The sequence below is a fragment of the Xyrauchen texanus genome, chromosome 31 (genome assembly GCF_025860055.1).
Source record: "Xyrauchen texanus isolate HMW12.3.18 chromosome 31, RBS_HiC_50CHRs, whole genome shotgun sequence".
NCBI classification, from domain to species: Eukaryota; Metazoa; Chordata; class Actinopteri; order Cypriniformes; family Catostomidae; genus Xyrauchen; species Xyrauchen texanus.
The window spans coordinates 41,896,125-41,958,500 of NC_068306.1; the positions used below are offsets into that span (position 1 = coordinate 41,896,125).

Below are 62,376 nucleotides of genomic sequence, written 5' to 3' on the forward strand. Positions count from 1 at the left end.
TTTTGGCTCTGTCCAAAACTTGAACATTTTTGGAAGTCTGTATTTAAATTTATTTCCGACACATTGGGGACAGTCATAGAGCCTGATGCTATGATCTCTGTATTCGGCATTGTACCGCAGCATCTTCACTTAAATCAAAACAACAAAAGCCTCATAGCATTTACTACTCTTTTAGCTCGACGGCGGATACTGCTTAAATGGAAAGACAAATCCCCTCCAACTTTTAAAATGTGGCTCATTGATCTTTTATACAATCTGACCATGGAAAAAATAAGGTACACTACAGCAGGCTGTGCCTATAATTTTTTTGATATCTGGCAACCGGTCCTGGACCAAATTAGGAAGATGGATCCCTCTCTAATCTCAATCTCAGAGGAGTAATATACTTGTGCTCTCTTCTCTACAACATATTAATGATTTGTTTTTTTAATTAATGTATATTGGTGCAACAGGTGGGGATTGTTCTTGGGTGGGTTGGTTAACATAAAAAGAAAATGTATTGTAAAGTGTATCTTGTGTTTGATAAGATGTTAATAAAAACACTTTGGAGAAACGAATACAAACTTTTTTGGATACTGGACAATAGGTGGCACTATAACTGTTAAAAGCTTTAAAAAACCACATATTTCCATAGTAAATTACCTGTATTTGCTGTAAATGGTCTTTTCCATCTATGATCTAGGTGGTTACATGCTTGTTAATAAAACTAATACCTTTTTACGCATGTGTGTAAAGGCCTTAACCCTCTGGGGTCTGAGGGTGTTTTGGGCCCTAGAGAAGTTTTGGCATGTCTTGACATTTGTGCTTTTTTCAGTTGCTTAAAAACATATTAATGGCTAAAGTTTGACAATATTGTATTCAGCACAAACTGGGCTATAATAATATGTGAGCAGTTATGCATAGTTTTTGAAAAAACTAAATTTTTAAGTAATTGAAATAAGACCATATAACACATACTAAACAATTGTCCACAAGCCTTTTGAGAACTGGATCTTGTAGCCTAGAGTTTTTGCTGCTTTTGTAAGACACTTTTAGTGTTAGAAAGGTCATATGCGAGGAGGCGTGAACTATCATAAATATTGATTGTAATTCACACCTGAGGAGACAAAAGACCCTCCCCTGGGCCTATCAATGAGGAATGTGACAGAACGAGAATGAAAGTGAGGAGACTTAATGATCAAAATCAAGTTGTAAGTTAAACGATGTAATCTGACTATACAGTCAGGTCCATAAATATTGGGACATCGACACAATTCTAATCTTTTTGGCTCTATACACCACCACAATGGATTTGAAATGAAACGAACAAGATGTGCTTTAACTGCAGACTTTCAGCTTTAATTTGAGGGTATTTACATCCAAATCAGGTGAACGGTGTAGGAATAACAACAGTTTGTATATGTGCCTCCCACTTTTTAAGGGACCAAAAGTAATGGGACAGATTAACAATCATAAATCAAACTTTCACTTTTTAATACTTGGTTGCAAATCCTTTGCAGTCAATTACAGCCTGAAGTCTGGAATGCATAGAAATCACCAGACGCTGGGTTTCGTCCCTGGTGATGCTCTGCCAGGCCTCTACTGCAACTGTCTTTAGTTCCTGCTTGTTCTTGGGGCATTTTCCCTTTAGTTTTGTCTTCAGCAAGTGAAATGCATGCTCAATCGGATTCAGGTCAGGTGATTGACTTGGCCATTGCATAACATTCCACTTCTTTCCCTTAAAAATTCTTTGGTTGCTTTTGCAGTATGCTTCGGGTCATTGTCCATCTGTACTGTGAAGCGCAGATAATATTGCCCGAAACACTTCAGAATTCATCCTGCTGCTTTTGTCAGCAGTCACATCATCAATAAATACAAGAGAACCAGTTCCATTGGCAGCCATACATGCCCACGCCATGACACTACCACCACCATGCTTCACTGATGAGGTGGTATGCTTTGGATCATGAGCAGTTCCTTTCCTTCTCAATACTCTTCTCTTCCCATCACTCTGGTACAAGTTGATCTTTGTCTCATATGTCCATAGGATGTTGTTCCAGAACTGTGAAGGCTTTTTTAGATGTTGTTTGGCAAACTCTAATCTGGCCTTCCTGTTTTTGAGGCTCACCAATGGTTTACATCTTGTGGTGAACCCTCTGTATTCACTCTGGTGAAGTCTTCTCTTGATTGTTGACTTTGACACACATACAACTACCTCCTGGAGAGTGTTCTTGATCTGGAAAACTGTTGTGAAGGGTGTTTTATTCACCAGGGAAAGAATTCTTTGGTCGTCCACCACAGTTGTTTTCCGTGGTTTTCCGGGTCTTTTGGTGTTGCTGAGCTCACCAGTGCGTTCTTTCTTTTTAAGAATGTTCCAAACAGTTGATTTGGCCACACCTATGTTTTTGCTATCTCTCTGATGGGTTTGTTTTGATTTTTCAGCCTAATGATGGCTTGCTTCACTGATAGTGACATCTCTTTGGATCTTATATTGAGAGTTGACAGCAACAGATTCCAAATGCAAATAGCACACTTGAAATGAACTCTGGACCTTTTATCTGCTCCTTGTAAATGGGATAATGAGGGAATAACACACATCTGGCCATGGAACAGCTGAGCAGCCAATTGTCCCATTACATTTGGTCCCTTAAAACAGTGGTTCTCAACCGGGGGGACACTCTCCCGGGGGGGGCTCGAGTAGGCTACGATGGAAGGGGAAAAAAACTGGGAAAAATAATTTTTGGGGCACATTTTTTTTATCACTAAACTACTGTCATAAAAAGTTATAGTTTTGTATATACATAACTCCTGAATAAAAATTAAAATGTGTTTGGACTGATTAAAAAAAAAAAGTTTTGAACAAATTTGATTGGTTTGTCGATTGTGAGCGCAAATGCAGGTGATAAGCGGTTTCATTAAGCGAGTCATTGAGTCGTTCATTCAAACGATTCGTTCAAACGGCCGATTCATCAAGAATGAGACAGAGGTTTGTGAATGGGTCATTGAATCTTTGACTCAACCGATTTGTTCACAACACTGAATCATTCAAAACACGATTGAGTATTGCTGTGAGATGTGCTATGGCTATGCTGTGATCTTTGTTTGGATTCATCGGATCTATTTTCGCTGCTAAAATAGACCAAAACAGTCATTATTACGTCTAAAATGTAAGTGACTTAATATTATTAACTTGTTTGTTGAACTGTCATATGAAATCAGTGTCACATTTTCAATCGTGAGGTGATGGTAAATTAAGTGATGGTCAATTGCCAGCTCTCTTGGTCGTCAGGTCGTGTGATGTATGTTGCTGAACTGTATTCAAATGTTATAAATATAAAAACACCACATTTTGAAATTTAACTGCAGTATGTCAATTTAGTTTATTTGTGTGTGCTGCGCTCATAGACTTTAGAAAACGGCGCTCATTTGTTTGATTTCAACCTGTCTTTGCAAGGCCGCGAAACTCATATTTTGCTCCTTGCAGACAAAGTGCACGCCTTCACACAAAAACTAGACCTCTGGCATGGCCGTATCAGTCGAGGGAACTGCAACATGTTCCCCAGCCTTGCAGACTTTATCACTGATGCAGGCATGTCACACGATTTCTCCTCCCAATTTCAATCAGCGTCTGAGCACCTGTCAGCAATGAGAAAACAATTTGCGACGTACTTTAAAGAGGATTATCGCTCTTTTGCATGGGTTCGAGATCCGTTTGTGTGCACAGCAAACGAGCTATCAATTGATATGCAGGAACAGCTTATTGAGCTGAAGAGTGACAGTAGACTGAAGGAACTCTTTAGCTCCTGCCCTCTTTTGTTATTCTGGGCAGCATTGATGCAGGAATACCCTGAACTCTGTGACGTCGCCTTGAAGATTCTCCTTCCTTTCGCGTTGACATATTTGTGTGAGGCAGGATTCTCAAAAATGACTGCACTCAAAACGAAACACCGCAATCGTGCACAAATCGAGGATGATTTGAGGCTATGTTTATCAAACATTGAGCCAAGAATTGAGGATCTTTGCAAGGCAAAGCAGGCTCAGGTCTCAGATTAACATCACCTACCAGCAAGCTTCTGTAAAAAATGCAGATGATGCCTACTATTAGGCCTAGTAATAATAACAATAATAAAGCATAAATTAATATCAGAGGTCTGGTGCCAATTCCCAATTATAGCAATAGCCTAGTAATGATAATAGGCCTACTGATGTTGATAATAATAATAATAATAATAATAATAACAACAATAAAGCATGTAACCTCATATAATTATATAGCAATAGCCTAGTAATGATGATAGGCCTACTACTACTCATAATAATAATGCCTGCAAGCTCACATTAGAAGTCTGGTGCTACTGCCAATTATAATAATAATAATAATAATAATAACAACAATAAAGCATGTAACCTCATATAATTATATAGCAATAGCCTAGTAATGATGATAGGCCTACTACTACTCATAATAATAATAATGCCTGCAAGCTCACATTAGAAGTCTGGTGCTACTGCCAATTATAATAATAATAATAATAATAATAATAATAATAATAACAACAATAAAGCATGGGGCGGGGCGGGGGGCACTGGGGCCCCAACTGCAATGAACAAGCTTTGGGGGGCCCAGCTTGCAAAAGGTTGAGAACCCCTGCCTTAAAAAGTGGGAGGCACATATACAAACTGTTGTAATTCCTACACCGTTCACCTGATTTGGATGTAAATACCCTCAAATTAAAGCTGAAAGTCTGCAGTTAAAGCACATCTTGTTCGTTTCATTTCAAATCCATTGTGATGGTGTATAGAGCCAAAAAGATTAGAATTGTGTTGATGTCCCAATATTTATGGACCTGACTGTATATTTTCATAAAGACATAAATTATATAAAGAATTTTAGACCTACACTACCATTAAAAGAAGTCTCTTCTGCTCACCAAGACAGCATTTATTTGAAACAAAATACAGTAAACAGTGATATTATGAACTATTTTTACAATTTAAAAGAACAGTTTTCTATTTGAATATATTGTAAAATGCAATTTGTGATCAAAGATGATACAGATTACAATGTTTGACATTGTTCAATGTCCTCAAAAGCGACAGATGGTTGTACATCACGTTCAAGCTCACAGCAGTTCAGGGAGACTTCACTATGTACACAGCTTTCAGTTATCATGTTAATGAATGATACAGGTAGCAGATCAAATTGTTCCTGGTCTCTCAAATGGAAACACCCTTGAAACAATAGTAGCAGCCTCTCTATCATGTCTTCTAAATAGAAAAAGGTCAACATTGCAGCCGTACCTTTGCTTTTATCAGCAGACATGCCCTCTGGTGTTCTGCAGTGAGAATCAAAATAACCAAACCTCCCTGAGCAATACAAGAGCCACCACACAGCAGCAAAGCATCACTCACATCATCTCTGAGACATTGCAAAGTATTCTCGAGATTTTCATAGTCGCCTAGTGCAGGTGTATCTCTTAGAAATCCAAACCTCTGAGGATGTTTCAGGATGTTGTAACAGTCTGAGTTTGTCTTAATTGTGCTCGGTAGCTCATCAAAGTTTAAAAAATTATCCACAAATTGTCCTGTGCTCCACGGGGTTTGTTTAACACAAGTGTAAACTGCATCACCTTTCTGTGAAATGCAATCTAATTCTAAACTGGTTAGCTCACTACGTTCATTATGGACAGCTAGAAACATCAAGGAATTGCAAGTACACTGGCGGCCTCTGGAGTAAATATTGTACCTAGGATTGCTTTGACAATGGGATGCTGCAACAGACAGAACATACGGGTTTGCATCATTCATACCTGATACAGAGTAGGTACTGCTACTGGGGCCAAATGAAGCGTCTAGCTTTCTGTGCTGTTTCTGAGATTCACTCCTCTTTCCTTTTCTTGGCATGGTGATGTTTCAACACTGGCAATCAAGCAAATATGTTTGAGTAATGGATAAAAATATTGATATTTACTAATACTTGAAATAGAACACAAAGAAAATGCCTTTATGAATCAGAAATACAGAAAAGTAAAATATTTGATATATAACAACACTAAATTAATTAATGTGTAGTTAGGTTAATCAAAAAATGATTGTGTATTTTAAAAGTGTTGATATTCCAACGTAGTGAAATCTGGAAATTTCTCTTTCACTCTTTCTGAATCTATAGTTCACTGTTCTCACCTGGGTTTGATGTTCACTTTGTGCAATATTTGGGTTTTCAAAGAGTTTTTGGGGTTCAAAGAATATTGGTTCTGGCGCATTATTTTAAAGCTTGCACATGCGTTTGGGATTGTGCATTTGCATTTTGCATTTGAATAAGATTGCATTTGGGTAAGATTGCATTTGGGTAAGATTGCATTTGGGTAAGATTGCATTTGTGGTGCGAGCAAGCAAAGCATCAAGCAGAGCAGCAGCACTGAGGGATGGCAGGCCAGTTTGTTTTTGGTTAAGGAAGAGAAAGAATGGAATGGGCAAGAGGTAGAGATTCAAGCGAGATAAACGTTTGAGTGAAAAATGGATATACAGGACAGGATAGTAAAGGACATAAACACACACACACACACACACACACACACACACACACACACACACACACACACACAGAGAAGAACAAGTTAATTACATTATTTAAAGAAAAGTGGAATACAACATTGCACATGATATACAAAATGATAAATAAAAACTTCCTTGAATACTGATTACAAGTGAGTTCTGATTTAAATAGTATGCTCAGGGTTTGGCTACTTTAAAAGGGAAAGTAGGAAAAACTCCTACTATTATTCTAATACAGTTCAGGTAATTCATCGATTAAAAAAAATTTTAAAAATGTGTTTGTTTTTTGCTGTATTCAGTTTAAAGCGTAACATTCTGTTAATGACAAATTACATTAATTATTCAAGAAATTATTAATTTCGAGGAGCTAACAGCTCCTACCAAGTGGGAATTCCTAAAATATAAAATACGCCAAGTTAGCATTTAATTTAGTAAAATATTGAAAATAAATATTGAAAAGCAAGAATTGGATATTATTAAACAATTAAATATATACTGCATTAAATCTAACCCTACCGAAGATAATAGTCAGAAAATATTACATCTTCAACCTAAATTAGATGAAATTTACAGTCGAAAAGCTCAAGGAGCTTTTATTAGATCTAGAGCTAAGTGGATGGGGGGAATTCAGCATATTTTTTGGGCCTTGAAAATAAACGACAAGGAAAAAATAGCGTCAGATCCTTAAAATAACAAATTGATCTCTTCAGAAATCCTGAAATTTTATATCCAGCTTTAAAGCTCTAGATATTTCAAAGAGGACTGTTATGCATTCTTAAAGGATATAGTGAAACATATTCCCAAAGTAGAAAAGGTTTCAGACAAACATGTGATAATTAAATAACGATGGCAGAACTTGATGCAGTAATTGGTCGCCTCTCTCTTAACAAAGCTCCTGGCTCAGATGGTCTCACAGGTGACTTTTATAAGCATTTTTGGATAGATATAAGAGAACTACTGCACCAAGTTTTTACTGAAATATTTGAAACCTGTGTCCTTCCACCCACAATGAGACATGGGATTATCATCTCAATTCCAAAACCTGGGAAAGATACCAGGCTCATAGATAACCCCAAGCTTTAAGGTTGATGTGGGTATCCCCCAAGGATATCTGTTCATTTTAGCTACAGAAATGCTAGCAATCTACCTAAAAAACTGTAATGATATTAAAAAATGTAATGTACTTGGCACAGACATCATCATCAGCCAATAATAATAATAATTCCAATAACTATAGCAAAATAACTATAGAAATGTGAACTGTTCACTGTACATGACACATCATTGACAGAAATTTGTAATATCCCTAAAAATTTGTAAAATCAAATACTTGGGAATTTACCTTTCAATGGACCAAAAACAAAGACAATCTCTAAATGTAGAAAATAAAATTAAAGAATGTAAGTCAAAACTAAATGTATGGCTTCAAAGAGACCTATCAATACTTGGTCAAATTTATCTAACTAAAATGGAATGTTTGTCAAGATGTGTTTACCCAGCCTACTCCAATGCCATCCCACACAAATTGATCAAATCCATTAACAAAATCAATTCTATCTTCATTTGGAGAAACAGACCTCATTATCTGATAAAAAGTAGTATGGTAAAGATATAAAGGATGGAGGGCTTTGATTGTCTTAATGGAACCTCAAAAATAAATTGGTTGAAGTCCTGGGTCAGGACTGGACTGGATTTTCTTCTCAGGATGGACTTTAATATTGACAAATTACCTGTATCACTATCAGACTAAGAACAATGTTGTGGAGCAGAGGGGGGCGGGGCCGGGCCAGAATGTCGTACGGCCGGTCCCCAATCGGCCTGATTGGGCGCGCGAGGGATAAAGGCGGCCGGTGACGACGGTTTAAGAGAGAGAGAGAGAGAGAGAGAGAGAGAGATAGACAGAGAGACAGACAGACAGACAGACAGACACAGAGACACAGAGACACACACCCCTATCAGATCACAGCCAAATTACTGTGTATCTAATATAGCGACTGGGGGAATCAATGAAGGATCAGTGGCCTTAACAGATTCACGAACAAACAAGAACTTACTGTTAAAAACTCCCCTAATTACTGAAATAGCGCCAACCAGTCTCCACAAGCACAATAAATGTATTGACAAAGAGACAATGAACTATTGACAGAGAATCGCATGTGACATCCGCATGCTCACCACGTGCTTATCGTGTGGACAGGAAGGGGGAATCTTTTGAACGTAAAAATGTGTGTCTTTCTTATAAAGCCTAAAAGGGCTTAGTTTTAATGAAATATGTTGTAATCCCTGTGTGCTATGTATTTTGGTGTAGATCAAAATTAGTAGAATTGTTTAGTAGTGTAGGAGAACTCATTATATCTAATAAGAGGCTTTATATTTAATAGCCTGAGTGTAAGAATGTTAAACCCACTTTTAAAGGTACCAAATATACCTTTCTTGGTATCAAATTAAACCTTACGATTTGTCCGAGCTGAATTCGAATATAAGATCTCTGTAGAATGATATTACGCGATGTTTTACTATCTTTTGAGTCATTCAGCCCAAAATCTCTTACTGTCATAAACATGCAAATGAGCCTTGACAAAGGAATCATTCTCCTGTCCCAATGGAAGGAGAATTTTACGACCTCCAAAGGAATGTTCAGAGAAGTGCTGACCCTCACTTCATTCTCTTACTGAGAAAGAGAAATGAACCCTGTTAATCCTATATATATATTCTATATATCCATGTGATAAATATTGACATGTATCTAATGTGCCATCTCACATTTTCCCTTAAATGTGCTTGATCTATGTTTTCTTGCAAACTAATGGGTTAATGTTTCAGACTTTGCATACTATGGTTAACCAAAATCATATGTGTGGCATATTTGGTCTCTATAACTTGGTATTTTGAAGATTGAAATGACTGTGTACATGATATGTCGATAACAACAACATATTAGTATTACAAGTATATTTCCTAGTTTTCTTTCTTGCACATGCAATGAGAAATGTGAGAACAAAGAGCAATAAACCAAATTCCCGCCTGGAACCCAAACCCTTCTCATTGGTCGAGCCAATGAGAGGTGGGACCTGTTTCCTGAGGGTATAAAATTGCTGCGCCCACTTCCTCGCTCCCTCTTATTCGCTTATCTCTTAGCCCTCTCTTAGCCCTCTCTCTTATCTTCGCTCTCTTAGCCTCTCTTGCTTCCTGCCTCTCTTGCCTCTCTTGCCCTCTGAGCCTTGTGCTCTCTCACTCTCTCGCTGAATGATGCCAAACTAGAAGGCCCCAAGGACTCCCAAGCGTGTGCCAGGCTACGGCCTTGACTTTCCATTCACCAAAGATTCTCTGACTCCCACTGGTTCTCTCTCATCAAGACAACATCATCAAAGATCAACTGGAGCCTCAACAAATTGCATCAGGACAGTTTAATTCAAATGGGACATGCAAGTATCAAACTTAGTCTCATTATTTGATACATTAAGTATCCTTAACCCCTTTCTAAAAAGGGCGTGTCAGAACTAATATGATGGTTTGCTCAGGCTGTTGATCTGCTGAACTTCAAACAATGCTATAACTTCTTGCCTTCCTGTATTCTGCTTCAGCCCTCTTTCCCTTGGTAAACTGTATGAATGTATGTATATGTATGTTAGAGTAGTTTAAATGTTTAGTCTAGTTAATAAAGTCTTGTTCATGTCACATGTAAAGTTGTCTGTGTCTCAAGCTCATATCTAAAGTCACTAATCATAGATTTTGACTACTTGCTCTTAATACTTAGTAAGAAAGACATTTCCCTTGCCCGGAAATGTACATTTCTATTAATTAATTAATTAATAACCAAAATTGAGTGTTCACGGGATGAACCGAGTATTTGGTTGTAATGTTAATGTAGCTACATCAAGTTAACCCGATTAACTGATCCAAATATTCATAATTAATTATAACAAGTTATGATTGATTATTAATATTTCATAGAGCTGATTCGCTACCTAATGGTGGAAGAATATAGAGCTGATTCGCTACACTAAAAAGGAAAGAAAATATTAACATATGCCCACAACCCAGTAAGCTGTACAACATCAAAAAGATTTACAGATGGGCTCAAAACAGCACTGAAAAATACCTGACCGCATTTGACCACCCCCAAGTGTGCTTACTTATGATAACTTCATAGAATATGATTATCCTCATAATGAAGAAGGCGTAAATCTGGCTGTAGAAAACATCAATTACATATTTGATTATCTGGCAACAATATCTAATCTTAAAACCACTAAGAAAAATCACAAGCAAAAACAAATGAATGAAAAATGGTTTGATCCAGATTGTAAAAGAATAAAGAAAAATTTAAGACAGCTTGCAAAACAAAAACACAGACAACCAGACGATTCAGATTTACGTCTTCATTATTGTGAGGAAACGATTCAGATTTACGTCTTCATTATTGTGAGGAGCCTCTCCGGGAACCAGCACCTTATCGTGGTGGAGAGGTTTGTGTGCCCTTATGATCCTGAGGGTTGTGTTGTCTGGAGCCATGTGCTCCTGGTAGGGTCTCCCAAGGCAAAGTGGTCTCAGGTGAGGGGCCAGACTAAGAATGGTTCAAAATGACTCATGGATAAAACGGCAAGAGGAGGAGTTACCCTGCCCGGAGGAAGCCCGGGGCCCCTGTCTGGAGCCAGGCCCAGATGGAGGGCTCGTCGGCGAGCGCCTGGTGGCCGGGCTTGTCACGGAGCCCGGCCGGGCACAGCCCGAAGAAGCAACGTGGAACCCCCCCTCTACATCCCTTGGGCCCATCACCCATTGGAGGAACCGCAGGAGTCGGGTGCGCTGCCATATGGGCGGCAGTGAAGGCCGTGGGCCTTGACGGACCAGACCCGGGCAGCAAAGGCTTGCTCTGGGGACGTGGAATGTCACCTCACTGGGGGGGAAGGAGCCGGAACTAGTGAGGGAGGTGGAGCGTTACCAGTTGGATCTGGTGGGGCTTACATCGGCGCACAGTTTTGGCTCTGGATCCGTACTCCTGGATAGGGGATGGACTCTATTCTTCTCTGGAGTTTCCCAGGGTGTGAGGCGACGGGCGGGTGTGGGGATACTCACGAGTCCCCGGCTGAGCGGCACTACGTTGGAGTTTACCCCGGTGGACGAGAGGGTCGCCTCCCTACGCCTACAGGTTGTGGGGGGGAAAACTCTGACTGTTGTCTGTGCATATGCACCAAACAGCAGTTCAGAGTATTCGGCCTTCTTGGAGACCCTGAATGGAGTCCTGAATAGGGCCCCAGTAGGGGACTCCATAGTGATGCTGGGTGACTTCAACGCACATGTGGGAAATGACAGGGACACCTGGAAAGGCGTGATTGGGAGGAACGGCCTCCCTGATCTGAACTCAAGTGGATGTTTGTTATTGGATTTCTGTGCTAGTCATGGATTATCTATAACAAACACCATGTTCGAACATAAGGATGCTCATAAGTGTACGTGGTACCAGAGCACCCTAGGCCGAAGGTCGATGATCGATTTTGTAATCGTGTCGTCGGATCTGAGGCCATATGTTTTGGACACTCGGGTAAAGAGATGGGCAGAGCTGTCAACCGATCACCATCTGGTGGTGAGTTGGGTCAGGGGGTGGGGAAAGACTCTGGACAGACCTGGGAAGCCCAAGCGAGTAGTGCGGGTGAACTGGGAACGTTTGGAGGAGGTCCCTGTCCGCGAGATCTTCAACTCACACCTCCGGCGGAGCTTTTCAGGCATCCCTGTGGAGGTTGGGCACATTGAACCAGAGTGGGCAATGTTCAAAGCTTCCATTGCCGAAGCCGCGGTGGAGAGCTGCGGCCTCAAGGTTTTAGGTGCCGCAAGGGGTGGTAACCCTCGAACACCGTGGTGGACACTGGTGGTCAGGGAAGCCGTCCGACTGAAGAAAGAGGCCTTCCGGGATTTGTTGTCCCGGAGGTCTCCGGAGGCAGTTGCAAGGTACCGACAGGCCCGAAGGACTGCGGCCTCGGCCGTGAGGGAGGCAAAGCAGTGGGTGTGGGAAAAGTTCGGAGAAGCCATGGAGAAGGACTTTCGGTCCGCACCAAAGTGCTTCTGGAAAACCGTCCGCCACCTTAGGAGGGGGAAACGGGGAACCATTCAAGCTGTATACAGCAAAGATGGGACGCTGTTGACCTCAACCGAGGAGGTTATTGGGCAGTGGAAGGAACACTTTGAAGAACTCCTAAAGCCCAACACGCCCTCTATAGTAGAGGCAGAGCCGGAGGATGATGGGGGATCAGATTCTATTTCCCTGGGGGAGGTCACTGAGGTAGTCAAACAACTCCGCAGTGGCAAAGCCCCGGGGATTGATGAGATCCGACCAGAAATGCTGAAAGCTCTGGATGTGGAGGGGGTGTCATGGATGACACGCCTCTTCAACATTGCGTGGAAATCTGGGACAGTGCCTAAGGAGTGGCAGAACGGGGTGGTGGTTCCCCTCTTCAAAAGGGGGATCAGAGAGTGTGTGCCAACTACAGGGGTATCACACTTCTCAGCCTCCCTGGTAAAGTTTACTCCAAGGTGCTGGAGAGGAGGGTTCGGCCGATTGTCGAACCTCAGATTGAAGAGGAACAATGCGGTTTTCGGTCCTGGCCGTGGAACGACGGACCAGATCTTTACTCTCACAAGGATCCTGGAGGGGGCCTGGGAGTATGCCCATCCGGTCTACATGTGTTTTGTGGATCTGGAGAAGGCGTATGACCGGGTCCCCGGGAGAGACTGTGGGAGGTGCTGCTGGAGTACGGGGTGGGGGGTCCCTTCTTAGGGCTGATCCAATCCCTGTACGTCCAAAGCGAGGGCTGTGTCCGGGTCCTCGGCACAAAGTCGCGTTCATTCCATGTGGGGGTTGGTCTCCGCCAAGGCTGCGCTTTGTCACCAATCCTGTTTGTGATATTCATGGACAGGATATCGAGGCGTAGTCGGGTGGGGAAGGTGTGCGGTTCGGTGGGCTGGGGATCTCATCGCTGCTTTTTGCAGATGATGTTGTCTTCATGTCATCATCGGTCCGTGACCTTCAGCTCTCACTGGATCGCTTGGCAGTCGAGTGTGAAGCAGCTGGGATGAGGATTTGCACCTCTAAATCTGAGGCCATGGTTCTCAGCAGGAAACCAATGGAGTGCGTACTCCAGGTAGGGAATGAGGTTTTGCCCCAAGTGAAGGAGTTCAAGTACCTCGGGGTCTTGTTCACGAGTGAGGGGACAATGGAGCGGGAGGTTGGCCGGAGAGTCGGGGCAGCAGGGGCGGTATTGCACTCGCTCTATCGCACCGTTGTCACGAAAAGAGAGCTGAGCCGAAAGGCAAAGCTCTCGATCTACCGGTCAATTTTTGTTCCTACCCTCACCTATGGTCATGAAGGTTGGGTCATGACCGAAAGAACTAGGTCGCGAGTACAAGCAGCCGAAATGGGCTTCCTCAGAAGGGTGGCGGGCTTCTCCCTTAGAGATAGGGTGAGGAGCTCAGTCATCCGTGAGGAGCTCGGAGTAGAGCCGCTGCTCCTTTGCGTTGAAAGGAGTCAGTTGAGGTGGTTTGGGCATCTGGTAAGGATGCCCCCTGGCCGCCTCCCTAGGGAGGTGTTTCAGGCACGTCCAGCTGGGAGGAGGCCTCGGGGAAGACCCAGGACTAGGTGGAGAGATTACATCTCCACACTGGCCTGGGAACGCCTTGGGGTCGCCCAGTCAGAGCTGGTTAATGTGGCTCGGGATAGGGAAGTTTGGGGCCCCCTGCTGGAGCAGCTGCCCCCGCGACCCGACTTCGGATAAGCGGTTGAAGATGGATGGATGGATGGATGGATATTGTGAGGAGCTTAAAAAATATAAAAATACACTCAGAAAGAAGAAAGAACAGTACATCCAAAATCAGCTCCAAACTATTGAAGAATCGGTCCATTCAAACAGTTTCTGGGACAACTGGAACCTCCTGAATAAAACGAAACATGAACAAATTAATATACAAGATGGAGACACCTGGAAAAATCACTTTGTTTTATATTCATGTCTAATTTGCTATAAAGTTGTTCAAACACAAATATATGAAAAATTAAACCATATATAAAACATAATTGGCAAACACCAAAATCCACTAGATTACCCAATCACAGAAAAAGAGCTGATGGATATAATACAGGCTCTGCCAACAAAAAAGGCGAGAGGACCAGACGGCATCCTTAACGAAATGATTAAAAATATAAACCCCAAATTCAGATCGGCCATAATGAAACTGTTCAACTTGGACAGTGTTGGTCATTTCCCTGACACCTGGAATAGAGGACTCATAACGCCCATATTCAAGAGTGGAGACAAATCAGACCCCAACAATTACAGAGGCATCTGTGTGAGCAGTAATCTGGGGAAGATGTTCTGCAGCATCATCAACACAAGACTCGTTCACTTCCTTACCGAGCACAATGTCCTGAGCAAAAGTCAGATTGGATTCTTACCAAATTTTAGAACATCAGACCATATCTTCACCCTACATACCCTGATTGACAAAACAAAAATATTTGCTTGCTTTGTAGATTTCCAGAAGGCCTTTGATTCGATTTGGCATGAAGGTCTTCTTTCTAAACTTCTAGAATCAGGTATCGGGGGCAAAACATACAAAATTATAAAAACAATGTACTCAAACAATCAATGTGCAATTAAAATTGGCAATAAACAAACAGAGTTCTTCACTCAAGGGCGGGGTGTGAGACAGGGCTGCCCACTATCACCGACCCTCTTCAATATTTACATTAACGAATTGGCGAAACTCCTAGAACAATCAGCAGCTCCTGGTCTCACACTACATGACTCCACTATAAAGTTCCTGCTGTATGCAGATGATCTGGTCCTGCTGTCTCCAACAGAAGAGGGTCTACAGCAGAACCTGGACCTCCTGCATCAGTTCTGTCAGACCTGGGCCCTGACCATTAACCCAACTAAAACCAAAGTACTAATGTTTCAGAAAAGACCCAGATGTCAGGGAAAGAGACACAATTTCACCCTTGGTACGACCAAAATTGATCATACTACAAACTACACTTACGTTGGGCTGAAATTCAGTGCAAACGGAAACCTCAACTTGGCCATGAATGAACTGAAAGAGAAAGCAAGAAGGTTCTTCTATGCCATTAAAAAATCTATCCAAATTGAAATACCAATCAGAATCTGGCTCAAAATATTCCAGTCAGTCACTGAACCAATTGCACTATATGGCAGTGAAGTTTGGGGTCCTCTCTTAAATCACCAATTTGACAAATGGGACAAAAATCCGATTGAAGCCCTGCACACAGAGTTCTGTAAGAGTATCCTGAGAGTACAGAGGAACACACCGAACAAGGCATGCAGGGCAGAATTAGGCCAATACCCTCTATTAATCCACATTGAGAAACGAGCCATCAAATTTTGGAAACATCTAAAACTGAGTGACCCCAACTCTTATCATTTTAAAGCCCTTAAAAACCATGAAATGAATGCTGAGAAGAGTCCCATCATCCAGCTGGTCTTGAGGCTCCACAAACAGACTAACACGACTAACAATAATCAGCCTCAGGACACGGACACCCTCATCCACACAATCCGGCCCAACCACATGATAAAAGCACAACAAGAGAATTACCTGACCTATTGGACTGAATCAACAGAAAAACAAAGTAAACTGGAATGTTATTTGGCCCTAAATAGAGACTACACAAGCGCAGAATACCTGAGTACAGTGAAAGACTGTAAATTAAGAAGAAGGATGACGAGGTACAGACTGAGCAATCACACTCTGACTGTAGAGACAGGCAGATACAGACAGAAATGGCTGCCCAGAGAGAGACGCATCTGCCCGTACTGTGAGCAGGGAGAAGTGGAGACAGAGCAACACTTCCTCACCAGCTGCCCCAACTATGAGGACATTAGAGGGACTTTTTATACTAAATTTGAAATACTTTGCCCTAACTTCATCAAATTAGACAACAAAACACAATTTCAACATTTATTAGGTGAAAAAAGAGATTGTATCATACTATACATTGATGCTTGTCACAAAAAGAGAGAGTCGACGACTAATCATTGATGCGCTCACACACACACACACACGCAAACACTTACACACTGAACACTACATTGTTCACAGATTTTTGAAATGTTCATAAACTGTTCTAATTATTATTTTTATTTTATTTTAATTTGTACAATTAATTTAATTTGTACATATAAATTTAAGTTATGTTATAATATTTGATTATTTTGATGTCTTTATAATTATTCTATGTATTCCAAGCTTTGGCAATATTGTATTGTGTACAGTCATGCCAATAAAGCAATTTTGAATTGAATTGAATTGAGAGAGAGAGAGAGAGAGAGAGAGAGAGAGAGAGAGAGAGAGAGAGAGAGAGAGAGCGAGAGAGAGAATGAAAGAAAATGAAAATGAATGAATGAATGAATGTCCGTCATGTGTGTTTATGTTTGTGTGTTTTGGTTTAAGTTTTCATTAAATTATTATTTATATTTACAAGCCAGTTCTCGCCTCCTCCTTGCCCATCTTAACCCCCATACAAATGTATTTAACACTTCCTATACCCCCCAAAATGAAAGAAACACGCTTCAAAGTTATGAACAACATTTACCCCTCTAAAGAATTACTTAGAATTCACTTTGGTATTAATGATAATGCATGCACAATTTTGTGAAAATGATGTTGAAATTATGGACCATGTTTTTTTTTCTCATGCAACCTGGTACATATATTTTGGTGTGACATACTGTACATAATTGGATACAGCAATCCAATTGCAATAATTTCATTTTATTTTTCATTTTATTAAGAGCTGTTCCTCTGACTGTTTTCTATATATCCTTATACTGAAGTTGTAGATTATATGTTGCCATGTTTGTATGTAAATTCTGCAATAAAAAAAAATAACTTTGTGTAACCTGACGTATGAAAAAACCATGATGTTATACACTCCGGTAAAGTAGGTGGCGGTATTCACCTATACACGTTGGTTTGCGATTCGTCATTAAACAGAAAGAAGAAGATTGCTGGTGATAACGTTACTGCTCGTCGCGCGGAAGATTGCCGCTGTGAGGACGCTCTCCGTTAAGGGCAGGATGAATTTGCTTGCGTTTGTGTGTGTGCTCGCCGCGGTGCAGGGTGATGAGCAGGTGCCTCTGGTGGCGTGGGCGAGTGACGGGTAAATGTCCGATAGTTTATTTGTGTTGATTTTAATGATGGATATTTGAGACCTTTAGCATTGGCTGTCTGCTAGCTTGAATGACACGGTCGCTGTCCAGTACTGAAAAAGCCTCAAATTACACATACACAAGCTTTCAATATTTAAAACTTCTACTAAACCACATATGTAATTATTTCATATCAGTGTTTATCATCATAATCATCGCGTGTACATTGCACTGCAGACATGAGTGTTGATGGTGTTTATTAGAGCAGGAAGGCTACTGACGTGCCTAGGTAGACAGCTCGCTAGGTTTTTGAGACTGTAATGGTTTAATTCTGTAGTTTTGTATTCTTTTGTTTTATTATTAAAGGACTGTCTGGTATTAATATGTTTATTGTGTAGGTTTGTCCTGTCTCCTGTGAATGCTCCTTCAGCGGGTCACACAGTGTCAGTGGATGAGCTGGAGTCATATCTGAACAGAGCTATGAGCACTACACCACATAACCTGCTGCTCTTCCTGCAGGATAAAGTATGCACATCACAGCTTCTCCTTTCATAAAGAGAGACATGTGAAGCAGTCTTTGCATGCTGTTGTGAAATGCATCTCTTGAGTGAGCCATGAAGCCAGTGCTGCCACATCAACAACACTAGAATTCTCTGGCACCATCCACATACACAACAAACATATCGCACATGCATGTAGTGCTATATAAATCTTGTGCATTTCATGTTGCCTTTATGTTATTACAGATGTAATATTTTGTGATTTTGATTGGTTGAATTGTCTCCATGTCTCATTCAGTTGAGTGTCGATGATTTCACGATGTATGGAGGAGTATTCGGTAACAAACAGGACAGCGTCTTCCACAATCTTGGGGTACGTTGATGTGTTTTCAAATTTGAAATTAATTTAATGCCAGTTAAATTAGAGAAGGGTATTGTTTTGTATGTTCCTGAATGAGATGGAGCACCAAGCAATATAATTCTTCAAATTTAAAAATGGTGTTATGAACAACAAAACCAAATGTTAATGGTTTGTGAAACCAAGGTATACTCCGTAGAATCCATTAATACTCATCATGGTGGATAATTTATTTCAGATTAAAACCCCATGAAAGTGCTTGTTAGCACTCAGGTTTTGTTGATTTGTGTTTAAAGTTCTTTTCACATATGTGTGTGTGCATGTGTATGTGTGATGTTCACAGGCAGCTCTGCGCTCCTCCTCTTCATTATGGCTGCCATCTGTGTCATCGTCTGGCACTGCTTCAGTTTCTACTCTGCTTCAGAATCAGATTGATACAGCTCCTCTCTATATGAACCCAGAAACTCTCGCTCAACTGCGCCTCAATGCGTCTGTCACCACCCTGCTGGTGTTCCACCTCCCGAACAGCGGCGGGTAAACATATCTCTCAACTTTCACATTAGCTACTGCATATTCAGAATGCAATACTATCCTACTGCTTACTGTGCAGTATCTGAGTGTTTCTGCAACTTCAGGCACTTCTAGCACTGTGGACTTCTAGAAAATATAGTATTGATAAAGCATTTTTCAAACACTTCATGTTTTTATTTGTCAATTAACAATGTTCAAACCTGTATGTACATGAATCACAGGACATTTATGCCGTATTTGTTGATAAATTCATACACAAAAATTCCCACCACAGTGTCATTGGAAATTACATTTTTAATGTTTTTGAAATAAAATGACAGAAGCCTTTGTCTTGCTAAGGTTAATTTCATAGTTAACATTTTATGTAACCTAAATACACACAAGTACATAACATTTTCACACATTTGCATATATAGCAAAATTACAGCTTGATTGGAAATGACCCCCCCACCAACTTATTAATTTGTCCACTTTTTTATCAGTACAACTGTAACAAAAAAAATATATAGATTATATGGTGTGAATTTAATTTTAATTTGTAGAAGTCATTTTGACACAATAAATAATTAAATAGTTTTTTTTGTTTCACTCTTCATTTAGGTGATTATAGTTTTAAACATGTAATAAAATGTTTTATTTATGGGGTCATGAAATGCTATTTTTTTTTATTTATAATTTTTGTATCTTCCCTGAGGCCCAATGATAATGTCATTTTTTGCTCCATAGTTTAATAATACATGATCATTTTCCACCCTGTCTCTGGCCCTCTGTCTCAAATGCTCGGGTTTGTCCTCAGCATCTTCTTTAAATTTCAATGTAAACGCTCACTGTTCTGATTGGCTAACATCATGCAGCCCCTCAAATTCAGCCATATTTGAAACTCAATCGGAAGAGAATAATCAAGTTTCACATTATTATAAAACAAAATTTCAGGGTTAACACACAACGCACATCCGACACATCGTATCGGAATATATTCAACTGTTCACTCAAGCATCAGCATCATAAACTATTGTAGTGTATTTAGGGGTTTAAATGAAAGTTCAATAACTGGTTAGTTTAGCAGTGTTTGTTATGCTATTAGCTTAGCTGTACTCTGTTTACAATATGGCATCGGCAGGTTGTGCATGTGCGGTAAATTGCTCCGGAAGGGTCTCTTTTGGACTTTCCGTGAACTTTCGTCACCATAGCAACCAACACCAATGATTGGTGATCTGTGTCAACACTATTAAAAACAGTTTCATCGATGCATATGAACGTCAGTGCGTTCCACAGGGCAGAAAAAAAGGTTAAAGTGCCAAGATTCTCACACCAATATATGTAGCGAATTGGTATGATAAATGTTCACTGCACGGATTAAACTGTCGTGTACATTACCATTATTTGTAAGGGAAACAGTATGTGTGAGTTAGGAATTAAATTAAACAGTCCTATTTCTACATTACTATGTATGGAAATTTATAATGGAATCAGTCACGTTTGACAACCGTTATAATTTAAATAAATGACAAATAACTAGATTAAAATTTTAATTCAATGTAATACAGTGTCTTGTTGCATCAGCTCACAATTTCTACTGTAGGGAATTATCTTTAATAAGAGAATTATGATTAATTCTCTTATTGGAGTAATATTATTCTCATGGCTTATTGACAATAATATTACACACATAGGTATAGTTTGAAGTGAAATCTTTTAGAAACAGGGATGAGATTATTTATCAAAATATACAACAGTCAAAATATATTTAAAAGTGAACCATGAATAATTAATCATAACTCGCTAATAAAATCAACTTGAGGTAGCTGAATTAACATTACATAAAATGTATCGGTTCGTCCAACGAACACGAAATATTGATTGTCTATCAATTGTCAGAAAGAATATTTTTCATGGCCACACAAAAAATAACTCTTTCTTAGAATGTTGCTGTTATCGAATCGTTAAATTTACATTGATTTACAAGCAGACCAGAATCAACTCGCAAGAATGTACACAAAAAAATGTATTTCACTATAATACGAACACATAAGTAATCTAAGTAAATACATACACACGAAACACTCATACATTAAAATAAAATTAAAGCGGAACAGAATAGGGGAAATGCAGCTTTGAAAAGAATAATTTGACCATTTGAGAGGACCATCAAGTTCGTAATTAAAAAGCACCTTTTGTTACAAAGGGGTTTACCTCTTATACTAAACATAGGTTCAGTTAGCTACTGCCTTGGCTGTTGAGAGAGCCCGGATGCAGTCGCAGGAGAACGTCTTGATGGTTCCTCGAGTCGATGGTGTTCAAGTTGCAATCATTTTCTTCATTGACTCTATGGTCTAGGTAGTTGCACATGGCTTGAGGTTTTGAGGCCTGCTGGCCTGCAACCTCAGGGTCGGCACGACCAGCAGCAGATGGAAGAGAGAGTCGGGGGAAAGAGAGAGAGTAAGAGGCTGGACGTGTCTTTTAACTTCTGCTGGAGGTCCCTCCTCTCGAGTCTGGCTTGACCAATGAGAAAGGTGCAATTTCCAAGTGGGAAATGTTCCTTTGTTTGGAAGCTGACTCATTAGCATGATTGGGGTTTGTTTAAGCCCCTTTATGTTCTGATTAATATAGCAAGCATACAATGCATGCTGTCAAAATCATATATATACATCATTGTGCAGGATGTCACACAAGGATTCATTTGGTAGGAAACATGATACTAAATAATTTTACATTAGCTGGTAGTCATGTCATAAGTCATGCATAAATCAGTATACAGTACAAAAACACTTTACAAGACAGTAATAATCCTATACACAATGTCCTGGTGATATACATGTGAATTTATAGACAGTTTGTCTATAATTTAGTGAAGAAAAGTCTGTTGTTCTGGGCTTTGAGTCCACTATTTGCTGGTGCAGTTTCAGCAAGACAGTATAAATACTTGATAATCATCAGTGGGGGAGCTGACATAACGGAGTCTGCTTGGGCCTACTTGGACCTTTGCTTGTTACAGTCTTGAGACATCTGTTGGCTTATTCATTAAATAATGAATAATAATGTGTCTGATTGGTCCAGATGCTACACTATCAAACAGTCATGACATATTCATGAATTAAACGTTTACTCACAGTTTTGTTGTCAAGTCCAAGTGTTTTTAACTGCTCCATTCTTCAATTAAAGTAGCACAAATGGGCGCAAGAAAACCGTTTTCAAAGCCTGATGTTTCAAACAGGTGGAAACTAAATACTGATTTTAGACTGGGCAGTTTTGAGTTCTGAAAATTACAGTATGTTTTTATAGTAGTTACCTCTTATATGTCTAAATATCAAGGAAAATTTGAATTTCCATTTCATGACTCCTTTTAAAATGCATTTTATAATGTTATTTTTATTTTTTTATATTTAAAGCTGCACTACGTAACTTTGTGCTCTCTAGCGACATCTGTGGTTGAAACTTAAAACTGCAATAAATTTGCAGTAGAACACATTACGTCAGTCTTGTTCTGGCACTGCTCTTCTGGTGGATGAAACTCCCAATTTAAGCTTAACAGGACATCGCCTGTGTGTGATCATGATTAGAGCCGGATTTCATGTTGATAATATTTGAAACGGAAATGTTACTCGCTTTGAAATATGTAAATAACAGTGTTGTTTATCTTCATCAATGTATTTTACACTTAAATCACTTAAATATGAAATAGAACAATTACAAGAAGTCAATTTACAATGTAGATACATCGCGATTGGTTAACACATGAGAAATTTTCAATTCATAAAAGCATGACAAGCAATATAAGCTTGAAGATATGCCAAATCGAACCCGACAGAGCAAAATACAAATCATTTTCTTTTTTTTCACTTTGTACACTGGTTGTTTATGTACTTAATCAATAGTGGCAATTTGTAAATTATTTTACAAAAAATCTTACATAGTGCAGCTTTAAAGTCTGAGTCTAATTAAAGGTTAAAACTGTCAAATCGTCTCAGAAAAGTGCCAAAAAGAAATGGTCTGGTAAAACCGTTTCTTTGTCAGTTTTAGTAAGACCTTCATTTAACAAAACAAAAAATGTAAAAGAGCTTCTCATTTGTTCATCATACTACAAATGAACAGTCAAATCAAGCTCATTGCATTCAGTGGCATACAGTATTCACGTATTCTGCTGTGGACTGTACTTTTTGCATGGAATATCTGGAAGACCTTTTAAATTTGCCATATAGAAAATATGCTTGAATTAGTACAAGTTTTATGGTAGAATGCCATTCTGAACATTGCCATAGATTTTAATCAGTAGGGTTGAGCATTTCTTCAGCAGGAATGTAATTTTCTTTGAAAAAATAAATAGTGTATAGAGGAGCATCTGAATCTTGAACCTTTTTTAAACCTGAAATAGTGGACATGAAAAGATTGTCTTTTTCTTGCAGGCTTGATATATCTGCTAAAGAGGTGCTCAGTGGAAACGGTAAGTGTCATATCGAACATGACCAATCACGAGCCTTGTGCTCTAATAAACCATCTGATCACACATATAATAATAAAATTGAAGCTAAACAGACATAGAAATCCCAATTCAACTGCATATTGTTGTTTGTTGCAGATGAGGTGATTGGTCAGGTGCTGAGCATAATGAAGGCTCAGTCTGTGCCTTATACTGCTGTGTTCACTGCACTCCGACCCTCACGAGTAAGACCCTGACACAAACCTCTACAAGTTTACATATCTTCAAGTAGTGCCAGATGGTATGGCCAAAATCAAAATCACGTAATGTATAATTTTATGACATGGTTACAGTGAATTTCATGATACACTGTAGTTATTTTACTTATTCATATATAAAGTAAATGACAAAAAGTGTTTATATATTAGATAACCATATGGTAATACCTATTACACACCCGCCTATGACTGCACGTTATTTGAATTATATATTAGTGGTATTGCTTGGCACAAAACTCTAAACAACTAAACTCTGAACTTGACATGTCTGGGATATGCCCAGCTCTGTATTTTCACATGTTTCATAGTTGCTCTCATGTGTTAATCATGTAAAGCAGTCCTGCACCCTTATAAAAACAGACACATTTATTTAAGGGGTACAGCAAATACTCTGTTGACACATTTGTCACGTTGCATGATATGTACCGTTACACCACCCAGCCCTACCTTCATTAGCCTTTATATCGTTAACTTTGCCTTTTGATTATATTAATTGCTATTTACAAATAGTTTTATTTTAAAATGAGCAGATTGTGCTACAAAACACACAATACTGCTTCTGATTGAGTCTGTGTGAGTTTATGTGATTGTGTCATACACACACAGTACTTTGTGAATGCTGTAAATTGAAGGTAATCTGTCTCAGGTGATAGAGGCATCTCCTGCAGTACACTCTGTTGGCTCACGCTCCCTCCTGCAGTCTCGGCGCGGGGAGCCTCCTGCTCCATACGCGCCAGTAGAGTTTAAGGAGAAGGGCTCCACCTGCATCCTCTTGTGGGCGGAGAAAATGGTGGTCAGCCAGTTTCAGTCAGGAAAGTGGGAGAGACACGACCTCACCTCCCAAACCTTTGGTGAAGGAGTGATGCCTGACCTGACTGGATCCTCATGCAACGAGACTCACTCTCGGTAAATACTGCTCAACCGCTCCTTGGATTAACCCTTCCAGCTTAAGTCTTTTAACTTTTAGCTTGCATTCTATACTTCTAGAGCATTTAAGTCCACAAATAATGTTAGTCAAGTTTAGCCATGATTTTGTTTTTCATGACTATTTCCCACACTAGCAGGCTTTTTATGTACTACCATGACTTTAAAAGAAAATGACCTCTGTTATGAGTGGCTAAACTTTTCACATGTGTAATTAGCAACAACACCACAGCAATACTAAATAGGCACTGATGTCAATGCGGTTGGTCATATGTTAATGAGCTTGTGGTTTTGACATCATAACCGTGAACAAATTTTCTATTTAAATGCCAGGCTGGTCCTGAACTATGTGGATGTCCTGAATTTCCGTTCTTTCAAGTTCATGTAAGTGTTAGTCTGTCATTCACACATTCTGTCAGTCTCTGTAGGTCAGTACAGAGGTTGACCTGTGCTTTATGCTCTCCTCAGTTTTGTCATGAATCAGCGTCACTATAAGGTTTCGGCTCGCCGCTGGTTCACCATGGACGTAGTTCAGTTGGAGTATGATGGTAAAAAGGCCTCATTCAATGCCAGCCGTCACATCTACGCTCCAGCGGAGTACTCGTACCGATGCGAGTCCGTCAGCAGCTCCCGCTACCCTCAGTTCTCTCCACACTCATCCAAAGACAACGCCAATGAGTGGCACATCTCATTTGATGACTTCCAGGTATCTGCTAAAAAAAAAAAAAACAAAACAAAAAGTTCCTGGTATGCAGTAACAAACTTTGAGCTCCTTATAAATTAAAATAGTAAGGAATTATTTCTATACAAAAGATATTAAAGACTTTCAGAAATATGTTCCTCACCAAATATTCACTTCAACCTTATGAATTAAAACTGATTATTTACACAATGCAAGAGAAAAGGGACAAAATGGGTTTTACTTTGTTTTATTACTAAATTAAGTTGAAATGGATATTTGTAGACAAGTTTTAGCAAACGAACAATGTAAGGGAACAGGGGTTTCTAAAAATGCTTTTTCCTGAAAATTGATTCACTTCATAACTCTCCTCTTTCATTTGGGTCAACTCCATCAGACACGCTAAAAGCATATCATTTTAATATGATCCATCCAACAAGAGTGTAAAGTCATTATCTAATAATGGTGTTTAATAAAAGGAGTTAAGTGATTTGAAAAAAATATAAAATAATTCAACAAGTTTCCACACTACTCTGAAAATTCTGACAGAGCTGAAAAATTAAAATTTTCCCATCTCATCCATGTGTTGTTCACTGAAGCCATTTTGTTTTTTTTCTTCAGTTGAAGCTGCCACTGTAACCTAAACTAAAATGTATCCCACAATTATAACAGATTATCACAATGTGAATGGAGTTAACATGTTGAAGCTATGACTGCAGAGACTTCATGTTCAGACAAAGTTGATGCAAAGTGAGGACAATGCAGTTTCTGGAAAATCTCATTTAAAGTTTACTTTGAAAGATGGGGATCTAAGTTGTCAAACAATACATTTGAGATATATATATATATATATATATAATATTTTAGATACACACACACACACACACACACACACACACACACTTAGAATATCATCAAAAAGTTGATTTCAGTAATTCCATTCAAGTGAAACTTGGATAATGTATACATTCATTCCACACAGACTGATATATTTCAAGTGTTCATTCCTTTTAATTGATGATTATAACTGACAACTAATGAAAAACCCCAAAATCAGTATCTCAGAAAATTAGAATATTGTGAAAAGGTTCAATATTGAAGACACCGGGTGCTCAATTATTATACTCAATAATTAACTCAAAACACTTGCTAAGGCCTTTAAATGGTCTCTCAGTCTAGTTCTGTAGGCTACACAATCATGGGGAAGACTGCTGACTTGACAGCTGTCCAAAGACGACCACTGACACCTTGCACAAGGAGGGCAAGACCCAAAAGGTCATTGCTAAAGAGGCTGGCTGTTCACAGAGCTCTCTGTCCAAGCACATTAATAGAGAGGCGAAGGGAAGGAAAAGATGTGGTAGAAAAAAAGTGTACAATCAATAGGGATAACCGCACCCTGGAGAGGATTGTGAAATAAAACCCATTCAAAAATGTGGGGGAGATTAACAGAGTGGACTGCAGCTGGAGTCAGTGCTTCAAGAACCACCACGCACAGACGTATGCAAGACATGGGTTTCAGCTGTCCCATTCCTTGTGCCACTCTTGAAAAAGACACAGCGTCAGAACACAAAAAGGACTGGACTGCTGCTGAGCGGTCCAAAGTTATGTTCTCTGATGAAAGTAAATTTTGCATTTCCTTTGGAAATCAAGGTCCCATAGTCTGGAGGAAGAGAGGAGAGGCACAGAATCCACGTTGCTTGAAGTCCAGTGTAAAGTTTCCACAGTCAGTGATGGTTTGGGGTGCCATGTCATCTGCTGGTGTTGGTTTTCTGTGGTCCAAGGTCAACGCAGCTCTCTACCAGGAAGTTTTAGAGCACTTCATGCTTCCTGCTACTGACCAACTTTATGGAGATGCAGATTTAATTTTCCAACAGGACTTGGCACCTGCACACAGTGCCAAATCTACCAGTAACTGGTTTAAGGACCATGGTATCCCTGTTCTTAATTGGTCAGCAAACTCGCCTGACCTTAACCCTATAGAAAATCTATGGGGTATTGTGAAGAGGAAGATGCGATACGCCAGACCCAACAATCCAGAAGAGCTGAAGGCCACTATCAGAGCAACCTGGGCTCTCATAACACCCGAGCAGTGCCACAGACTGATCGACTCCATGCCACGCTGCAGTAATTCAGGCAAAAGGAGCCCCAACTAAGTATTGAGTGCTGTACATGCTCATACTTTTCATGTTCATACTTTTCAGTTGGCCAACATTTCTAAAAATCCTTTTTTTGTATTGGTCTTAAGTAATATTCTAATTTTCGGAGACACTGAATTTGGGATTTTCATTAGTTGTCAGTTTTAATCATCACAATTAAATGAAATAAACATTTGAAATATATCAGTCTGTGTGGAATGAATGTATACATTATCCAAGTTTCGCTTTTTGAATGGAATTACTGAAATAAATCAACTTTGTGATGATATTCTAATTATTTGACCAGCACCTGTATATAAATGTGTTGCATTTTTAAACACTTTTTTTGGCAGCTTAACATAATGACCTCTTGCAGAGGACAGGTAAAGTTACATGTGCTTCCAAGTATACAGCATGCATAGATTGAACTTTTCCAGTATTTTTATTCATTATTATTATGAATATCTTGATTTTTAACAAAGATTACTTTTGTATGACGTTTTGTCCCTTATCTCAAGAATCAGTGAACATCACGCCTAATGGCGCAGTCACATTTACCCTTGCATGTCGAAATTCAAGTTTGGTGAACTTAAGGTAATTTGCAGCATTGAATAATAGAAGTTGCTTGGTTTCACCTCTGTGTGGGCAGTGCCAAATACACAGCTACTGTACACTGAACATTCACAATAAAGATTTTATTAGCAAGTTTCTTTTTAACTTCCCTCTCCCAGATTATTAAGTGCAGGATTAAAAATAGGCTGCATGTCAATTTGTTCATGGTCCACCCACACCTTTGCTCAAAATATTTTGCAGTGCAAAAGTCAAGTTGAACATGCCTTAAACCGGATCATAACAGGATAGAAATAAAGAGCTAAATTTAGCTATTGCTAAGATGTTAGTTTAGATGAGGGTGTCTACATGAAGTTTGATATCCTTTTTAACAATAATTTGACATTTTAATATCATACAGATTTCTTTATTTTATCTAACAGGATTGAGACAAACCAACTAATAGCACAAAAGGCCAGAGTTCATAAACACTTCCTGATGTTTGTGCTAGTACAGTTTTTTCCAATTGTTAACACACAATTTTGCAAACAAGGCTGGTTTTATCAAAATACAAATACACAATTCACAAAACCACACACCCAAACTGCAAAATACCTCATATATCCTGCAAAATGAAGCACTGCAACAAAAACAACATATAGCATTATCAAAATCAAATGTTTGCACGAAATGGCACACACTTCATATTACCAGATTTTTGCCTAACAAACTACACACTGTTGTGCATAATGAAAAGCACTCATCTTTAGTATGCTTTGCCATAATACTAAAATAGTTCAAATTGTAGAAAAATTCTTCAGATTGTTCACATGCACAGAAATATTTGCGCGCACACACACACACACGCGCACAACATTATTTTTAATTTTTTTACCAAACAAGTCAGTGCAATATATGCACAGCAGATATTTACATTGGACTGAACAAAAATATGCTCACATAAAACAGTAAACTGAAAAAGAAAAAAAGAGGTGGTAAGAAAAATAATTAGACAGCATCTTGCAGCTGGATCTTCCTTTTCCATGAACTCCTCTACCAGTTCTACCCCTACCTCTCACTCTTCCTCTCTCTGCAACGTCTTCCATTGTTGTTGTAAAACCAAAGGTGCTCACCTGTGGTCTTTTCATAGTGCTTACATCCTGATTGACGTGTTAACAATTAACCATTGAGGTGTTTGGCCAGGTGGCACATGTATTGGCCAATTAGCTCATGTAGTGTCATTTTGAATGGCAGTGTTTTGAAATGGCAAACATGTGACTTTATGTCAGATTGTTGTGTCTTATGCAGAGAACCGTGTGCAGTGCATGTAAAAAGTGCCATTTTGAATTGCAAAATGTGTGTAAAGCAGAAAATGTGTTTAGACTTTGAGACTTGAGAAGAGGATTTGCTCTCTGTGTGTCAGTTTAAATAATTGTGCTGTGCATGTCATTTTAGTGTGTTAGCAATTGGAAAACTGTAAAAGATTTTACTATCCCTTAACTTACAGGAGAAAATTTGAAATCGAGGACGGAGGAAAATATACAAAATTATATTTTTTTCAAGTTGGTGTATAGCAAACAGGGACATGGCAAACATTGAAATAATATCACAACTGGGTTTTTTTTGCATTCAACCCAATTCATGTTCACCTTACTGTGATATTTCGGATAAATATGAAACAAAGTTTTCTTTCATCTCATTAAGACATTATGTGGGCATGAAAATGTACTGCACAATAGGAATGACCCAAAGATAACAGGAAATCGTGGTCATGAGACATGGACAATTCTACTGTGAATATTTCTTTAAAAACAAATTTCACTGTAGAGCAAAACTTTAAAGTCCTTATCAAGTTATAAACAAAAGTCATGGACAGAAAGTTCAAAAGTTTTAATTGTCAGTAGATCTACATACAAGTGTACATCCGGAAGAAATGCGGTTTCCCTGAGATGGACTGAAATGGACAGTGGAAGACGAAATCAGCAAGTGCAAACAATCAAAATGTCTGGTAGTAAATAAATGATTAAAGTCTCATTTACTTACCCTCGTGCCACCCCAGATATGACTGACTTTCTTTCTTCAGCAGAACAAAGATTTTTAGAAGAATATTTCAGCTCTGTAGGTCCATATAATGCAAGTGAATGGTGATTATGCTTTTTAGAGCTTCAAAAGTTCTGAAGTCGGCATAAAAGTAATCCATATGACTCCAGTGGTTAAATCCATGTGTTCAGAAGTGATATGATATGTGTGGGTGAAAAACAGATACAAATTTTGCTGTAAATCTCCATTTTCACATTTAGCCACCTTCTGGTTTGATTTACAGTGTAAAAATAAAAAAAAAAGGGGACTTAAATATTGATCAGTTTCTCACACACACCTATCATATCACTTCTAGAGTAATTCTGTTGTAATAATACAAAGTATTATTTTGTAAACGTACACAAAATAATAAAAGAATTGCAAATATAAAAACTTTTGTTAGATTTATACTGCTAAAAAGCCAGAAACACTATCACGGTTTGTGAAAAGGGTCCATTCAATCAAATTAAGTACTGTCCTACTTTGTTCAATGGAAAACATTTTTAAATACATTTTAAGTATGAAAGGGAATATTTTTAGGAAGCCATTCATTGTTTAGAGTTGTGACTTAACTTGATGTGACACAGTTCAGATTGCCAGCTACTGTTATGCAGAGTTTTAATTTTAAAATGGGTATTATTTTATTGATTTAAAAAGTAACTGTGATTGTGCCACAGTAGGTCTTGGAGGGTTAAATGAGTCAGATTGTTAGATGAGGTGTGGTGAAAGATAAAGCAGTATTTTCTCACCGTGTGGTGCGTTACAGATCCAGGGCTTTAACGTGGCCGGGAAGGATTTCTCTTACGCCAATGACTGTGCTGGCTTCTTCACTCCTGGTATCTGGATGGGGTTGGTGACGTCTCTGCTCATGGTGCTGGTTCTCGCCTATGGCCTGCAGATGATCATGCAGCTCCACACCATGGACCGCTTTGATGACCCCAAGGGTCCTGCCATCTCTGTGCCCCAGACTGAGTGAAACACTAAGAGCCAGTTTACTTTCTCAACTTCACAGCATCTGTGTTTGCTTGGGTGAAAGAATGTGTTGATCTGTACTTGTTTTGTGTGTCGAGGTGCTACTGATTCTTGCAGTGATAATCATTCCATGAAGCAGCATGTTTATGACTGAATCTCACTACAGCATGATATTTCACCCAAAAATCTATAATATTTTGGACTAATGCAGTGTGTATATATTTCAGTTCTCATAAGAACTATACTTTCCCAGAAATGTAAACACAGGATTTTTTTGCACTGAATTTGCACTGTCTTTTTGAAATGTGAATTAGTTTTTTGTTGTTTTGTAATGGGTTTTTGTCATTAGAGGCTTAAGCCAATAATTGTAAATGTAAAAAACATTTGCCATTTAAAATAAGTCTTTGCAAATCTGCATGTTATGAATTGCTACAATAGAGATACATTAATGTTGAGTGTGCTGTAATTGTAAATATTAATATAATTGTTGTACAAGTTATTAGATGAAATTTAATTTGTGGTGTTTATGACTATATTATTTGTTTGAGTGTACCTGCTGTAGTCCAGTGTTTATAGTTGATTCCTGTCTGAGTTTTGTGAGAATTGGTGTTATATGACCACATATGGATGGGGGAAATATGGAAGTATGGATCTTGCTTACTGAAACATTGTTGTGCACTGTATGTAAATGCATTAACCAAGAGAAAAGCTGGGGTTTTCCCCCTCTAAATAACCAATCCAAAAGTATGTATTGTTGACGTTTATTGCGGTGAATCAGTTTCTTGCATGTGTCATAATTGGTATATAATAATAAAATAAGAAAGCCTGAAGGGCTAGAAACCTATTGTTTTTGCTAGGATTTTTAATATTATTAGGGGTTCAGAAACCTATTATTTTTGTTTGGATTTTTATTAGAGGTTCAAGCCCGAAGGGCTGAAACACTAATGTTAGGATTTGTATTATTATTATGGGTTCAAGCCCAAAGGTTGCTGGTTGCATGTAGCTTAAAAGCTCTAGGAGGAGTTAGAGTCAGACCTTTTGTCTCAGAATAATAATAAGTTTAAATGGAATATCAGTATGTTGGTTTTCTCAAGCCAACATAACTAGATGGGTACATTTCCTGAAGAAAATGCTGGTGGTGCTTACAGTGGCAAAACTAGTCACATAGCATGTTGCCAAGCACTAATATTATGATCTTAGCATGCGTTTACATGATGCTAGCATTTCGCTTGTATGTTTTAGAACATATGTTAGCAGTTACCAAGGTGACAGCCAACAATGGTCCTTGACCATCTTGAGTGAAATAAGTCAACCCGGAAGTCTCTACGATTTTCTAGTTGCAGAGATATGCGATTTGTTACTTAGTTGCTAGGGTAACCCCATCTGGTTGCTAGGCAGTTACCAAGGTGACAGCCAACAATACTCCATGCCATCCTGAGTGAAATAAGTCAACCCAGAAGTCTCTACGATTTTCTGGTCAGAGATATGTGTGTTGTTCCATGGTTGCTAGGCAGATACCAGAGTGATACTTTAAAATGCTCCTTGCCATCCTGAGTAAAATAATTCAACCCGAAATTCTCTACGATTTTCTGGTGAAAACTAAATCAGTTCTCAGAGTAATGTTGATTGAAGGGATAATTGTAGCAAACTGTAGCAGAGAACTCCACTAGGCTGCTTCCACTCACATAGTGTCACATGACTCAGAGGGCCGGAGATCTCAAATAGGGGGCGGAATCTCCAAAACAGTGTGTAATTTCTCCAGAGGGGTGTGGCGTTGCTTTCTGCAGTTTAAGGTGCTTGAGAGATGTTTAACCCCAGTTCATAACTTACATTTTACTGATTTATTCTTATTTGTAATATTATAAACTCAAAAGTCATGCTTTAGTGAAGTTGCTTTGCACAATGCAAACTGGAGTCAAGTAACCAAACAGTGTCACAATAAAACATTGTTATGTTGAACGTCAAATTTAAATCACTTAACTGAAATCTTATATGTAAGTGTCATGGGATAATATAGATTAGAGTTTGGTTTATTAGAATTTCATTTTGTAATTTAAATGGTCTATTTATTTATTTATATTTCTTCTATTGATTTGAAAGATCTTGTATTTAAATTTTTTGTAGCTTTGAGGACAACATTCGCCAAGATGTGGAATAATGTTTTAAAATACAGGAAATAAAATTTGGCTCTCTTATTTGATTAATCAAATAATCAACACAAAATAACCCATTATCAAAACATTGTTTTATAATGTGTTGTACTGAATTGTGAATGAATGTTGTCACACCAGCTGGGTCATATTACCCTCGCAGGCTCACTATTGGCTGATTCGGTGTTTTAGGGCAGCCATTTTGGGTCAACATCATTGTAACACTTATTTCACAACATTTAAGGGTCACCTCAGTAAGCACTTAAGAATCAGGCTTAGACTTTGCAGAAAGTTGCTTTTAGCATCTTTATAAAAAGCTCATACACTTACACAAGTCCAACTCTTTGCCAAGAATGTTTTAACTGAAGTCAAAGCTTAAGAATATTCTTAAGAGCATTTCTGACCAGTTTTATGCATATGGCCCCTGACTTCATAAAAACCACAAACCCTCTTACACTTATTTGTCGTGTCCACACTGTATGTGGAGTTCGCGTTGTGAATCAGATTTATAAAACAAATGTGTACTTATGAACAAAATCTGAGAGACGGTCTTCAAAGTTATCAATTTTTAAAGATAGTAACATAAGTAACTAATCCCCAGGTTGTGTGAAAGTAAAATGACATGTTCAAACCACACCAATGATTGCTGTTCAACGAGTTGAATTTTCTTAGTTCAAGAATTTCAGAGACGTAAATGAACAGGAGAAATATCAGCAAACAAACATCTTGGCAGAACACGTCACTGCATTTTGTCCTCATTTTAGGGGAGCTGAAAGCAGCATTTTCACTCAGGAAGTATAAATTAGCCTTAATTCAGGCAGTGATTACTCTAGGCAGAAGGTTTGCCCCAAACAGCATTTATGGCCATCAGTCTGATGCATGTGAAGCATCTGATGCTGTTAAATGGCTATGAGCACATTTAAATACTCAATTTAACTGTACTCCATGTGGTTTGGGAATAAGATACCATGCATTGAAGTGTTCAACTGTTAAGAGAACTCATCCAATACAATTTTTATCTTTACTAAAACGTGACTGCGTGGCTCTTGAAAAGTAGGCCTAATCTAGACAAATTATTATTTTATTAAAAAGGTTTATATATTTGACAGTCATTTTATAAATAATAATTAATTACATATTTGTACATGATTACATGACATTTTTCCATAGGATCAGATAACTGATTTGTTACTGGTTTGTAATACACCATAGTGCCTCAAATATAAAGTCACTGCAAAAGTGTGCCTCCTGATGTGAGATTTATTTGTGAGCTCAAGGCCGTGTAATCACTGACGCACTGCTTCATATCAGCAGCATTTATACAAATTTATAAATTTCAGAATTCTCGAATGACATACTTTATCTTCCAGTGCTGTTTGCTGCACTCCCGAATAAAAAGCTCATAGTATCCAAACTCTCCACTGCTGATCTCCAGACAGCGTTTGGTCTCTCTGTTCAGTATGGACATTCCCTGAAAATAAAATAAAATCTCAGATTCAATAAATGTATTTGTAATTAGCTAAAATCATGAAATGGGCCTACAACAAATTTTGAAAACTGTCTGACCATTAACTATACAATTGAGAACCACTGGACTAAACCATTTTGCATTGCAGCGGAAAGTACATTTAAAAAAGCACATTTACATTCATATATTTTCCATTTCATCACATATTGTAATTGGTTGCCATTGAAATTTGTCATTCTGCAATAAACCTTTTTAATTGTTTGGCCTATACACCAAATTCTTGTTTTTAGAGTTCCTAAAGCTGTGCAGGGAGTCCTTTGCAGTTTCCCCACTCCACATATCCAAGTGCCAACCCCAGAAAGGCAAGACTGTTAAGAGTTTATTCACCTGTTTGAAGTCCCAGTTCATGCGTTTCTTTTGCTTTTTAGCGTCGGAACACCGGTACAGCTCTGGGAGTCTGCCAAACTCTGGATCAACCAAACAGCGGGTCTCTTTGTATATATCATGTGCATCAAGATGACCAGTCATTATCTGACCACTTTCTGTGTAGTAATACTCCTGTTAGAGGTCAACACAGAAATAAACATTCTGCCCAAATACAAATGATACAGAAATAAAAAGAGATGAGAATGTAATGAGAAAAGACGAGACAAGAAAATTAGACTGTGATAAGACAGAGAGTTAATGAGTGACGAGACAAAAATTGGAAAAAACAAATAATGAGAAAAGGCGAGACAATAATAGTTGAAATGAGATGAAAATTAGAGAAATAACAAGAATAAAAAAATGATGATATGAAGAGACAAATTAGATCAACTATGAGAAAACACAAGAAAGATTGGAAAGGGAAGAGGGAGAGCGCAGAAAGAGAAGAGTAAAGGAGACAAAAATGTGAAATGTTGAGACAAATGAGAATAGGAGATGAAAATAAAAAGATCAGACAGAAGACAGAGAACTGAAGAGCACAAGAAAATAGAAAAAAAAAAAAAGACAATACGAAGAGAAAAATAAAATGAGGCAAAAATGATAGAAGAGAAAATGAGACAAATAGTCTTCAAGAGGAGATGTACCTGTGAGGACTGGTAATGACATGGATATAAAAGGGGATTGTTCCCTTCCAGTGGCCCCTCATCCAAACATAAACTGGTTTCCATAACATTAATCAGCTGTTTGTGAGAGATTAGAAGGACATAACAGGAAATCATTCATGTATCCTACAATACACTTGATCTATTAGACTCAACCAGATCAGTTCAGATTTCTAAAGAGTAGCTCTACATCAGATGTTAGTTTGATACAGCTCACGTGCGGTCCTCACAGACTCTCCTGTTTAATACCACAAGCAAACCAACAACACAACCCAGACTGCTCTTGTCACAAATCAGGTTGACATATTTTAAGATACTTCACTAGTCACTCACTGCTCCATAAGCAAGCAGATCATCCATTGGATCTAATTGAGGGTAGACATTTTCCAGATACCATTTGAATGGTTTGCAGTTCAGACTCTCTTTCAGCCTTTTTCTCTCGGCTACATCTCCGATGTTTATCCCATGTTCCTGTGGGAAAAGGTGAGAGTACTGTACATACACAGAATGTTTGCTGGTCATAACACTAATAAATAGTTTAAGCTACATCCAGGTAAGTTAACATTCATAGAATACATAAAGTTATCTAAAAACATATGCTTGTATATGGGGGTTTCTTCAACTTTGGGAAATCACAGCACAGCCACACACGCACACACACTTTGTCTTTGGAGTCTTTTGTCTTGCGAAGGCCAATTTCATAGTCAACATTTCATGCGTCCTAAATACATTATGCATAATTTTGCTAAATTAGCATTTGATTGAAATTATGGAAAATAAAAACTGTGACAGTCGTAAAAACAATCATTTTAATAAATAAAATTATATAAAAACCAATACATTTTAAATGGTGTGTTAATTTCACTCTTTGTTTGGATTACTAATTTGGGATTTTTATCATTTAATATTGGAAGTTGTGGTCTTGGACAAGACTAAAACAGTAAAATCTATCTTTGAGGATTCGGCCAACTGGACACATTCTAGATTTCAGATAGCACACTTCCAGAAGATCTACCTCTAAGGGAAGATTCCAGGCAATATTGACATTTCTCTTGTATTCATCCATCCAAACGTCTGCCACTCTGAGGGCATTTCTCTTCATGGTAGCACTGAGGTCTGGCATGTATGGTTTGTGGGATCTTTCAATGTGGGCAACTTTAGAGCAGGGAACAATCTCTATACTCCCTCCACAGAGCCACACCTGTCCAAACCAGCAAAGAAAGTGTTAACACCTCTAAAAGGATATGACGTCCATTTACAGTCAACATGAAATACCATTCGCAACCCATTTCACTTCCATAATGTGGGACTTAACCCATCGTTTGGACTGTAACATCCCATAATGAATCCAGTCCTGAATATGGTCTTTAGAGGTCTGTCCTCCTGAAACACTGCTGGAACACTTTTTTAAGGGGGCTTTTTGACAAGGACATGGAGGCTGAAATTAAAGTCCACCGTCCAGAGTATCTCAATGTATACAATAGTAATTTAGTTAACTAAATTACATTTAGTTGTGTTACTAGGATGACAACCTGTTGTGTAAACAACTCAAGTCAAAATTCAAATAAAACTAATGTTTAAAATACTACCAACATGATACAAAATAATGTATATGAATACATGTCACTTTATACTTAAAAAGGAGACAGTATTTGGTAGCAATGTTGCACAGTGTACAAATTCCAATCGAAAGTAAGCATTCCTATGCCCTACTCAGTCCAAATGGTAGAGCCCTTGAGATGGGTACTTTGTGTAGGGTGATCCAAACGGACACCTGTGACCATTGCAATACCCTGGTTTAAATCCCAGGGAACATCTTTAAAAATAAAATAAAAAATGACCTCCGTTTTTAAAATCAATTGTGCAGACACGGCATTCAGGATCACGTGATAAGAGGAATCACTTATTTGAAGTGGCCATCGAATGTACCATTAATGGAGCCTTGTAGAACAATCTCCACTTTCACATTCTTTTGTTTGTGGCAATTCACATTCTTCGTGCATATCGCCACCTACTGGGCAGGGAGGAGAATTTATTATAAAAATAAGTACTTCAATTTTTATCTGTTTCTCACCCACACCTATCATATTACTTCTGAAGACATTAAACCACTGTAATCTTATGAATGACTTTTATGCTGTTTTTGTGCATTTGAGCTTCAAAGCTCAGTCCATGATTCACTTTCATTGTGCTGAAATATTCTTCTAAAGAAATCTGTGTGTTCTTCTGAAGAAAAAGTTATGCACATCTGGGATGGTATGAGGGGGAGAATGAGAATACATTTTTGGGTGAACTATCTTTTTAACCTGTACCGAATCTGGAATATTACTTTAAAGGGAGGTAAAAAGGGTAAATTGTGATTTAATGCTGATTTTCTAATAAGCTCAGGTAATTAATGTAGGTAAGTGGTTTACCCGGATGCCCAATTCAACATTTTCTCCTCCGTACACCTGCATTCCTCCATCCAAAGCTCCAATCTCTCCAAAGAACAGACGATCAACCACGAGAATGCCCATAACTGAGGGACTCCTGTAGATCACCAGCGATCACGGATTACTCGACAGAACACAGTAGAAATTAATATTGAAACATAATCAAACACATGCTCACTTGGCTGGCTGTGTAGAGTCATTTTGGTTATACCAGTGTGGAGGAAAGCTCTCATACATGCACCAGAGAGCCCAGTCAAAGCCATGAGCGGCCGCAATATATGGCGTCACTTGTAAGTCATAGAAATTCACTCTGTCAAACACCGGGCTTAGGACCAATCTGCGATCGGCCTGGATCCGTGCAAGCAGAGGCTCCGCCCTACATGAGAAGAGAGAGGAAAATCACCTATACTGTACATTTCTCACACACTTTCATTGGGTTTGTCCAATAGTTCACACCTATTCTCCAATGCTAATGTGTAAAAAAAAATGCATTTTGTCAAGAAAATTCAAATCCAAAAGATAAAATAAGCAGTAAGTACACCAACACTATAACGGAGACATTGAGGTGATGAGACCACTCAGAATAAATCTGTTTTGCTCAAGGAACAGTGTTGGAAAACATTAAATCATTACTAGATTTGGTAAAATGGGTAGTTACTGTGTTTTGCCTTGAACTAGTACATCAGTATTGATTATTAGATATAGGTAATGGAGCCGTTTCACACCATTCGACATGGACCTCAATGTGGGCATCCAAGATGGCAACCACATCTCCAATGGCAGCCTTCCACCCCGAGAGTCTTGCCTGGGTCAGGCCTTGATGCTCTGAATGGGTGATAATCTTCACCAGGGCTGGGTGCGTCTCATTAATGGAGCGGACATAAGCATGCAGTTGTTCCTTCAGATCCTCTGCAGAAGATACAAGTCCAAACTGAACATCTGACCATATTTAATAGATTACATAAAATCAAACTATATATTCTGGGGCAAATTCACCAAACCCTGGTTGGATCCATAAGCCAGATATTTTCTGAGCTCTGCGATACACATTCATTATACAGCTCTATACTCTAATCAACAACTGAAACTTTGTCGTATTTTAAGTTCTTATAAGAATTTGAAGGAATTTTAGGAATCTTTGAGGAAAAGTTGATTCTTGAAAAAGGTGAAAAACTTCTCATAGCATTATTTTATTCATGACATTTGTTTAGCACATAAAACGTTCTCGCGTGTAATGCAACACGCTTCTCATGCTTCTCTCATGAACTTGATGTCAATATTCACAAAATAATTACTGAAAATGTGTTTCTTGTATGAATCTGATGCACAGGCTGCATGAACTACTTGAATGATACGGAGTCCTTCTTAAACTTTAAAAATCGAGGAACTTGCCACTGTGCTGAAAAGATGGATTGAGATATTAGTTTTTTTTTGTGTTCCACATAAAGGTGTGATCCCATTTACCTTTGCATGGCAAAATTGGGCGGCGTGGGCAGATCTTGAGTGCATGTGAATACAGCAAAAAACATATTGCCAAGCAGCCTCTCTTTAATGCTGCACTTCATCTTCTAGGGAAGTGAGGTTAAAAAGAAACTCACTAAAATGGCTAAAATGATATCCTTGTCCATTGTGAATTTTCAGTGTGGCTGTGTACTAGGCACCACCCATACAGAGGTCACCGCCAAAACAAGCAACTTTTTATTGGTCAACGCGACAAATTTGTCTGTTAATGTTTTCCAAACTTGAACAAAATCCGCAAGGTGAAATTCTCAGCCAAGAGAAGTACATGTGCAAAATTCTCGATAGCTCAGATTTCCATTGAGATGATTAATGTATTTCACAGTGCGAAGGTAAATGTGACTGCACCATAAGAAAGAAAAGTCATACAGGTTTGGAACAAGAGGGATCATGAAAAATTTTTCATTTTTGGGTCAAAATATTCCTATTATAAGAAATATGAAAGAGGAACCTCTGAGTATCAAAGCATTCCTTTGAGAACTTTCACACATTAAGAGAACATTTAACATCATACAGCAATCATATGAGTATATCACTCATGCACAGGAGGTGCTTGGAGGCTCTGTTGGGTTTTGAGAACAAACCATTGGTGCTGTGGTCATCCACCAGTATGATCTCCTTGAGCAGGTGGGCTGAGGTTCGGTTCATTATGCTGCAGATAGCTCTTTGAATGACACTTAGAGCTTCATCCAGATAAATCAGAACAACACTGATGCTGGGGAGATTGGGGGGGTATTCACGGCCAATGCATCTAGAGAGCAATGACAATATAATATTATTTCAGGTGAATGCAGTAAATGATTATTCCAATGTAAAATTCACAATGAAATGCTATTATAAAATAATCATCCATCACTCTTGTGAACATTGTGGCATGAGGATTTAGTGAATTTGTTCCTGTAGACCAGCATTCATGTAGTAGGTCATTCCATGCATGCTCCAGTAAAAGAAAGAGTCTGGTATACCATTTCGAACATGGTCATTGACACCGACAGCACAAAAACACACCTGTAATGACGGGTCTCCGGCAGCTTCCGGTCGAGAGGGATTTGGTCGCTGAGGAAGGTGTTATAGCCATATTTCTGAAAGAGATCTTCAGCCTTTCTCAAGTCTTCCTCAGAAAGATCAACAGTCCACTTCTTGAATAACTGCGAGTTTGGGAACATCCTCTGTGCTGGTGTCTTGTCCTTCCTCACTTCATCAAAGATCAGATGCTGATCAAACTGCTGAACCGAATGAGCTGCGAAAAACAACAAGGGTGCTTCTCAACTAATTTACTGGTTTCCTTGCTCAATTCCCATAATCTGGCACAGACTAAAAGATTTAGTTTTGCATGTTTATTTCACTTGCAATTAAATAAGTAAATTCAGTTGGATGGAATTGTTTCCCCCACATAAAACTGTTACCCAAGCACAACACACAACACACTGCATCTATGGAAATATGTGAAGGTAACAGTCAAGGTTTGGTTGCATTCACCCTTGAATAGTGAAATCAGTCAACAAATGACTCATTTTATGGTCCATTTTATTTCTCATGAGACATTTTAGGAATTTATAAAGAAATTTACGAATTGAGACGAAGTTATAATTAAAGGAAAAGAATAATGCTACGAGAAAAGCTTTAATGCAAGAATTTGCACTGTTGTTCAGAACTAACAGCGTTCTCACATGAACATGTGTGCCACTGTGAAGGAGCTTCTTCTTATGCACTCATGAGTAAGCCATGGACGTCAATATTTTCACAACAACAAAAAAAAAAATCATTACCAGATGTGAAGTGAGTGCAAGCCTGCCAAACCTTTTGCCCCTCTCAAGAACAAATTTGCATTTACATAAACTTTATTCTACAAAAGTTACAATTTAATGTACAGGATGATACATCATCCAATTTATTATAAGGGTAAATAAATTAAAACATTTTAGTTGCTAATTTAGTCTACTGGGATGAGATGACCCCCAGTGTAAACCTGTCCTGTGTGTCAAATAATTTTACATAAATTTAAAAATAAAAGATATTATTCTTGATGATTTTTTATGTGCCATTAAATGTATGCATTGACCACTTCGAATAATCAACCAACTGAATGACACAAATTATAAACAGAATCAGTTAAAGAAATTCACCTGAGAGGTCAAACTTATTTCTATGATTCTTTTTTTTTTTTTTTTTTAAAAAACGTGCTTTTTTGTTTTATATACGGACAACATTTCTTCAAAATTTTGTCATTTAAACCATTTATTTGCAAAAATGACAACTGGTCGAAATAACAAAAAAGATTCAGAAGTTTTCAGACCTCGAATAATGCATAGAAAACAAGTTCATATTCCTTTAACAAAACAACACTAATGTTTTAACTTAGAAAGAGTTTGAAAATCAGGGTTATTCCACCAAATATTGATTTCTAAAATCGCAGCTTTCATGTGTCTTGGCATACTCTCTACCAGGCTTTCACATTGCTGTTGGGTGACATTATGCCACTCCTGGCACAAATTCAAGCAGCTCAGCTTTGTTTGATGACTTGTGGCCATCCATCTTCCTCTTGATCACATTCCAGAGGTTTTCATGGGGTTCAGGTCTGGAGATTGTCTGATGACAGGGTCTTGATCTGGTGGTCCTCCACCCACACCTTGATTGACCTTGCTGTGTGGCATGGAGCATTGTCCTGCTGGAAAAAAAAAAAAAAAACCCAATCAATTCCAGCCTTGAAGCACCCCCAGATCATCACCTATCCTCCATCTGGTCGTAATAGTAGATGGAGACAGAGACCTGGAGAGCCCTTCAAGACAGTGTCTCGCATCCACTGAAATTTGGTGATGATCTGGGGGTGCTTCAGCAAGGCTGGAATCAGGTAAATTTGTCTTTGTGAAGAACGTATGAATCAAGCTACATACAATGCTTTCCAGGAAGAAAACATGCCTTCTGCTCTGACAATGTCATAGCCAGCCCAATCTCCAGACCTTCTGGAATGTAATCAAGAGGAAGATGGATGACCACAAGCGTCAAACAAAGCAGAGCTGCTTGATTTTTTGCACCAGGAGTGGCATTAAATTACCCAACAGCAATGTGAAAAACGTGTGGAGAGCATGCAAAGCCGCATGAAAGCTTGGATTGAAAATCAGGATTATTCAACCAAATATTGATTTCTGAACGGTTCCGAAGTTAAAACATTAATATTGTGATTAAGAATGAATATGAACTTGTTTTCTTTGCATTATTTGAGGTTTGAAAACACTGCATATTTTTTTTGTTATTTTGACCAGTTTCTGCAAATAAATGCTCTAAAATAACAATATAAATTTTTCCAGAGCTAAATAGATAATGCCCATATATTTGATTATATATGAATATTAAAAATAATAAATATAGCTGCAAGCAGCATTGTCAGGGTTCAAGCCTTTTAAGAACTTTCAAAGTATGCAAAAAAAGTATTTGTATATGTACTTTGGAAGTTGCAAACTGGTGTTAAATATGACTGATGTCTTGTGTTCAACGATCCTGAAACAGGATAATTGTTATGGTGGTCATTTTTTTAAACGCCATGTGTTATAAAGCCACAAAGCACCCAATCTCCAAAAAGGTTTTAGAAGTTCAAATATTTATTTTAGGAATTACAGGCTTTTGGATACACTTGGTCAAATCCACATGATAAATGCAACCCCTAAATAACTTTAGTTTATGTTAAAGTAAAATTTTTCTTTGTTAATTATTGACATAGGAAGTCCTAGATGTAGTTCACAATAGCAGGTAAAATTGGAATATACAATAATTTACACACCATTTGTAAAGCCATTTTGCTGAAATATGTTTGGCTGCTGGCGGCCATGTTTTATGAGTCATTTGGCCCCTTCAAGAAGCATACAAATTTTCAACTTCGTTGATAATACAGTTGCAGAGTTATGAGCATTTTTCAGTTGTAGTGCCCGCATAAGCACATTTCCACGATTTTGTGGTAGACTCAAAATGTGCTGTTGTACAGGTGTATTAAGTTTCGTAACATTTGGCCTTTTTGTTTGGTAGATATTGGTCAATAAATACAAAATGGATGACACCTGACCAATTCGTTGGCTTATGTCTTCGAAACGCATCGACGAATCAAAATTCCTTTGATACATTTTTGTCAGGAGGGTTCATAGTAGACACTTCAGTTTTCGTACGAATCGCACATACGGCGTAGGAGTTCGAAAAAGTAGTTTTCGAATTATGCAAATTGGTGCGAATTCATGACGGAAAGAATATCGGAGAAATATGAATTCAACGATGTAAGACACTTGAGTGTGCGATAAAAGGTATAGGAGTTCTGGGGTTGATCGGCCCGAAACTTTGATACGCTGTAGTACTTCGGGAGACTACCTTTCCTCAAAGTTTCAGCTCTCTACAGCTTAAGGTTTGGTCTGCACGGTCAGTTTTAGTGCAGAATAACAAAAATAATAATAAATATAGCCGTAAGCGGCAACCATCGGGGTCCAAGCAGGTTTGGGAACAACAGTAAAATTCAAAAGAATAGATATTGTGCAATGGTGTTTATAGACTGCATATGAGCCTTCAGTAAGCAATGTGTAGACAGAAGTTCAGTTCAAAACTTTGTAAGTGGACAAGTATTTATCTGAAGTACTTCATTTTAGACAAATAAGTATTTCTATAATAAACATATTTGGTCCTCTAACTTATAAAACTATGTAATTTTGTGAATTGTTGTGTTGAAAGTATAATATGCAACATTTCTATAGCAATTAAACTAAAACCAAATTAATGCTAGAAACTTTATAATTATTAGCTTGTGTGTACAAATACACAACCTGTGTACATGTACATTGATATAACTAATAAAATTGATAATTAAACGCTTATTTTGTGTTGCAATGTAAAATATGCATGTTGATAATTAAGATGATAAAATAAATTATTTCATCTAATATCACAAATTCTAGTGTGTGTAAAGGTGTGGGTAAAGAGATGAAAGCCATGTGTAAACGAAGTAATAATCTACGGTTTTGTAATGCTGTGGAAGAGAGCAGAGCTCCACTGAGCTTTTCTGTTGTTTGTTATACATGCATAATAGTAGTAGTGAGTTAGAGTAACAAAGCCAGTTTGGATAGCCAGACTTAAGCTAGGCTTCAGCCAAATTAGTTATTTTTGCTTCCTTGTTTCTCATGGCTGATCAGAGTCATGCAAGTATACAGTTTCACACAACGGTGTTACAAACCCAATGACAGAACTAAACCAGAAGTGCCAAATGTCAGCCAGATTTGGCCAAAACTCTATATTGGTATTGTGAATCTTTGTGTATTTTTTGGAAATGTGATCTTTGAGATAAACCATTAAAGGAGTTTTTAAAAGATTATTGAATTTGTGAATTGTTGATTAAGAGATGCAATCAGATTAGGGCTGCATTTCATAAACATTGATGAGAGACTAAGTGTAAGTGGTTTGTTTGATTTATTTAGGATAATGATGTTTTTGGGAAATGTGGCGTAGTGCTATATGGGAATGAATCATGTAGTGTGACTGAACTTTATTTTATTGAAAATAATTGGTTTGTTCATGAATTAGGATCTGTATTGAGTGTCAGAGCGGGTGCCGATTTTTTTTTTCCCCTCCCCTTTTTCCTTCCAATTTGTAATGCGCTCTACTCGCCTCAATCTGGGTTACCTCCGTTTCTGAGATCGTCAATCCTGCATCTTATCACGTGGTTTGTTATGAGTGTTAATGCAGAGGAATAGCGTGTGGAGGCTTCATACTATTATCCGCAACATCCATTCAAAACTCACTATGCGCCCAACCAAGAGCAAGAACCATGGTAACTACAAGTAGGTTATCCAGGGCTCACCAGTGCAAGTACTTCACTCACATTTGACCCTAAAATTAGATATGTGCGAACTGGAAAAATTATTTACGACCTGACAGTGTGCGAATAAAGATTACAAACGTACCCCCTTAAGATATTTGTTTAAAAATTACAAAACCCACATTCCACAAGCGGAGTTTTCTGTGATGACGCGGCCCAGTCAGAGAGAGAGAGAAAAGGTGAACAATGGAAAAATGTCGGTATAGGTGACATCGCATTTTATTTTAAGCGAAAAAGAGACGAGGAGAAAGAGGAATCTGTCGAGGGTTATTCGCAAGGTTCAACTAATGAATTCTCTTCACAAGGTTTACCGGAGACGGCTAACATTAGGGATGCTGAGAGCAAAGCTACCGTGACCACAGCTGTCACTTCAACGTCCACTGTAGCTGGTGGAGGGAGAACATATAGATTCAATTCAAATTGCCTCAAAATGTTCCCATGGCTAGAGTTCGAAAACAACGTCATGTTCTGCAAATATTGTAGAGGGCAGAAACAGGTGGACATCACGTCCTTCGTGTCAGGAAACCCGCATCTGAAATGGTGATGGGTCGTTTGCGAATGAGTCGGCTCTTGTAAGTGAACGTTGGGAGCCGGCTCGCATATCAGAATCTATTTATAAAAAAATTAAGATATGAATAATCAAAAATTAAAAAATAACGATATAGGCCTAAACGCTCAAGCGCACACATTAGTTCTGACTGTCCGCTCAGATTAAAAGCCTCACCTGTTGTTCCTGTCAATCAGACACGCAGTGTCAACCAGTGAACCAAAGATGCGTGAGGGAGGGCGGAGCCAACTTATGTTGTTCAGATTGTATTTGAATTGTTACATTTATATGCACTTTGTTTATATACATTGAAAAGTTATACTTTAAAATGCACACGTGAAATAACATCCTTTTTTACATTTATTTCAATTTTTGGGATGCTGCAGTTTTGCTAATCATTTATTTTTCTTTGATATGGTTCATTATTCTATTATCAGTACCGCTGCTACCTACATGCATAGGCTACTACGCAGTTTGCGTGGGGCATCAACTCCCTAGGGGGGCACCATCTTACCCTAGGATGGCACCAGAAAGTCCACCGGCTGCCCTTACTCGCTCGCTATACGTTTATTCAAGGACCCGAAAGCAGTTGCGGAACACTGACGATCGCTTCACGCTCATATCACGCGTAGGGCATCAATTTGGCCAGCGGTGGCCCTGTCTATTATGCTGTTCAGATTGCATTCGTTTTGAATGGTTAGATTTATATGCACTTCATTTATATACAATAAGTTATATTTTAAATGCAAATGTTTAATAGTATTATTTTTCTTAAAAATCAATGCATTTTTAAATATATTGTGGTTACGGTAGAGTGTAATTACATTTTATAATTTAATTCAAATTGTTTTAACACCAATTATGAAAAGAGCCGGAATGCCCATCGCTAATCTGAAAAAAGATAGTGTAGCGAAACATCTCACGGCAGAGAAACCATCAAGCTCGGTGTCAGCAGCCTTGAGGAGGCAAGTGCTGCAGTCTGAGGAGAAGTGGAAGCAGCTGAAAATAAAGATAAACATCACATACTTCATTGTGAAAGAAGAACCTTTCATCAAATTTGGGCCGCTTATCAGACTCCTCCACAAAAACGGAGTATACATTTATCCCATATACGACAATGTGCGGAGATGATCGGTCAAATTGCTGACATAGAGGTCAGCCAGCGATCTCTCCAAGTATGCCAGACGGTCAACATACAAAAGCAGCTGGACAACTGATATCCTTTGATTCTAGTAGGCATGGGTTCAATGTGTGATTTGGGTGGTATGTGCTGTTCAACATATGTGTGTCCCTTAGTACACGCACACACACACGCAGTACAAATATGGATGTAATAAATTGTTTAATAAACTCCATTTAATTTTCACTGTGCTCCTAAATTTTCTCATTTAGGAGCGCATGTACTCGCTTGGGAAAAAAGTTAGCGTAGAGCCCTGTTATCCCATGTGACTGTATCCTCAATAGCCACTGGCAAATTTGGTTGCTTAGGAGACATGGTTGGAGTCACTCAGCACGCCCTGGATTCGAACTTGTGACTTCAGGGGTGGTAGTCACTGTCTTTATTGTGGAGCTAATCTGGCCATGTATTTCTTGAATGGAAAATAAAGAGGAACGATAAGTTATGATATATATAGTGCAGCAAAAAGTATGATATTATGCTTTTAAATTAGTTAAACTTTTATTTTTACTTAACTACATTACAAAGCTGTGATCAAGTCTAATTAAGACAAAAGTTGCTTTAATGCAAAGGATGGTCAAAGAAAATATTGATTTATTCAGTTAATTGATAAATAAAAACTATTTGTGGTATTTCTTTTTTCCACAAGTGACTAACATTTTTCACAATAATATATAGTTTGCAGGTAGGCTGTTTCAAGCTTCTTGGAGAACTTGCCACAGTTGTATGGATTTAATCTGGCTATTTTGTTTCTGTGTCATCATGTAATCACAGACTGAGTCGATGATGGTGATATTGGATGTCTAAGTGGGCATATTGTCTGTTGTAGTACTTCATTTTGATGCTTTATTACAATTAATGGCAAAAAAGTATGATAAAACTGATATTGCATAGTGAGTGTAAAGCAAAGTATCAAAACTGTATAAATATAAATTTATATTAATTTGATGAACAATCAGATTAAGTAAAATAAACAGATACATATAACAAGATACAAATTAAAACCATTATGTATAATTTAATACAAGCACTTTTTTAAAGAACTATTAACTTTATATACAAATACATATATTTCTATAATAGATATATGTGGCTCTCTAACTTAGAAAATGGTGTGGATTGTTGTTTTTAAACTGTAATGTGCAACTGAAACTACGAACAAGTAAACACTGTAATACATAAATTATTTGTTCAACTGTGTACACAGCTTTTGTACTTTAATAACTTGCATGAAACTGCTTACTGGTGTGCATAATACACCAAGTATATCATTTAAGACACATGAAATCGAATAAAAACATACATGTTTGTTCAGCAAACAGTGGGTTTGTGAAGTCAGGGGCTTGATTGGGGTGATATAATTCTTTATGAAAATGTACTAATATACTCAATTACAAAACGTAGGCACGTTTGAATGAAAGCATCAGCAATTGATAATTTAGCATCATAAGCAATTTTATGAGGAAAGCAATTTACATATAGCATACATATAAATATAATCACTGCATTAAGCTCCTTTCTAAATGTTATCTCACAATATTGCAAATGTTAGAAATGATTAAAAAATAAAAAGGCAGCATAAATCAGATTAAGGAGAACATAATGAAATGTTGAAATTATTTTATTCGTATGATAACAATTGTACAAATAATAAAGCAACTACACAACACTGCAACAATACTACATAGAGAATAGTCAAATGAATGCAGACATGTTAGAAACAGTACAGTATACTAGGATTCGCCTCTGTTACAGTTGGTATGATCAAGATACGAGCATGTGGGTCAGAGAAACTGCTGCCCTCTCGAACGTCACCAATCATTTTCCCAATAGAAATCTTTGGTCAAATGTTAGTGCAACGAGCCCACATTGAGATGCAAAGGTACCAAAATGTAACTTTAGTGTGCACCAGCAGTCTTACAGATTGCAAAAATGGCCACCACTACTGATAAACTTGTGCATCAGAGAGTGTCGTTTTTATTGCAAATTCACATAAACAGGCCAAACAAGTTGGTCCTGACAACCTAAACATAAAAATGAGGTCGAAAATCAAGACATGGGCAGGAGAGAAGTGATTGTATGATGAAAAATCAAATGCCTAAAACACTTTGTTGTTTTTATATTTTTCCCATATATAGCCTACTTTTTTGTTCTTATTTTGCAAGGGGATAGGGGGATGCATACAGTAGTGTGTATACATTCGGCATGTTTTCTCAGAATGTTATTTTGTCACTGTGTTTTACATTTTGTTAAGTTTTAATTTTTCGCTCAAAATATACAGGCCAATTTGTTCATTTAATTATAGGGCCAACAAGAAGCAGAGCTTTTCACTTTTTGTATATATTCTCAGAATGAACCATTATAATAAATGTGGCCACACCCACTACGTTTTGGTATTACATTTGATGAACAGTAAAAAATTCCTTTGATAACTTTTTACATTGGGATTTTGCTGAATCCTTCTTCAATGTTTTGGTTCCTATTGGGCTAATGGCCTACAACTAGTTTGACAATGTAGTTTTTTTAAATAATCTCAAGTATTGAATGATTGTTTTATTTCAAACCAATGGTACTTTAGGCAAAACGTTTTCAGAATGAGGGGATCTACAGTATGGAATGAATAAACGGTTTCTTTGTGAAAAATAGGGGTATATACACAACAATTAACATGCATGTAAAACACCATAGCACCTCCCGGTGGCCAGTTTCTTTCCAATTTTGCACAAACCTCTTGGGTCAAGAGAGAAATCGGCATAACAAATTTAGTTCCGATTGGCCTAATTTTACCCTACATAAAAGCTTATTGGCCGATGGCAGCCACATTTTTAAAGATATGTGACTGTCCAATGTGCCATCAAGGATTATGAGCACAAAGACAATGCATGCAAAATGTCAAGTCGTTCAGACCAATGGTTCCAAAGTTAGAGCCATTTTTGTTTTTTATTATAGAACCATCAAGAGGCAAATGTGTGCAACATTTTGTGTGTGACCTCACCAAGGCCATACATACATTCACCAAATTTGGTGATATCTCAACCCGTTCAAAACATAACAGTTTTAGTAAAATGGACATGCCCACTACGAATCATTCCGCACTGGTTTGGTTCCGATCGGGCAAACAACCTAGGATGAGTTCATTTTGATTTTTTTTTTTTCCAAACAATCCAAAATAGCAGGAAAACGAAGGGTATGCCAAAACTCTGGCAGGGGATAAAACTCTTCAGCATGATGCAACGAATCAGAGGAAACAAGAAATTAGTTTCTAGCCCTTACGGTTCAAGATTTATGGCCCAAAATTTGATCTTTCTTTGTTCGCAATAGTGCCAACTAGTCTCCGAAGGATGCGTCTGTTCGCCTGAGTAGTGGGGGGACTTGGATACATACTGCCAAGTCTGGAATCTTTACAACTTTATAAAATGAAATAAAACTGAGATATACATTTTGTAGTCCTTGATGCAAGGATTTAGAGGTAAAATGCATTTTTATTTTAATATGCTCTGATGCAGAGTAATTAGCAAAAAGGTAAATGTTTTTATTACAGCTCCACCTTGTGGCCAATTCTCATAAAACTAGGTACACAGCCTCATTTTGACACTGTATGAATATCTCAAGTTTCTTAATGGTCAGCCATTCAGATTTTATGTTATAAGCTGCTGAAATTTGATTGGCTGCTGGCGGCCATGTTTTTATTTGTCTGAATTATATTGTAGGATATGTTAGCCTTTGGACCCTACAAGATGCACAGCAATTTTCAACTTCATGGATCATACGATCACAGGGTTATGAGTGTTTTTTTAGTTTTAGCACCCCCTATGGGTGAAATGTTTCGCGACTTTGCGCGCACCCTCAGAATGTCCTGTTGTCTATGTTACGTTTCATAACTTTTGGCCTTTTCGTTTGGTAGATATTGGTAATACGTTCAAAATGGACAATGCCAGACCAATTTGTTTGCTTATACCTTCACAACAATTCGACGAATCAAAATTCCTTGGATAACTTTATCAGGAGGGTTCATAGTAGACAACCCAATTTTGTGCAAATCGGACATACGGCCTAAGAGTTCGAGAAAGTATGTTTTTCGAATTATGCAAATTAGCACAATTTCATAATGGAAATGAAAATCGGAAATATACGTTTCATAGACCTTGACTCAAGGATTCAATGGAAAAAAATATTTTGATCCCAGCCCTTTCAGTTCCAGAGTTAAGACCACAAATGCAAAGGTGCTTATTATAATAACACTATAGTGTAACCTAGTGTTTGACGGGTTTTTGTGTGGGTGCCGGAGTAGTGGGGGGGAATTTCTGACCATCCAACCAAGTTTGGTGTCTCTGTGACTTACGGTCTCTGATGCCCAGACACTTTTAGGGCAGATACATAAGAAAAAGAAAACAAACAGAAACAATAGGGGTCTTTCAACCACTTCAGGGCTTGACCCCTAATAATAATAATAATAATAAAGCTGCTAGCAGCAATTAACGGGGTTCAAGTGATTTGAGATCTTCACACACATGCGTAAAAAGATATTAGTTTTATTTAAGAAGCATGCAACCACCTAGATCAGGGGTGACCAATACGTCGATTGCACAAAATGTAAATGTACTTTCGTTAAATTTTAATAAAAACTTTTAGTTTCTGTCTGACTTGCACTTGACGAGTAAATATTGACCAGGCGAGGTTTTGCTTATTCAGTTGCCACGAAAACTAGGTTTGCGCATACTCGCCTTCCAAGGACTTCTGAGAAAAGAGCGCGAAATTGCGATGCTACTGCCCGGATTAGGCAAAACTGTCTGATTCCATTCAGTGCAAGTCATCAGAATAAGGTAAATGCCCTGGCTATTGTCATCTATTGCGCTGGTGTTTTGGGATTAGTTTTAAAACTGAAATGATATCAACATTGAACATTATTATATATTTTTTTTATTAATTAGAAGATTAATTCCATGTAGGAATACATGCAGTAGTCCCAACAAGCATTTTCTTATTTTAAATGAAACTCTTTTTTTAGTTGGTAGATCTTATTGAGTTGGTCATTTAAAAGTAGATCATCACACAAAAAAGTGTGGGCACCCTTGACCTAGATCATAGATGAAAAAGACAATTTACAGCAAATACAGGTAATTTCCTATGGAAAAATATGTTTTTTAAAGCTTTTTAACAGTTATAGCACCACCTATCGTCCAATCTCCATAAAAGTTCCAAGTACCATTTCGTGAAGTTTTGACTTTTCGTTTAGGATTTATAGGCTTTGGAGTATATTTTGCCAGGCCCATTTTATAAATGACCCTTTTATAGCCATCTAAATGGTAAAGTTCACATTTTTTTTGGATAACTTTTGACAGAGTCCAGAGAATTGTACTGCATTAGTTTTATTGAGTTTGAGCTAAAAACCTAGGACTAGTTCGCAAAAATATGTTTTTACATAATCGTGAATATTTAATGAATGATTTGATTGAAGTTGTTCAAAATGAGATCCAAGATATGATATGCATATTGTGTCTATGTGTGAAAGTCAGCGTGATTACAGAGGCATAAAAATCAGTGTCCGATTTCTTTCAAATGTCTCAGACGTCTAAGGCCAGGAGTCAAACAGGCCCACCGAATTTTGTGCCAATCGTACGGTGGCCGAGAGAGCTCAACGTGCTGCAACCTAAAGAAGACGCATGCAAGTTAAAGGTGGGGTATGTGATTTGCAAAACGGCCGGCAGATTTTGAAAATACACAACTCTAAGGTCCTACCTTCTCTCCTCCAACGCTGGCCCTGACTCCACCCATTCGAAAAACATGGACGCGTAATCATGCACGAGCGAAAACTCAGATGCGCAGTGTTCTAGCAGTGTTCTAGACTCACTAGTCAAACAGTGCATTCACCTGTCAGACAATTTTTCAGAGCAAATTGTTGACACAGCAGGAGGAGGGGGTCGCATACCACTCTTGAAAGGTGTAGAGCTGATTTTCTCATAACTGTAAAAAAAAAAAGAACATCGCCAGCCCTGAAGCCTGTACAGCGGTCTTCTATTCAAAACAGGATTCATAGAAATGTGGAACAACCCCACTAGCACTATAAAAGCTCTATTCTCCATACATAAATACAATCGCTTCCTGTTACTGGGTCACGAGCTTTGAGTATGCGCTACGAACGGGACACGCGCGCCAGGGTGGTGGGGGGAGGGGGGCATGGTACGACCGTTTGATTGACACATTTTCTGTCCAATGATTCTAGATGGTCTTGAAAATGATTGGCTGGAGTTTTTCGAGTCCTGCCCGTTCCACAGATGATTAAATTGCTTAATTTTCATTTCAGTGCTTCTAATTTACAGCCAGTAAGTGGGTTAGGAATAGGATTTCAAGTTATTTTGAAAAAATGGTCAAAAAAGAAAATCACATACCCCACCTTTAAGAAAACATCTTCATCAGTTTCACAGCACACGTGTACTCCAAATACTCACAACACAACCAAATACAGAAACGCGCTGCAAGTAACACAGACCACAACGGAAATGATTCCGGGGGAACCAAATAAGTGACGAACCCGGCTGGGACGTGCTTACGGCAAAGAACTGATATTGACAAGAAGTGAAAGCCTATATTTTTTTTATAAATAAACTATAATATTAAAATAATATTGTAATATATTGTATATAGAAATAATATTATAATATTATACTTTTTATAGTTCTTCTACTCTTTGCTTACAGCTCAATTCTACTTTATTTTAACTTTTTTTTTCCCACAAAACATACAGAGATTAATTTATGACATACAACTTGTATACAATATACAAAATGTATTAACAATATGTTCAATGTCATCAGAAATGAGAAAAGAACAATGAGCTGAAAACTAAAATAAATAAAAAAGATAAAGAACATGAAGGAAAGATATTAATCTTTACATCAGTTACACCAGAGCCATTCTCTCCATGGCTCTGAGTTACACTATACAAATTGTTTCATGTTATGTTTAAATTTTCATAAAGAAAAGTTTCATAAGAAGGTGTAGGTAATATAGGGTCCAATGTTTTAAAGTTGAGACACTGACACACAGATATATAACGGATATATAAAACGCATATTTTAACAGTTTTTTTATAAAGTAAAAATACATTTATTTGCAACCGTTATGTTAACAGCATTATATTTCTGTCCTCAGAACAGCTATTCAGCTGATGGACAATGTGCTGCGTTGTCATGGGAACATCCCATGTGAAAATAATTACGTTGGAAGTTGTCTTTCATTGCTCCCTTCATCAAGTGCGTTCCGAACGGCTACATAAATGGCACACTAGTGCCATGCTCACTCCAAAGTCCCACTTGAAGGGCTCTGCCGTCTGCCCTTCGAAGGGAGTAGGGCATAGGGATGCTCACGTGCAATAAGCATGTCCCAGCCGGGTTCGTCACTTATTTGGTTCCCCCGGAAACATTTCCGTTGTGGTCTGTATTACTTGCAGCGCGTTTCTATATTTGGTTGTGTTGTGAGCTTTTGCAGCGTGTTTCTGTATTTTGTTGTGTTGTGAGTATTTGGAGCACACGTGTGTTGTGAAACTGATGAAGATGTTTTCTTAATTTGCGGGTGTTTTTTTATTTGCATGCGTTTTTTTTCTATTTGCATGCGTCTTCTTTAGGTTGAGGCACGTTGAGCTCTGTCGGCCACCGTACAATCGGCCTCCGTTAACCTTGTCTAATAGGTGCTCAAACTTCATTGGCCGATGACGACCATGTTTGTTTAGATACACCACCAATGTCCTCATAGACAGTCATGGCACCTTGGACAAAGACACTGCATGCCGATTTTCAACTCAGACTAACGGTTGCATAGCTACAGACAATTTCATGTTTTTTGATATTATAGCGCCACCATGTGGTAAAACCGCACCAACTTTTCTGGCCGACCAAAGATTGACCCCTTACATAAGCCTGCCAAGTTTGTTGAAGATCTCTCATTTCCTTCAAGAGTAATAGCCATTTATGTAAAATTGGCCACACATACTTCCGATGTTTTCGCATACCACAGACATCTAGAGTCGAAAGTTCCATTTTTTTATCTCGCTACCTTTTGACAATGGGACTCCAGAGAATCGTTTGGCACTGATTTGATCCCGATTGGATGAAAAACCTAGGACTAGTTTGCAAAAGTAGGTTTGATGAAAAATCAAAAATGGCGGAACATTTTTATAAACGGAAACGAAAGAGATATAGGTTTTGTTTGAGCCAAGGATTCCAATGATATAAAGCACTTGAGTCTACAACAAATGGTCTAGAGTTATGAGCGGTTACATGTTTTTGATCGCTGTAGCGCCCCCTATTGAGTCCATGTTTTTGAGTAGTGAGCAATACTCGGACCAAGTTTCAAGTCTCTAGGCCTTATGGTTTGCTCTGCTCGATCAGTTTTATGGCGGAATAATAAAAATCTTAGCAAAAACGATATGGTTTCTAGCACTTCGTGCTTGAACCCCTAATTAATAATATATATATATATATATATATATATATATATATATATTATAGAAAAGCAACATATTATGAAGCAACTCTTAAATGAAACATTTGTTTGTGAAATGTTTACTGAAGACATTGACTCACATATCTGGTTAACATGAAACTCCAACTCCTCCAGTTTGTTAAGAATACGTGCGTTGTGTAGTGAGATGTTCTGCTGGGCTCGGTACAACATCTTCTCATGGCTTTGGATCTTCTGCTTGACAGAGCTCACATAAAGAAGCACGACAGTTACCGCCAATACTGGACATGCACACTTCACATAACTTACTCTCATGGTGACTACTGCACGGTGGAGCGTTTTTGATGAAGGTGTGTAAGTTCAACGCAGGTGAGTCTGTTAATCGTTTGCATGCCCTGAAATGTATGTGGCCGATTCGGCGTGTGTCTCTCTCTTTCTCCGGTATCACTGATGGAGACTGGCTGGTCAGTAATTAGCGTGATTGTGTGAAGAACGGGAATCAGATCAGAGACCTTTTCTATGCGGTCTGAGTGACTCGATAGGTGTTTGTTTTGTTGCGTTGAATCGGTGGTGGATACGTGCGTTTATTTAGCAACTCGGAAGGCTTGTTTGAACGTCAGAAAGATTTGAAAGAACGAGTCATCGAAGAAGACTCGGATGGGTCAATAATGGATGAAAATACAACATTTTTGGAAATATATCAAAGGGAAAACATTCCAAAACGAACAAATTCTGGATCTGCAAAGGACTTGGAAGATAGCGAGGATATGATGCCGGCGGCACAAATAGTGAGTCAAAAGGAAAAGGGGAAATCAGAATAGTACAGGAGATGGAAATACATCAACAGAAGAATTAAATAGGCTTATGTTTAAAGTAATGATGGCCTTTGAGAAATTATCAGGAAAACACATGAATCCGATAAGACTGACAAAGGCCATAAATAAAACCGTTCAGTAAACAATTTGCACAAGTAGAGTTGACAGATATAAAACAGATTATTATCAGCAAAGAAAATGGTTATATGAAAAAGCAGACTGGACATCTTTAAAAAACAATTATTGTGAGAGAATTATAAATCTAGTAAATGAAGAATCGGTAGAAACTTTTTGTGGATCTCTTTCTAATATGATAGTAGGAGCAGCAATATTATATATCCCTCAAAGGAAAACAGGTAAGAAAATGAAGAACATACCATGGTGGACAGAATAGTGCAATTAAGAAAAGAAACTATATAAAACATGAATATGACTACTCTTTTGAAATACAAGAGAGCTAGAGCTAATGCAAGAAGAATTATTAACAATGCTAAAAAAGTAGGTTGGAGAAATTTCTGTTAAACAATAGGAAAAGATACATATTAATACAATTTGGAATATGGTAAGAAGTATGAGTGCAAAAGATAAAAAGACATTTCAAATACCAGTTTTAGTAGAAAATGTAGTTGCAATATCAGATATAGAAAAAGCTAATTTATTATGATAACCATTAGAAAGATCTCATAATATAGAATTGGGAGGAAAATATGAACAAAGTAGAAGAACTATGTTGGAAAGGAATCAGGATTTTACGAGGAAGAAAAATGATAGTGACTGCTGTTTAGATATGGAATTCACAATTACAGAACTAAGAGTTTCATTGCAAATCTGTGATAATACAGCACCCAGACAGGATCATTTAAGTTATATAATGTTCAAGCATCTATTAGATAAGACATTACATTTGATACTGATATTGTATAATATGACCTGGAAAGGAGTCATTCCAAAATCATGGAAACAGGCAGTAGTAATACCGATTGTAAAGCCAGAGAAGGATCCAAATTTACCTGGAAGATATCGTTCAATAGCGTTAACCTCAAACCTATGTAAATAAATGGAAAAAATTATAGTAAAACGTTTGTCTTATGATATAGAAAAGAAAGGGATTTATAGTAAATATCAATGTGAGTTCAGGAGTGGAAGATCGACAATAGATGCTTTAGTAAAAATAAGTAATGATATAAAAAAAACAATGAATATGAAAGAAATCATGGCTGTGGTATATTTTGATATTGAAAAGGCATATGATATGGTATGGAGTGAAGGCTTGCTAATAAAAGCTGAAAGAAAGGGAATATCAGGTAGAATGTATAATTGGTTCTTAAGATTTGTATTTGGAAGAACATTTGTAATTAAGGTGGGTTCAAGCCAGTCATCTGTATTTAATGCAGTAAATGTATACCTTAGGGAAGGGTAATCAGTCCTCTACTTTTTAATGTTATGATTAATTATATATTTGTAACTGTAGGCCCTGGTATAGGATGTGCATTATATGCAGATGTTGGCGCCATATTGAAGAGGAATCGAAACATGTTGCAGGTCATATCTTGCATGCAGGCAGCCATTAAAAAGGTGGAACAGTGGACTATAAACTGCAGATTTAAAATGTCAACAAGTAAATCGTGTTGTATGTTCTATACTCACAAAAAGAGAAATCCCAGAACATTATGAATTATTATTATATGATAAAGCTTTAGAACAAGTGAAAACATTTAAATATCTAGGTGTCTGGTTTGATACCAGATATACATAGAAAAAAGCCATATATATATATATATATATATATATATATGAAATTGATAATAAATGTAGAAAGTCCTTAAATGTGATGAGGGCAATAGCTGGCAAAGAGTGGGGAGCAGAAAGAATAGGATTGTTGATGATATATCAAGCTATGATTAGATCTGTGTTGAATTATGGCTGTATGATATATGGTGCCACATCAATAACATTATTAAAGCAATTGGATAAAATACAGTATAGAGCTCTTAGATATGCTTGGGAGCAGTAAAATCAACACCAGTTTGCCAGTTAAGGCAAATGAAATGCTACTGAATTTGCATAGAATAAAATTATCACTGATATACTGGAAATATATGAAGAGTTATGTTGGAAATCACATTGCAACTGAGGTATTAAATAACTGTTGGGAATATGTAAACAAAAAACTAGGGGGATTTGGATGGAACAGAAGTCCCTTAGCATGAAAATATCAGATTGGAGAGACTGAGTGTAATGCAGTGCATTCGCAGCGCTTCACTTTTTCCACATTTTGTTATGTTACAGCCTTATTCCAAAATGTATTAAATTCATTATTTTCCTCAAAATTCTACAAACAATACGCCATAATTACAACATGAAAGAAGTTTGTTTGAGATCTTTGCAAATTTATAAAAAAACGAAAGAAAAATATGTACGTAAGTATTCACAGCCTTTGCTCAATACTTTGTCGAAGCACCTTTGGCACCAATTACAGCCTCAAGTCTTTTTGTGTATGATGCTACAAGCTTGGCACCCCTATTTTTGGGTAGTTTCTCCCATTCTTCTTTGCAGGACCTCTCAAGCTCCATCAGGTTGGATGGGGAGCGTCGGTGCACAGCCATTTTCAGATCACTCCAGAGATGTTCAATCGGGTTCAAGTCTGGGCTCTGGCTGGACCACTCAAGAATATTCACAGAGTTGTCCCGTAGCCACTCCTTTGTTATCATGGCTGTGCTTAGGGTCGTTGTCCTGTTGGAAGATGAACCTTTGCCCCAGTCTGAGGTCCAGAGTGCTCTGGAGCAGGTTTTCATCAAGGATGTCTCTGTACATTGCTGCATTCATCTTTCCCTCGATCCTGACTAGTCTTCCAGTTCCTGCCGCTGAAATGATGCTGCCACCACCATGCTTCACTGTATGGATGGTATTGGCCAGGTGATGAGCAGTGCCTTGTTTCCTCCAGACATGACACTTGTCATTCAGGCCAAAGATTTCAATCTTTGTTTCTCATGGTCTGAGAGTTCTTCAGGTGCCTTTTGGCAAACTCCAGGTGGGCTGTCATGTGCCTTTTACTGAGGAGTGGCTTCCGTCTGGCCACTCTACCATACAGGCCTGATTGGTGGTGTGCTGCAGAGATGGTTGTTTTTCTGGAAGGTTCTCCTCTCTGCACAGAGAAATGCTGGAGCTCTGTCAGAGTGACCATCGGGTTCTTGGTCTTCTCCCTGACTAAGGCCCTTCTCCCCCGATCGCTCAGTTTGGCCGGGCGGCCAGCTCTAGGAAGAGTCCTGGTGGTTCCAAAATTCTTCCATTTACGGATGATGGAGGCCACTGTGCTCACTGGGACCTTCAATGCTGCAGACATTTTTCTGTACCCTTCCCCAGATCTGTGCCTCGATACAATCCTGTTTCGGATGTCTACAGACAATTCCTTGGACTCATGGTTTGGTTTGTGCTCTGACATGCACTGTCAACTGTGGGACCTTATATAGACAGGTGTGTGTGCCTTTCCAAATCATGTCCAATCAAATGAATTCACCACAGGTGGACTCCAATCAAGTTGTAGAAACATCTCAAGGATGATCAGTGGAAATAGAATGCACCGGAGCTCAATATTGAGTGTCATGGTAAAGTCTGTGAATACTTATGTAAATGGGATTTATTTTTTATTTTTATAAATTTGCAAAGATTTCAAACAAACTTCTTTCATGTTGTCATTATGGGGTATTGTTTGTAGAATTCTGAGGAAAATTATGAATTGAATAGATTTTGGAATAAGGCTGTAACATAACAAAATGTTGAAAAAGTGAAGCGCTGCGAATACTTTCCGGATGCACTGTATGGTACCGGCATGGACTTTTCCTGAGGTTGAAATTGATTGGAGATATTAGAAAAGATAAGAGATTGGGAGGAAATGGGCATGATAACATCTAATGTAAAAAAGCATGTTCAGGGAAAATGTTATGAAAGTCTACAAATATATACAGATGGATCAAAAGATCCAATTACAGGAATAGGTGTGTATATTCCAGTAGTATGTGTATAAATGTAAAAATGATTAACAGATAATTTATCTATATATTCTGTAGAGATGACTGCCATCATAATAGGTTTAACTTGGGTAGAGGAAACAAGACCTGACAAGAGTAGTTATATGTTCTGATTCAGCATCAGTAATAGCATCTTTAGCTACCCGAAGATCATCCAGAGAAGATTTGATAAATGAAATATTCATGCTCTTGTATCGTATTCAAAGGAAAGGAGGGACAGACGGATTCTGTTGGATACCAGCACATAAAGGGATTCATGGAAATGAAGCTGCTGATGAGTTAGCGAAGAAGGCTTTAAAAAGAAATGAATAGGATATTAGAGTACCACTAGGTAAGGGGGAAATAAAATCTATTATTAAGAGAAATATTAAGAAAGAGTGGCAAGAATTATGGGATAAGGACAAGAATGGAAGACCTTTTATATAAAATAAAAAAACGGGTAGAAATGAATAAATTTAATAGGCTTGGTCATACAGGATTGAACTCTTCATTGGCTTTAATAGGAATACAAGGAAATGATTTATGTGAATATTGTAGAGAAAAAGAATCCGTAGAGCAGAGCTGGCCCAAGGCATAAGCGAACTAAGCGGCTGCTTAGGGTCCCCGTGGCCCCCAAGAGCACATGAAATGACAGCTTGATTATTTTTTTGTGATATACTGACAATGGTAATTATACAAAAATGCAATATTATGTTAACGGGCTGCAGGATGCAAGCACATTCAGACAGCAAAACAGCAATGTCATAGAAAAGAACATATCCTCTGGTGCAAAGAAAAGGAAAAAGAAGAAAACAGAGGAAGAGAAAATACAGCACGATAAAGGTATGTTAAGTAGCTAGGCTAAGTTACGAGCTAACATTAGCTGGCTAGTTAGTTAACATAGCCTATGTAGCATATCTTCTTTTTTAGGAAAGTTTGAATAAACAAACACCCGTAAATAGCCTTGACATCTTAATATATTATAAATACAACATATTACTTAGCAAGTTTTAGATTAAAGTTTTTGTCTTCTGTGTAAAAATAACTTTCCTGGGTATATATTTTTGTAATAAAAATATGCTTCTGTTCTGTGGTACTGATAACAACTTAACATTATTTACATTAGTCTGCCATTTTGGGGTCTTTGCTATTATATTCCAATATCATTATGCCTCAGTTAGCTAGTTATAGATTAAGAGTTGTTGTTTAGGTGTACAGATGTCTTGGTGCTGTGTATAATAATTTGTGTTGAGAAAATAACACATTTTGTCAAATATTCTGTCAAATATGTACTCTTATGAAACTTCCCTAGGAGCACTGTTGAAATATTTTGGACGTGGGGCACAACCAACGCCACCTGCCCCAAGTTCCAGTGCTACAGCTGATGATGATTTTTCAACAATCCCAGATCATTATATTTATATGGATAAACCATGCCTTTGTTTTTGTTTTTGACAGTTGCATTATCTTCTAATATGACATCTAACATGCTAGCTTTTATTATTATTATTTTCATCTTTCATCAGGTCCATCCTCTGCATGCGAGGAGCACTTCCCAGCACGTGCATCCACTGATGTGGTCATCTATCCTGTCTGACTCAGAAAGGACTGATCTGGTAAGCAGAGGGCCACTGCCTATAAAGGAAAACTTCACATTCCCTGAAAAACCTGATGGCCGAAGCTTCCACTACACCTACAGAAAGTTAATTAATGGGGAAAAAATGTAAGTGGAGCTGCTCACTTATTCAAAAAGA

General features: G+C 38.0%; 2 protein-coding genes across 2 annotated transcripts; one reads left to right on the forward strand and one right to left on the reverse strand.

Moving 5' to 3' along the window:
* Window positions 1-17,547: 17,547 nt before the first annotated feature.
* LOC127624563 (V-type proton ATPase subunit S1-like) lies at window positions 17,548-31,973 on the forward strand. Its single transcript, XM_052099341.1, has 10 exons — window positions 17,548-17,701; window positions 18,089-18,215; window positions 18,489-18,563; window positions 18,892-19,082; window positions 23,483-23,520; window positions 23,656-23,741; window positions 24,421-24,680; window positions 25,032-25,082; window positions 25,167-25,404; window positions 30,907-31,973. The coding sequence occupies exons 1-10, from the start codon at window positions 17,619-17,621 to the stop codon at window positions 31,114-31,116; spliced, it is 1,359 nt and encodes a 452-aa protein (XP_051955301.1). The 5' UTR covers window positions 17,548-17,618; the 3' UTR covers window positions 31,117-31,973.
* Window positions 31,974-34,598: 2,625 nt separating this feature from the next.
* On the reverse strand, window positions 34,599-56,115 carry LOC127625392 (probable polypeptide N-acetylgalactosaminyltransferase 8). The gene is made up of 12 exons (XM_052100668.1): window positions 55,923-56,115; window positions 52,547-52,564; window positions 40,777-40,963; window positions 40,353-40,519; window positions 38,976-39,159; window positions 38,429-38,626; window positions 38,233-38,347; window positions 36,834-37,019; window positions 36,152-36,289; window positions 35,801-35,896; window positions 35,118-35,288; window positions 34,599-34,733 (listed from the first exon to the last, which is right to left on the reverse strand). Exons 1-12 carry the CDS (start codon window positions 56,113-56,115, stop codon window positions 34,599-34,601), a joined length of 1,788 nt encoding a protein of 595 aa, XP_051956628.1.
* Between the last annotated feature and the right edge of the window lie 6,261 nt (window positions 56,116-62,376).

Bases quoted from the DNA above. Each gene is read 5' to 3' on its own strand.
- LOC127625392 (XM_052100668.1), bottom strand. From the start codon at position 56,115: ATGAGAGTAAGTTATGTGAAGTGTGCATGTCCAGTATTGGCGGTAACT. The intron at 39,160-40,352 runs GTTTGTTCTCAA...TATCTTCTGCAG, and splicing joins GGATGACCACAGCACCAATG to AGGATCTGAAGGAACAACTG. The intron at 35,897-36,151 runs GTGAGTGACTAG...TCTCACAAACAG, and splicing joins ATCTGCTTGCTTATGGAGCA to CTGATTAATGTTATGGAAAC.
- LOC127624563 (XM_052099341.1), top strand. From the start codon at position 17,619: ATGAATTTGCTTGCGTTTGTGTGTGTGCTCGCCGCGGTGCAGGGTGAT. The intron at 17,702-18,088 runs GTAAATGTCCGA...TTTATTGTGTAG, and splicing joins GTGGCGTGGGCGAGTGACGG to GTTTGTCCTGTCTCCTGTGA. The intron at 18,216-18,488 runs GTATGCACATCA...TGTCTCATTCAG, and splicing joins TGCTCTTCCTGCAGGATAAA to TTGAGTGTCGATGATTTCAC.